This window comes from Zea mays, chromosome 1, assembly GCF_902167145.1.
Source record: "Zea mays cultivar B73 chromosome 1, Zm-B73-REFERENCE-NAM-5.0, whole genome shotgun sequence".
NCBI classification, from domain to species: Eukaryota; Viridiplantae; Streptophyta; class Magnoliopsida; order Poales; family Poaceae; genus Zea; species Zea mays.
Genome location: NC_050096.1, coordinates 293,765,608 through 293,837,169, shown reverse-complemented (window position 1 = coordinate 293,837,169; position 71,562 = coordinate 293,765,608). Strand labels below are relative to the sequence as shown.

Below are 71,562 nucleotides of genomic sequence, written 5' to 3'. Positions count from 1 at the left end.
GTGGGTATGGGTACCCGCTATCCACAGTGAGTATGGGTATGGTATAATTTTGTACACGCGATGGATAATGGGTATGTGTATGAAGCATTTTTTCTCTAGTAGGCATGTATATGGCTTTATGTACCCACTAGGTGAACGCCTGTATGTTGCTACGAAGTGAGCATATTATAATAAGATATATTGAAATTTAAAAAATTATAATTTCCATTTTATGTTCTTGTTATCATCTTTTAAAGTTTTTCGTTTTGTTTCCTTGTAACAAACATATTTGGTGGATTTCCATGTGCTCGTACTCAGATGCAATATATGATATCATGTATTATAAATTTTTGCTTGTTATTCTTCTACCTTAGCACAAGGTGGTCGCTGATCATTGCCCAATTTTGGTTACTTTAGGTTACAAGAGCAGATTATTTCAGTGGTCGTTAAGCATTGCATTTTAATGTAAATGGTGGATTTGTTCGGTGTGTAAGGTTTATGTAAAAATTCTTAACTTTAAAAGATGATAACAAAAATATAAAATGGAAATTAGATTTTTTTTTTAATTTCAATAATTTCTTATAATAACATGTTCACTCAACGCACATGCATTCACCTAGTAAATAGATGAAAGCTCCTTAGTACAACAAGAAAGAACAATAGTGCTATTGGTTAGAAGGGGCAGGTTTAGTTGGATGTGTGTTGGTCACAGTTCGATTCCTATAAGCGTCCCTTTTTAGCCATTTTATCGGCTGGTAGCAGAACCATGGGAATGGAAAAGGGCGGGAATGGGAATGGCAGTGGGCGCGCGAGAGAGAGGACGGGGAATGGGAAAGGAAGAGAGAGAGGACGGGGAATGGGAAAGGAAGAGAGAGAGTACGGGGAATGGGAAAGGAAGGGAGTGAGAATGCACGAGAGAGACGACGGGGAATGGGAAAGGAAGGGAGTGAGAACGCCAGCTAGCGATAGAACGAGGAATGAGAATGAAAAAAGGGAGAATAGATAATGGGAATGTCACAACCAGGAATGAGAAATGAGAATGAAAAAGGGAGAATAGAGAATGAAAATGCTAGAATCAGGAATGACAGACTCATTTTGCAGTCTTATTTTGTCTAGCTAGATAAAACATTTTGTAAAATAGATTTTATGCTTAAAACCAGATTGGACTGGGCAACCAATGATCGAATTAAGCTACGACCTACGAGCAACAAAGGAACTGTATCGGATTGTGCTGGGCTGCTAGCCCACGCTTACCACGTAGCTGCTGACTCTGCCGGCCTGTATCACACTGTCCGCTAAATCATGCACCGTATTGTGCGTCCTGGCGGCTGCTCGGCTAATCATGCATAGTATTCGAATGGGCTTCCGTTTAGGGCTGTACGGAGGCGGGTGTAGCCCAGGCGTGGAGTTTGGGCCTCCGTTCTAATGATACAAGATGCAGAATGTCAGCAGTTACCGGATCTAAACAGCCACACACGCCTGCCAGCCTAGATCAGCATAAACTGAGCATTTCAAGTGGATCAGCATTTCACCTGCGATTGTTTGTCTCCAGGAACACCCCAGTCATTATTTTTCTATCAATCCATGAACAGTGAACACTACGTATTGTTCCTGGCTTCCTGTTGGAGACGCATCTATATTGCTATTGCTACCATAATTAACTAGGTAACGTTCCCGGTATTGTTCCTATGTATTGCTATAAGGCTCTATTTAGAACCTTTAGAGCAAAGCTAATAATTAGTTGTTAAAATTACCAGTGCAGCAGGTTCCAAACATTTTTAGCTAATTATTAGTTAACCCGCAGTTAATAATTAGTTTATTAACTGGTTCAACTCCGTAACAATTTGTCAGTTAGCTTAGCTTTAGAGGTTCCAAACAAACATCAACTAATCTATTAACGATAGATTCCAAAGAGGCATAGCTAATAGTTAGTCAATTAATAATTAGTTGGTCTGTTCCATCTAACAATTTATTAGCTAGCTAACTATTAGTTCTATGAGTTAGCCTAAAGTACGTTGCAAATAACGTTACGAGTCCTACAGGATTTCCTATCTTAGAAGTAAGCAGATGAAACCTGCTATATTATCCTTTAAGGATTGTTCGGTTAGCTCTCAGTCCATGTAGATTGAGTGAGATTGGGTGGGTTTAAATCACAAATAAGTCAAACTTTTTTTTAAAAAAAAAATTCCAATCTCATCCAATCCATATATAATGGGAATAACCGAATAAAGCCTTAAGTGTTTGAAACACACATTATTCTACTGTACACGATGGAATTGATATCATTATATTATATTATTTAACAGTATGTATTATATCTTTTATTATACCACCCACGAGATTTCTAGGTTTTAGCCGTTTAGGGCCAGAGGTAGTAATGGACTCTAGATTTTACGCTATAAAATTTAAGGATCAAAATCGAATTAGGATCGGGCTCAATTCTTATTCATTTTTGAACTAAAAGTAATTAAAGGCTCTCATTTATTGTGAAGAAACAATTGAATCATGATCCATTACCACCCCAATTTAGGGATATTTGTTCTGTTTATGGACCCACCACTGCCTACACCATCTATATTTTTGTGCCCTCCATATTGAACCACTAAATTAGTTACTCGATAGTACAATTAACTAGTTAATATCGTTGTGTGCGTTTCATCCCCCCCTCTAAATTAATCTCGAATAGCACTATTTATATAACCACTACCGGAATCGGGCGCTTTGTCGAGTGTCTGAAGCACTCGGCAAACCCAGAAAAACACTCGAAAAAGTCTTTCCCGAGTGTCACACTGGACAAAGAGGGCTTGACGAACACTACATCGGCAAATGCTTCTTTGTCGAGTACTTTTTTATCGGGCACTTGGCAAAGACTTTGTCGAGTGTCAGTCGATACTCGGCAAAGAAAAGCGGTCGTCACGGCGCCGGGGTGACGGAGACGATGTCTTTGCCGATTGTCTACCGACCAACACTCGGCAAAGGATCCACCTATGGGTTCCCTTTGTCAGGTTCTTTGCCGAGTACCAGGGCCAGAGCACTTGGCAAAGAAGTTATACTGGTGCCCAGGTATTGGTTCTTTGCCGAGTGCTATGGCCCTAACACTCGGCAAAGAACCTCTTTGACGAGTGTAACACTCGGCAAAGTGACCAGTATACACCTTTTTTATTTGTTTTTTCTATTACATCCAAAGAAACAAAAGATATCACATATACATCACATATATACATCACAGATATCATCACAGACATAAATATCCAACACAAACATAAATATCCAAGTTATCAACACAAACATTAGTATCAAGACCATAAGTCTCATAAGTGTCAAGCTCTGACATAAGTATCCAACACAAACATAAGTATTCAACACAAGTTCTGAAGTCTCAACACTAAGAACATAACTCTCATCGAGGTGGGCGGCTAGAGTGGTGCGACGATGGGCTGGGCGATCCATGAGGGTTGTTGGATGCCGCCCCATATTGCATGTATTATACCAGATGCATTACCAACATCTAACTACAATTTTGATACTCACAGGAGTATGGAACAGTGTAGGGTCAATTATAGGGAACAATGGAGGTGGCGGAGTGAAACCCTGTGCGGTGCCAAGGCTCTGCATGTATTGAAACATCTCCGCCATCCTCTGCTGATCTGCCAGGCGAGCCTCCTGCTCTACCTCCATCCTCGCCTCCATCTCTTGGTGTTCCCTCCTATCTTGGCGTTCTCTCCTCTAGAATGTATGCCTCTGCAATGAAAGCATCGATTTTGCATTTATTTCTACATTTCTTTCGAATAGTCTTTAGACATCTCTCGATTGGATAGCACCAACGTCCCTGCACGGCCCCCCCATTCGTGCCTCATAGGGGAGATGAAGAATCAAATGCTGCATTGGATTGAAGAAGTCGGGTGGAAATATCTTCTCAAGCTTACATAGTAACATGGGTGCCAATCTTTCCAAGTCTGCAACCACGGTCCGAGATAACTCTTTTGCACAAAGTTGACGAAAGAAGTAGCTCAACTCTGAAAGCGCTAGCCAGACATGCTCAGGGACAAAGCCTCAAACCATCGTAGGAAGAATCCATTCAATCCATATGTGGAAGTTATGACTCTTCATCCCTAAGACTCGTAGAGTAGATAAGTTCACCCCCTACTCATGTTAGCTGCATACCCATCAGGGAACATCAACATCTTGATCCACTGAAGTACTTCCTTCCGCTAGGCCCTGCTTAGGACGAAATCGGCCTTAGGCCTTCTCCATGTCTTTCCACCACTTGGCGGCTTCATCTATTGGTTTGGTCTATCACATAACGCTGCCAGATCCACTCTTGCCTTTACGTTATCCTTTGACTTATCAGGAATGTCCATAATTGTTGCCCAAAGTGCCTCGTCAACATTCTTTTCAGTGTGCATCACATCAATATTGTGTGGAAGGAGCAGGTCGTCATAATAGAGGAGCTGAGTCAAGCCCGACTTATGTGTCCACATATGCTGCTCACCATATCCCACAAAACCACCTTCTGTATTGGCCACGAGCCCATTTATCTGTTGACGAATTTCGGCACCAGTCATTGTTGCAGGTGGGCGGTCTATCACTACGACACCTTTCGTAAAGTTCTTGATGTCTAGGCGGAATGGATGGGCGGGAGGGAGAAATTGTCGATGTTTATTGAAGGACGAATATTTGCCACCCTTTTTCAACCAAATGAACCTAAAAGCTTTCTTGCAAACTGGGCATGGGAACTTACCGTGAACACACCAGGCGCAGAATAGCCCATACGCCGGTAAGTCATGCATGGAGTACTGGTACCAAACATGCATTCTAAAGTTTGTCTTCGTAGCTCAGTCATACGTCCATACCCCTTCCTCCCAAGCATGTACCAATTCATCAATCAAAGGCTCCATGTACACGCACATTTTATTCCCTGGGTGTCCGAGAATTATCAAGACACGAATATATTCTGCCTTTGAAAGCACACAGCGGGGGGAAGATTGATTGGGATAACAAACACGGGCCAACATGTGTATGGGGCAGCGCTCATTCCATAGGGGTTGAACCCATGTGTGGCCAGCGCAACACGTACATTACGAGCCTCTTCAGCTTTCTCACGGTGAATGACATCAAAGAGTTTCCATGCTTCACCATCGGATGCGTGCACCATCTTGTCAGGATTGTATTGTTTTCTATTTTTGTGCCATGTCATCTGTTTCGCGGATTCCTCGGTCATGTATAAACGCTGGATCCTCGGTATGAACGGAAGGTGTCGTAGGATTGTCAAGGGAATGTCGAGCTGCCTCTTCTGTCCATCACCAGTCTACCTCCATAAACCTAGACGATTTACACTTGGGACAGTACTTTGCCTCCGTGTATTCTTTCCTAAAATAGTACGCAGCCCTTCGTACAAGCATGTATCTGCTCATACGTCATCTTGAGTGCATGAAGGAGTTTTTGTGCCTCGTACATGCTCTTTGGCAGAACGTGATCCTCCGGAAGCAGGCTCCCAATGATAGCTTACTTCAACTTATTTTTGTTGTTACGACGTGTGTTAAGGGTAAGTTTGTTTTCCCTCGTAGATTATATATGTTGGATTATGATGTAAAGGTAGGAGGGTAAAATATCATGTTGGAACCACAAATAAGTTGAAATAAGCTATCATTGGTAGCTTATTTAAGTTTATTTGTGATCTCAAAGTGATATTTTACCCTTTTACCTTTTTATTATAATCCAAATTATATAATCTGGGAAGGAAACAAACCTGACCTAAATGAAGAGAAAAGGAGGAATGTGAACTGAGTCATTCCTTTTTTTTACATCTTACGGCTAAGAAAATCATGTGCATAATGCTCTATTGCTCTATATATATCTCTACTACTTATTAAGAACGCAATAGTAGTCTGCCTCTGACGTGTTCTGCCTCCGACACGTTCTGCCAGTGGCTATTCTGCCTCCACCGGCCGACCGTGTATCCCGCGCAACAAAATGAACAATACATACACAGGTTTATAAGCCACGATCCGTTCCATCTCTCTCAGTGAGCAACATAAGATACACAGCTGCGCTTATAAGCCATGTTCTATCACTCTCAACAGCCAATGTGGCACTAATCAAATAAATGGCATACCAGCGCGCCTGTGGCAGCGGTTCTGATAGTCGCCTAGAGGGGGGGTGAATAGGGCGAAACTGAAATTTACAAATATAAACACAACTACAAGCCGGGTTAGTGTTAGAAATATAAACGAGTCCGCGAGAGAGGGCGCAAAACAAATTCCAAGCGAATAAGCAAGTGAGACACGGAGATTTGTTTTACCGAGGTTCGGTTCTTGCAAACCTACTCCCCGTTGAGGAGGCCACAAAGGCCGGGTCTCTTTCAACCCTTCCCTCTCTCAAATGGTCCCTCGGACCGAGTGAGCTTCTCTTCTCAAATCAAAGCCGGGAACAAAACTTCCCCGCAAGGGCCACCACACAATTGGTGCCTCTTGCCTTGATTACAATGGAGTTGTGATCTCAAGAACAAGTGAGAAAGAAAAGAAGCAATCCAAGCGCAAGAGCTCAAATGAACACGGCAAATCACTCTCACTAGTCACTAGGGCTTTGTGTGGAATTGGAGAGGATTTGATCTCTTTGGTGTGTCTAGAATTGAATGCTAGAGCTCTTGTAGTAGTTGAGAAGTGGAAAACTTGGATGCCATGAATGGTGGGGTGGTTGGGGTATTTATAGCCCCAACCACCAAATGTGGCCGTTGGGAGGCTGTCTGTTTGATGGCGCACCGGACAGTCCGGTGCACACCGGACAGTCTGGTGCCCCCTGCCACGTCATCACTGCCGTTGGATTCTGACCGTTGGAGCTTCTGACTTGTGGGCCCGCCTGGGTGTCCGGTGCACACCGGACAGGTACTGTTTGATGTCCGGTGTGCCAGCATGGGCGATTCTGACTTCTGCGCGCGCAGACGGCGCATTAAATGCGCGGCAGAGAGCCGTTGGCGCGGAGACGACCGTTGCTTCGGAGTCGCACCGGACAGTCCGGTGTACACCGGACAGTCCGGTGAATTATAGCGGACTAGCCGTTGGCGTTTCCCGAAGCTGGCGAGTTCCTGAGGGCGACCTCCCTTGGCGCACCGGACACTGTCCGGTGTACACCGGACAGTCCGGTGAATTATAGCCGAGACGCCCTGGAAATTCCCGAAGGTGGCGAGTTTGAGTCTGAGTCCCCTGGTGCACCGGACAGGTACTGTTCACTGTCCGGTGGCACACCGGACAGTCCGGTGCGCCAGACCAGGGGTGCCTTCGGTTGCCCCTTGGCTCCTTTGTTGAATCCAAAACTTGGTCTTTTTAATTGGCTGAGTGTGAACCTTTTACACCTGTATAATCTACACACTTGGGCAAACTAGTTAGTCCAATTATTTGTGTTGGGCAATTCAACCACCAAAATTATTTTGGGAACTAGGTGTAAGCCTAATTCCCTTTCAATCTCCCCCTTTTTGGTGATTGATGCCAACACAAACCAAAGCAAATATAGAAGTGCACAATTGAACTAGTTTGCATAATGTAAGTGTAAAGGTTGCTTGGAATTGAGCCAATAAAACTACTTACAAGATATGCATGGAATGTTTCTTTCTTATTTAACATTTTGGACCACGTTTGCACCACATGTTTTGTTTTTGCAAATCCTTTTGTAAATCCATTTCAAAGATCTTTTTGCAAATAGTCAAAGGTAAATGAATAAGAGTTTGCAAAGCATTTTCAAGATTTGAAATTTTCTCCCCTCGTTTCAAATGCCTTTTCTTTGACTTAACAAAACTCCCCCTAAATGAGATACTCCTCTTAGTGTTCAAGAGGGTTTTGATATACCATTTTTGAAATACTAATTTCTCCCCCTTTGAACATAATAGGATATCAATTGAAAAAATACTTTTTGGAAAACACTAAGTTTTGAAATTGGTGGTGGTGCGGTCCTTTTGCTTTGGGCTCCTTTCTCCCCCTTTTTGGCATGAATCGCCAAAAACGGAATCATTAGGGCCCGTGAAGTAATTTCTTCCCCTTTGGTCATAAGTACATGAGTTAAGATTATACCAAAGGCGAAGTCCGTTCCTTTTGCTTTTGAGCTTTTACTCTCTCCCCCTTGGATGAAGTCCTCTTCTTTGATGCTCATTTCTCCCCCAAAGAATAGAGAGTTGCTTGGAGTGATGGCGAAGTATGAGTTACGGAGTGGAAGCCTTTGTCTTTGTCGAAGACTCCAATTCCCTTTCAATACACCTATGACTTGGTTTGAAATAGACTTGAAAATGCATTAGTCATAGCATATGAAAGAGACATGATCAAAGGTACATTTATGAGCTATGTGTGCAAGCTAGCAAAAGAAATTTCTAGAATCAAGAATATTGAGCTCATGCCTAAGTTTGGTAAAAGTTTGTTCATCAAGAGGCTTGGTAAAGATATCGGCTAATTGATCTTTAGTGTTAATATAAGAAATCTCGATATCTCCCTTTTGTTGGTGATCCCTAAGAAAATGATACCGAATGGCTATGTGCTTAGTGCGGCTATGCTCGACGGGATTGTCGGCCATTTTGATTGCACTCTCATTATCACATAGCAAAGGGACTTTGGTTAATTTGTAACCGTAGTCCCGCAGGGTTTGCCTCATCCAAAGCAATTGCGCGCAACATTGTCCTGCGGCAATGTACTCGGCTTCGGCGGTGGAAAGAGCGACCGAATTTTGCTTCTTTGAAGCCCAAGACACCAAGGATCTTCCCAAGAACTGGCAAGTCCCTGATGTGCTCTTCCTATTAATTTTGCACCCCGCCCAATCGGCATCCGAATAACCAATCAAATCAAATGTGGATCCCCGAGGGTACCAAAGCCCAAACTTAGGAGTATAAGCCAAATATCTCAAGATTCGTTTTACGGCCGTAAGGTGTGATTCCTTAGGGTCGGATTGGAATCTTGCACACATGCAAACGGAAAGCATAATGTCCGGTCGAGATGCACATAAATAAAGCAATGAACCAATCATCGACCGGTATACCTTTTGATCCACGGGCTTACCTCCCGTGTCGAGGTCGAGATGCCCATTAGTTCCCATGGGTGTCTTGATGGGTTTGGCATCCTTCATCCCAAACTTGGTTAGAATATCTTGAGTGTACTTTGTTTGGCTAATGAAGGTGCCTTCTTGGAGTTGCTTGACTTGAAATCCTAGAAAATACTTCAACTCCCCCATCATTGACATCTCGAATTTCTGTGTCATGATCCTACTAAACTCTTCACATGTAGACTCGTTAGTAGACCCAAATATAATATCATCAACATAAATTTGGCATACAAACAAGTCATTTTCAAGAGTTTTAGTAAAGAGTGTAGTATCGGCCTTGCCAACTTTGAAGCCATTAGAAATAAGGAAATCTCTTAGGCATTCATACCATGCTCTTGGGGCTTGCTTGAGCCCATAAAGCGCCTTAGAGAGCCTATAGACATGGTTAGGGTACTCACTGTCTTCAAAGCCGGGAGGTTGCTCAACATAGACCTCTTCCTTGATTGGTCCGTTGAGGAAGACACTTTTCACGTCCATTTGATAGAGCTTAAAGCCATGGTAAGTAGCATAGGCCAATAACATGCGAATTGACTCAAGCCTAGCTACGGGTGTATAGGTTTCACTGAAATCCAAACCTTCGACTTGTGAATACCCTTTGGCCACGAGTCGAGCTTTGTTCCTTGTCACCACACCATGCTCATCTTGCTTGTTGCGGAAGACCCATTTGGTTCCTACAACATTTTGGTTAGGACGTGGAACCAAATGCCATACCTCATTTCTAGTGAAGTTGTTGAGCTCGTCTTGCATCGCCACCACCCAATCCGAATCTTGGAGAGCTTCCTCTACCCTGTGTGGCTCAATAGAGGAAACAAAAGAGTAATGTTCACAAAAATGAGCAACCCGAGATCTAGTAGTTACCCCCTTATGAATGTCGCCGAGGATGGTGTCGACGGGGTGATCTCGTTGGATTGCTTGGTGGACTCTTGGGTGTGGCGGCCTTGGTTCTTCCTCATCCTCCTTTTCTTGATCAATTGCGTCTCCCCCTTGATTATTGCCATCATCTTGAGGTGGCTCATCTTCTTGATTTTGCCCTTCATCAACTTGAGCTTCATCCTCATTTTGAGTTGGTGGAGATGCTTGCATGGAGGAGGATGGTTGATCTTGTGCTCTTGAAGGCTCTTCGGATTCCTTAGGACACACGTCCCCAATGGACATGTTCCTTAGCGCTATGCATGGAGCCTCTTCATTACCTATCTCATCAAGATCAACTTGCTCTACTTGAGAGCCGTTAGTTTCGTCAAACACAACGTCACATGAGACTTCAATTAGTCCAGTGGACTTGTTAAAGACCCTATATGCCCTTGTGTTTGAGTCATAACCAAGTAAAAAACCTTCTACAGTTTTAGGAGCAAATTTAGATTTTCTACCTCTTTTAACAAGAATAAAGCATTTGCTACCAAAAACTCTAAAGTATGAAATGTTGGGCTTTTTACCGGTTAGGAGTTCATATGATGTCTTCTTGAGGATTCGGTGAAGATATAACCGGTTGATTGCGTAGCAGGCGGTGTTGACCGCTTCGGCCCAAAACCGGTCCGGTGTCTTGTACTCATCAAGCATGGTTCTTGCCATGTCCAATAGAGTTCGATTCTTTCTCTCCACTACACCATTTTGTTGTGGCGTGTAGGGAGAGGAGAACTCATGCTTGATGCCCTCCTCCTCAAGGAAGCCTTCTATTTGTGAGTTCTTGAACTCCGTCCCGTTGTCGCTTCTTATCCTCTTGATCCTTAAGCCGAACTCATTTTGAGCCTGTCTCAAGAATCCCTTTAAGGTCTCTTGGGTTTGAGATTTTTCCTGTAAAAAGAATACCCAAGTGAAGCGAGAGTAATCATCCACAATAACAAGACAATACTTACTCCCGCCGATGCTTATGTAAGCGATCGGGCCGAATAGATCCATGTGGAGTAGCTCAAGCGGCCTGTCGGTCGTCATGATGTTCTTGTGTGGATGATGGACTCCAACTTGCTTCCCTGCCTGGCATGCGCTACAAATCCTGTCTTTCTCAAAATGAACATTTGTTAATCCTAAAATGTGCTCTCCCTTTAGAAGCTTATGAAGATTCTTCATCCCAACATGGGCCAGTCGGCGGTGCCAGAGCCAACCCATGTTAGTCTTAGCGATTAAGCATGTGTCAAGTTCAGCTCTATCAAAATCTACTAAGTATAGCTGACCCTCTAACACACCCTTAAATGCTATTGAATCATCACTTCTTCTAAAGACAGTGACACCTGCATCAGTAAAAAGACAGTTGTAGCCCATTTGACATAATTGGGAAACAGAAAGCAAGTTGTAGTCTAAGGAATCAACAAGAAAAACATTGGAAATAGAATGGTCAGGAGATATAGCAATTTTACCAAGTCCTTTGACCAAACCTTGATTTCCATCCCCGAATGTGATAGCTCGTTGGGGATCTTGGTTTTTCTCATATGAGGAGAACATCCTTTTCTCCCCGGTCATGTGGTTTGTGCACCCGCTGTCGAGTATCCAACTTGAGCCCCTGGATGCATAAACCTACAAAACAATTTTAGTTCTTGACTTTAGGTACCCAAACTGTTTTGGGTCCTTTGGCATTAGAAACAAGAACTTTGGGTACCCAAACACAAGTCTTTGACCCCTTGTGTTTGCCCCCAACAAACTTGGCAACGACCTTGCCGGATTTGTTAGTCAAAACATATGATGCATCAAAAGTCTTAAATGAAATGCTATGTTCATTTGATGCATTAGGAATTTTCTTCTTAGGCAACTTGGCACGGGTTGGTTGCCTAGAACTAGATGTCTCACCCTTATACATAAAAGCATGATTAGGGCCAGAGTGAGACTTCCTAGAGTGAATTTTCCTAATTTTGTCCTCGGGATAACCGGCAGGGTATAAAATGTAACCCTCGTTATCCTGAGGCATGGGAGCCTTGCCCTTAACAAAATTTGTCAATCTTTTAGGAGGGGCACTAATTTTGACATTGTCTCCCCTTTGGAAGCCAATGCCATCCTTAATGCCAGGGCGTCTCCCATTATAAAGCATGCTACGAGCAAATTTAAATTTCTCATTTTCTAAGTTGTGCTCGGCAATTTTAGCATCAAGTTTAGCTATATGATCATTTTGTTGCTTAATTAAGATCATGTGATCATGAATAGCATTAACATCAATATCTCTACATCTAGCACAAATAGTGACATGCTCAATGGTAGATGTAGGGGGTTTGCAAGAATCAAGTTCCACAATCTTAGCATGAAGAATATCATTTTTATCTTTAAGATTGGAAATTGTAACTTTGCAAACATCAAAATCTTTAGCCTTAGCAATTAAATTTTCATTCTCTAATCTAAGGCTAGCAAGAGATACATTCAATTCATCAATCTTAGCAAGTAAGTCAACATTATCATCTCTAAGATTGGGAATTGAAACATTACAAACATGTGAATCAACCTTAGCATTTAAAATAGCATTTTCATTTCTAAGGTTGTCAATCATCTCACGACAAGTGCTTAGCTCACTAGATAATTTTTCACATTTCTCAATTTCAAGAGCATAAGCCTTTTTAACCTTAACATGTTTTTTGTTTTCTTTAATTAGACAATCCTCTTGGGAATCCAAAAGGTCATCCTTTTCATGAATAGCACTAACTAATTCATTTAATTTTTCTTTTTGAGCTATGTTAAGGTTGGCAAAAAGGGAACGCAAGTTATCCTCCTCAACACTAGCATTATCATCACTAGAAGATTCATATTTAGTGGAGGAGTTAGATTTAACCTTTTTCTGTTTTCCGTCCTTTGCCATGAGGCACTTGTGGCCGACGTTGGGGAAGAGGAGTCCCTTGGTGACGGCGATGTTGGCGGCGTCCTCGTCGTCGGAGGAGTCGCTTGAGCTTTCGTCGGAATCCCATTCCCGACAAACATGGGCATCGCCGCCCTTCTTCTTGTAGTACCTTTTCTTCTCCTTTCTTCTCCCCTTCTTGTCGTCGCCTCGGTCACTGTCACTAGATATAGGACATTTAGCAATAAAATGACCGGGCTTACCACACTTGTAGCAAACCTTCTTGGAGCGGGACTTGTAGTCCTTCCCTCTCCTTTGCTTGAGGATTTGGCGGAAGCTCTTGATGACGAGCGCCATTTCCTCATTGTCGAGCTTGGAGGCGTCTATTGGTTGTCTACTTGGTGTAGACTCCTCCTTCTTCTCCTCCGTTGCCTTGAATGCAACGGGTTGGGCTTCGGATGGGTCGCCAAGCTCGTTGATTTTCCTCGAGCCTTCTATCATGCACTCAAAACTTACAAAATGCCCGATAACTTCCTCGGGGGTCATTTTAGTATATCTAGGATTACCACGAATCAATTGAACTTGAGTGGGATTAAGAAAAATGAGAGATCTTAAAATAACATTTACCACTTCGTGGTCATCCCACTTCTTGCTCCCGAGGTTGCGCACTTGGTTCACCAAAGTCTTGAGCCGGTTGTACATGTGTTGTGGCTCCTCCCCTTTGCGAAGCCGGAACCGACCGAGTTCCCCCTCGATCGTTTCCCGCTTGGTGATCTTGGTGAGCTCATCTCCTTCGTGCGCGGTTTTGAGCACATCCCAAATCTCCTTAGCGCTCTTCAACCCTTGTACTTTGTTATACTCCTCTCTACTTAGAGAGGCGAGGAGTATTGTCGTTGCTTGTGAGTTGAAGTGCTCGATTTGGGCCACCTCATCCTCATCATAGTTCTCATCCCCTACCGACGGTACCTGTGCACCAAACTCAACAACATCCCATATACTTTTGTGGAGCGAGATTAGATGAAATCGCATTAAATCGCTCCACCTAGCGTAATCTTCACCATCAAAAGTTGGTGGTTTGCCTAATGGGACGGAAAGTAAAGGAGTATGTTTGGAAATGCGAGGGTAGCGTAGGGGAATCTTACTATACTTCTTGCGCTCTTGGCGCTTAGAAGTGACGGAGGGCGCGTCGGAGTCGGAGGTTGATGTTGATGAAGTGTCGGTCTCGTAGTAGACCACCTTCCTCATTCTTTTGTGCTTGTCCCCTCTCCGATGCGGCTTGTGAGAAGAAGATTTTTCCTTCTTCTCTTTGTGGTGAGAAGAGGAAGACTTTTTCTCCTTCCGTTTGGAGGAGTCCTTCTTCTTCTCCTTCCTCTTGGTGTGGGACTCTTCCGATGAAGTGCTCCCTTGGCTTGTAGTGGGCTTTTCGCCGGTCTCCATCTCCTTCTTGGCGTGATCTCCCGACATCACTTCGAGCGGTTAGGCTCTAATGAAGCACCGGGCTCTGATACCAATTGATAGTCGCCTAGAGGGGGGGTGAATAGGGCGAAACTGAAATTTACAAATATAAACACAACTACAAGCCGGGTTAGTGTTAGAAATATAAACGAGTCCGCGAGAGAGGGCGCAAAACAAATTCCAAGCGAATAAGCAAGTGAGACACGGAGATTTGTTTTACCGAGGTTCGGTTCTTGCAAACCTACTCCCCGTTGAGGAGGCCACAAAGGCCGGGTCTCTTTCAACCCTTCCCTCTCTCAAACGGTCCCTCGGACCGAGTGAGCTTCTCTTCTCAAATCAAAGCCGGGAACAAAACTTCCCCGCAAGGGCCACCACACAATTGGTGCCTCTTGCCTTGATTACAATGGAGTTGTGATCTCAAGAACAAGTGAGAAAGAAAAGAAGCAATCCAAGCGCAAGAGCTCAAATGAACACGGCAAATCACTCTCACTAGTCACTAGGGCTTTGTGTGGAATTGGAGAGGATTTGATCTCTTTGGTGTGTCTAGAATTGAATGCTAGAGCTCTTGTAGTAGTTGAGAAGTGGAAAACTTGGATGCCATGAATGGTGGGGTGGTTGGGGTATTTATAGCCCCAACCACCAAATGTGGCCGTTGGGAGGCTGTCTGTTTGATGGCGCACCGGACAGTCCGGTGCACACCGGACAGTCCGGTGCCCCCTGCCACGTCATCACTGCCGTTGGATTCTGACCGTTGGAGCTTCTGACTTGTGGGCCCGCCTGGGTGTCCGGTGCACACCGGACAGGTACTGTTTGATGTCCGGTGTGCCAGCATGGGCGATTCTGACTTCTGCGCGCGCAGACGGCGCATTAAATGCGCGGCAGAGAGCCGTTGGCGCGGAGACGACCGTTGCTTCGGAGTCGCACCGGACAGTCCGGTGAATTATAGCGGACTAGCCGTTGGCGTTTCCCGAAGCTGGCGAGTTCCTGAGGGCGACCTCCCTTGGCGCACCGGACACTGTCCGGTGTACACCGGACAGTCCGGTGAATTATAGCCGAGACGCCCTGGAAATTCCCGAAGGTGGCGAGTTTGAGTCTGAGTCCCCTGGTGCACCGGACAGGTACTGTTCACTGTCCGGTGGCACACCGGACAGTCCGGTGCGCCAGACCAGGGGTGCCTTCGGTTGCCCCTTGGCTCCTTTGTTGAATCCAAAACTTGGTCTTTTTAATTGGCTGAGTGTGAACCTTTTACACCTGTATAATCTACACACTTGGGCAAACTAGTTAGTCCAATTATTTGTGTTGGGCAATTCAACCACCAAAATTATTTTGGGAACTAGGTGTAAGCCTAATTCCCTTTCAGGTTCGTGCGGCCCAATAATTTTCGTGTGGACCTGAGGCCCATCGTCCCATCATGCAACCCACCGTTCCAGCGTGTAGCCCACCGTGCGGCCGACCTAATCCTCGCCGGCGGCTCCAGCCACGGGCTCGCGCATCTTCCTCCACTGCGCTCAACTCCAGCGGCCTCCCCTCCCTCTCCTCCACCCCACCATCGGACTCCACCTCCTCCCTCACCGCACCGTCGAACTCTACCTCCCCAATGATGGACCCTGCGTCAGTGTCTCCGTTCATCTTCCCGTCAGTGTCTCTGTCCGTCTCCCCTCGACGCGATGCTCGCTCGCAAGTCGCAACGCAGCAACCGCTCTACGTCTTCTGCCAATCCGCTTCTACTCTACCCCGATCCCTAACCCATCTGCTCGCAGCCGCCACCTCCATGGCGGACGCCTCCACTCAACCGCTCACGTCCTCCTCATCTCTCAAATGCTCCCCTCCTCTCTCTCATGCCTCCGTGTCGCATGACTCTCTGGCGCTCGACTCCCTCCCCGAAATGGCGACGCCTTAGGCCGTCGGCGCCGCGTGCCTCCTCCTCGCGCCGCCTCCTCGTGGTGGCACCAGCGTGTGTTGCGCCAACAGTGCGTTGTGGAGCTGAGCAGGTAGGGTCCCACGTCGCGCCCACTGCCAACCGCGCTTCGGGCGTCCCCGCTCGTGCCCGGATTCCTCAAGCCGCTGATCGTTCCCATGGGTGGAGCCAACATCGATGCCACCGCCCGTGCCCAATGCCGATCTGGAGGATCTCAGTCTCGAACCTGAAGGTCGAATTGTGTTCAAGTATTATCACTATGAATTGTTGTACAATGCGATCCAATTCTATGCATTTGTACCGGTACCCCATAGGAAATCTTGAAATTTTGTTTCAAACTTTTGGCCTGTTTATGCTTTTTCGTTTTATATCACGCTTTCTGCTATCAGTTAGAATGGAGGTCCTTTGTCATTACTGAAAGTTCCCTTTGACCCGGGAACAGGATCTGGATGTCGCCTAGAGGGGGGGTGAATAGGCGAATAAAACTTATTACTTAAAAACTTAAATTCTTACTCTACTCGAAGACTTAGTACGCAGTGGAGTGAGAAGACTCTTCGAGTAGGTTGCAGCGGAATGGAAGATCCTGTCTCAAAATGTCCTGCACTTCAAATCAAGCTTATACCACAGATAAGTATTGAAGTGCAGATATAAAGGCGAGTAAGACAGAGAGTCAAAATACAATACAGAACAGAGCACACAGACGCAAGGATTTATCCCGAGGTTCGGCCAAGCCTGAAATGCTTGCCTAGTCCTCGTTGGAGTTAGCCACACCTGGGCTTGGAGTCTATTTCAACTCCTTCCTCCGTTTGCTCAGATCTGTCAGTATGACAGATAGAGCCTTTCACTATTGAGTGGGGTTACAACAGAACCGCGGTTGCTTACAAACTTCTTGGCAGCACCCCGGCAGAGTAACGATACGCTCAAGACCTTGCTCTAGCTCTAAGCAGCACTTCTCCTCTCTCTAAAGGCTTATAGCTGTGCCTTCTACACAAACTATAGAGTTACACACAAGAGGGAGAGTGAGAATTGCTTCGAGTGATGTCTACACTTGTTGGCTGCACTTGTATTTTGCTGGAGGCGCCTAGGGGTCCCTTTTATAGGCACAAGGGACCTAGGAGCCGTTGGAAGCAATCCAGGAAGGCAAATCTTGCCTTCTGTCGGGTGGCGCATCGGACAGTCCGGTGCACACCGGACACTGTCCGGTGCCCGATTTCTTTCCTTCTACGTCGAAGCCGTCCGTTGGCAGTCTTGGAGCCGTTGGCGCATCGGACATGTCCGGTGCACACCGGACAGTCCGGTGCCTCCATCTAGCCGTTGGCTCGGCCACGTGTCCCGCGCAGATCGCGCGGCCGACCGTTGGCCCGGCCGACCGTTGGCTCACCGGACAGTCCAGTGCACACCGGACAGTCCGGTGAATTATAGCCGTACGTCGCCGGTGAAATCCCGAGAGCGACCAGTTCGCCAGAGTTCAGCCTGGCGCACCGGACACTGTCCGGTGCACCACCGGACAGTCCGGTGTGCCAGACTAAGTCTTGGCTGTACACAGCCAAGCCTTTCGCACCTCTTCCCTTTTCTTCTTCTTTCTGTTTCTAACACTTAGACAAGTATATTAGTCCCCAAAACCAATGTACTAAGTTTAGAAACATACCTTCTATTAATCATTACATTTATAGCATTTCACATGCTTGAGCTTTGATGTTGGGCTCATAAATCATCAAGTCGGCTTGACTTGATCTAGATTGACATCGCTTGGCTCCAACATCCTGTAAAGGTCACATAGAACATCTCCAAACATAGGAACAACCCAAACTAAAGATCAAAGTGAACTTAGCTCTTTTGGGCTGCTTCCAGTTCTGGTTTCGACATTTGTTCTCCTTCTAGTGACCTTGATCTCCTCCTTAGAGCTTGATCTTGAGCCTTATGACTTACACCACATAACTATAGCTGTTACCTCATTGGCTGTAAGTCACGTCCTTATGTAGTGATCCTTGATGTGCCGTAGCTGTTCTCAACTCGATCACCCTTGACTTTGCAAGCCTTCTTCTTCACCCTTGGCTTTGGGTTCCTCAGCCTCCTTGACCTTCTCCCGTGCATTTGGTACCTCGAAGCTTTTCTTGCCTCCGTCCTTGGCTTGATCAGTTGTCTCCGAGCTACGCACCCGAGTCTCACTTTATGCAATGTCCATCTTACTTGTGATGTCCATTATGTATCCATAATCCAGTTCTTGGACCATCACATTTGTTCACTTGTGTTGAACCCTGTAGGCTTTACCTTAAGCACCTGTTCAACACTTAGTACACTTGTTAGTCCTTTAATTGAGTTGTCATCCAAACACCAAAACTCACAAGAGAGCTTTCAATCTCCCCCTTTTTGGTGATTGATGGCAACACAATTAAAGCTTACATAAGAATAAGATTTGAAGCACAAATTTGAATTCTAAGATTATAGAATGCTCCCCCTAAATAAGTGCTTACTTCAAAAACCTAATTTTGACCACAAACGTCAATTTGCACATACTTAGGTAAATTGAAACATTTCTACACCTTAGCACTTTTTAGGATGCATTATGTCAAGAATCAAACCATGATGCTATAACACACAAATGCACATAATCAGAGTTAAACACCATTCAAATTAGTGGATATATCACAGGAATATCAACCTACCACTATTCACCATTAAGATACCAATTTAAACTAAGATATCAATTTAAAGCAATCTTAAAACACCATTAACCACATGACTATCTATTTCACTATAGAAGCCAAATAATTCATCGCAACGGAAACACTAGTCTAGTCCATATGATCAACACGTATAATACTGCAAGAAACATATGAATATCACACTTGGCAAAGCTCAAACTAACACATCACCCATTAGGATAAGCTTTCCTCTAAGGATGAGATAAGCTTTAATACACAAATTCTCCCCCTTTGACATCAAACACCAAAAAAAAACATACTCAAGCAAGAACATATGATGATGTCAAGGGACAGCAGGGTGTTAGGGAGGAAAACGACTATCAAAACTCCCCCTTACTTATTGAGCATATGCCCGATCAACATTTAGGCAAGATACATATATGCAAAAAGATTAATACTCCCTTTGTACCTTTACCATGTTGTAGTGTACTTCCCATCTTGAGAGTATCTAATCTCTCAAGAGCTTCTTCACACTTGTGCCTGATTCTTTATCCTTACTTTTTCTTGTTGCTAAGACATTAAACTTAGAACAGGTTATAGTATTGGGCACAAGAAGAAACTTCTATTCTCATGATTATCAACAGATGTCAATTGAAGCGAACTATTACGGCTACCAATTGAAAGATACCAATTTCAAAGTGCATTTATTATCATGGCTCCATGATATTTAAGCATCTATTATCACCAGATATTATAGAGCATGAGCAATCTAAAGATATGCACTTACTCACAACTTGAGATACCAATTTCTTGACTTACAGAGGTACCCAAGTCCAGATTGCTCCATTTCTTGCTTATCTTCTCTTTTCCACCTAGAGACTATACAAGATCGCTCAAGAAACAGTTAGTCTCAAAGGACACAAGTTATGTGTGCTCCCCCTCAAGTTGTGCACTTTGCACATTCTAGCTTCCTTAGAATTAGAGGGGATCACAACATACCTTGGTCAAGGCATACTCTATCACTTTCATCACACAAGGATGCCAATTTGAATATCAATTGTAAAAACCACTTAACACCAATTTAAGGCTAAATGAAAGGTTGACTAAATTCAACAATGCATGCCTCAGTGGCACCTAAGCCAATTGAATACTCATAGGAAGTATAACATTTACAAGCAATCTAGACATGCTTCATACATGACAATCATTGTACCACATGTACCAATTGAAGATCAACACAATCATGTATATAAAGTGAAATATCTAAGCATGTCATAATTAAGAAGGTTTCTTAGGTGCACAAAAGAAACAACATTTTAAAGGCATAAATTACCTAAACCAAGATATTACCAATTGAAAGACACGAACATAGCTATGATCACACAATACTAAACTAGGGTAATCATGTGAACATGGACTAAACAATATGTCATAATTGCACATAGCATGACTTGCAAAAAGTTACAGGTTTATCCATATACACCAAGAGAGTTAATTGTGGATATAACAAATGAAATAGCTACTCATGAATGATTCAAAAGATATATCCTATATAGCACCAGTCATGATTAAGCAAACATCATTATGATTCATTTACACAGGCAATCATAAAGCATAACTGCTCCAAAGACAGGTAGCACAACAAGCCAACTTAAGAGCAATACTAAATTGCAATTATGTACTTAAAATACACGGGGTACCGTCCTTTGGAGAGCATGTTGTAGATTCTCATCAAGGTCCTTTACTTGATTCACCAATAATGATTCATGACCTATACACTTTATTTCACTTGAGATGAACATGGGATTAGTGTTTCACAATAATTCAACCTTGGGTCAATAAACACCAAAACAATTAACAGCTTAAGCATAGAGTTTTAGATAACCGTCTTAATCTCTCCCATGGCCTCCAGTCCATCTCAAGGCACCTGCATGGTCTAGTTAGCGCAGTTTGGTACCCATCTCGAGATGGGTCCATAATGATCATCTAAATGTGCCTTTGGTACCCAAATGGCCTTTGTGCTAGTTCTAGGTGATCTCATTATAGATCTAGCACAAGTGTATGATTTGGGTCTCCTAAGCGAATGAGATTGACACACATTCACTTCTTTAGGAATCTTACCTTTATAACATACCTTTGATATATGACCCTGCTCACCACATTTGTAGCAGAAGCGTCGCTCAACCTGACATGACAATTGTTGTTCGTCATTTTCTTTGGTGAGGGTCATCTTGGAGGATGCACATCCTTGATTCTTCATGACCGGACATGAAGTGATAATGTGGTCCTTATTTTTGCATCCAAAGCAACTTCTTGTCCCTTCATCCTTGTCCTTGTACGGACAGGATGCGATGAGGTGGCCTATCTCCTTGCATTTGAAACACCTCCTTTTTCCTCTTCCCTTTTTGTGCTTGAAGGTCATGGAGAGATGATTAGTACAAACAACATGACTAATTAAATTTTTACCTTTTTCCTCGTTCATGTTGATTTCTTCATTTATAGCTTTGGGAACATTCTTCTTATTGAGCTTAACACTTGCTGCAGTTTTTCCTTTCTCAAGCTTCTTCACCACGCGCCCGTGGATATCTTGAGAGAGTTGAGCTAAGTGTCTTCTCCTCAGTTGTCGTTGCTTCTTATTCCCACAGAATTTCTTTTGTGACCCTAAAACTTGTTGCTCAATCAATGATTGGCTTTCTTTTGAGCAACAGGGGTTAGCACATGATGATATACAATTCAAATGCGCACTCGTGCGAGAATGGGGTTCACATGAATTTAAGTTTGAAATTACAACCTCATGAGCAATATTAAGCATGATATGGTTATCAACTAATTCATTATGAGAATAAGATAGCATATCATATTTTTCACTTAGAGCAAGTTTTTCTAAATTTATCATTTCTACTTGACTCTTAAGCATAGAATTTTCAGTTTTAAGTTGAGCAACATCAGATAATACATCATGATTATTTCTTTGCTCAAATAAAATAAATTCATAACGTTGGACCAAATTATCATGAGAGCACTTTAGCTCCTCATGTTCTTTGGTCATCTTCTCCAGGCTGTCGTTGGTTTTGATGAGAGTCTCCTCTAGCCTGAGAAGCGTCTCGCCTTGTTCCTTGTTCCTCCTCAACAATTTAACCAAGAGCACTTTGTCTTCTTTGTTGAGATGGGTGTAGAACCGGCGAATCTCCTCTTCTTCCACATCACCGGTCTTATTTTCCCTGTCATTATTATTAGTGGAAGCAGTACAGGAAAATGTACCTTGTGGTGATGAAGATTCATCCTCGCTATCATCCTCATATTCTTCCTCATCATCGCTTTCGTCTCCATCATCATTGTTAGCAATAAGACATTTATAACTAGTGGAAGACAAACCTGTCGACGAGGTGGATTCATCGTTGGGTGCCCATCGTTCTTGATCTTCTCCTTTTGAAAGGTTAGTATCACAAGCAATATGGGGAGTAGAAGCAGTACAATTTGCCACACAATATTTTACTTTAATTCTATTCCATAAATCATGAGCATCAACAATTAAATCATTACCACTACTCATGATGGCAAAATAAGCACCTCTAGAAAGAGAATCAACTAAGATGCTGCACGCACGGTGATTGAGAGAAAAACATCTTAGTTCATCATTAGAGGGATTTTTACTAATATCAGATGGAAAAATACTTCTCCTAAAGATCTGTCTCAAATCAGGATCAACACTCATGAAAGCATTATAAATAGAGACAGACCAAGATTTGTAATTAGAGCCATCGCCTAAAAGAAGTTCTACAGTTACCTCTTGTGACGACATCGTTATCTCCGGACGGCTAAGCCCACACTGGAGAGGCCTAGCTCTGATACCAATTGAAAGTTCCCTTTGACCCGGGAACAGGATCTGGATGTCGCCTAGAGGGGGGTGAATAGGCGAATAAAACTTATTACTTAAAAACTTAAATTCTTACTCTACTCGAAGACTTAGTACGCAGTGGAGTGAGAAGACTCTTCGAGTAGGTTGCAGCGGAATGGAAGATCCTGTCTCAAAATGTCCTGCACTTCAAATCAAGCTTATACCACAGATAAGTATTGAAGTGCAGATATAAAGGCGAGTAAGACAGAGAGTCAGAATACAATACAGAACAGAGCACACAGACGCAAGGATTTATCCCGAGGTTCGGCCAAGCCTGAAATGCTTGCCTAGTCCTCGTTGGAGTTAGCCACACCTGGGCTTGGAGTCTATTTCAACTCCTTCCTCCGTTTGCTCAGATCTGACAGTATGACAGATAGAGCCTTTCACTATTGAGTGGGGTTACAACAGAACCGCGGTTGCTTACAAACTTCTTGGCAGCACCCCGGCAGAGTAACGATACGCTCAAGACCTTGCTCTAGCTCTAAGCAGCACTTCTCCTCTCTCTAAAGGCTTATAGCTGTGCCTTCTACACAAACTATAGAGTTACACACAAGAGGGAGAGTGAGAATTGCTTCGAGTGATGTCTACACTTGTTGGCTGCACTTGTATTTTGCTGGAGGCGCCTAGGGGTCCCTTTTATAGGCACAAGGGACCTAGGAGCCGTTGGAAGCAATCCAGGAAGGCAAATCTTGCCTTCTGTCGGGTGGCGCATCGGACAGTCCGGTGCACACCGGACACTGTCCGGTGCCCGATTTCTTTCCTTCTACGTCGAAGCCGTCCGTTGGCAGTCTTGGAGCCGTTGGCGCATCGGACATGTCCGGTGCACACCGGACAGTCCGGTGCCTCCATCTAGCCGTTGGCTCGGCCACGTGTCCCGCGCAGATCGCGCGGCCGACCGTTGGCCCGGCCGACCGTTGGCTCACCGGACAGTCCGGTGCACACCGGACAGTCCGGTGAATTATAGCCGTACGTCGCCGGTGAAATCCCGAGAGCGACCAGTTCGCCAGAGTTCAGCCTGGCGCACCGGACACTGTCCGGTGCACCACCGGACAGTCCGGTGTGCCAGACTAAGTCTTGGCTGTACACAGCCAAGCCTTTCGCACCTCTTCCCTTTTCTTCTTCTTTCTGTTTCTAACACTTAGACAAGTATATTAGTCCCCAAAACCAATGTACTAAGTTTAGAAACATACCTTCTATTAATCATTACATTTATAGCATTTCACATGCTTGAGCTTTGATGTTGGGCTCATAAATCATCAAGTCGGCTTGACTTGATCTAGATTGACATCGCTTGGCTCCAACATCCTGTAAAGGTCACATAGAACATCTCCAAACATAGGAACAACCCAAACTAAAGATCAAAGTGAACTTAGCTCTTTTGGGCTGCTTCCAGTTCTGGTTTCGACATTTGTTCTCCTTCTAGTGACCTTGATCTCCTCCTTAGAGCTTGATCTTGAGCCTTATGACTTACACCACATAACTATAGCTGTTACCTCATTGGCTGTAAGTCACGTCCTTATGTAGTGATCCTTGATGTGCCGTAGCTGTTCTCAACTCGATCACCCTTGACTTTGCAAGCCTTCTTCTTCACCCTTGGCTTTGGGTTCCTCAGCCTCCTTGACCTTCTCCCGTGCATTTGGTACCTCGAAGCTTTTCTTGCCTCCGTCCTTGGCTTGATCAGTTGTCTCCGAGCTACGCACCCGAGTCTCACTTTATGCAATGTCCATCTTACTTGTGATGTCCATTATGTATCCATAATCCAGTTCTTGGACCATCACATTTGTTCACTTGTGTTGAACCCTGTAGGCTTTACCTTAAGCACCTGTTCAACACTTAGTACACTTGTTAGTCCTTTAATTGAGTTGTCATCCAAACACCAAAACTCACAAGAGAGCTTTCAATTACCTCATTGGTGTGTCTGCCTTTGCCTCTCTGTCTGCAGGCGATACTGTTCTGCACGACTCAGAAGGTTGTACAAGTCTCTCAAGTTTTTGCATGGCCGAGGTAAATACAACAAAGGAATATAACCGAGTCAATAGTCACAAATGTGAGGTGTGGTCCCTTCTGCTGATAATATGTTATATAGCATGTTGGTTTTCTTCATAATTCTCTTTGCAGTCTTATATAAACCTTGTCTTATATAAACCTTGTCTGATGTTTTGAGCAAGGACTATTACAATTTGTTTAAACCTAGAGAGGACTTCATGAAGCGATTTAACATGTGAAAGTAGGTTTCTCCATGTAGTGTTTTATATGGCCGAGCGAGCATGGAGTCATGCCATGGAGAAGAAAACATCTGGTACAAATGCAAAAACAGTGTATCTACATGTTGGGTCGATTTCGAAAAGCAGTTAAATGGGCATCACTTTTCACAATTATGTTCTGTAAAAGGAGATTCTAGGAAATCTCTAGAAGCTGATGTATATTTTCTTTCACTTTCTATCAACTGTATTTTTAATAGTATTTGAACTATTTTGAAGACAAATCTAAAATGTTTTCACCAAAATGCAATTGTTTCTCAGGCATATGCTTCATATATGAAAGGTGCTTTGTTTTCTGAGCAAGACAAGAATATAGATGCCACAATAATAAATTTCAAGAATACGAGGTTTGTGTAATTCTACTTGTTTTGTCAGAATATATGATCATTACATCCTGTCGTTGTTTATTGTGTGGATATTTTATTATTGTTCCTTTTTGAATGAGTAATTAGGGTGAGTTTTTTTAATGATTTTGAGTAATCTATTACCTGTTTCTCTATAGGGCTATATATGAGGAGCCTGGGAAGTATGGCGGTATAGAAAATGAACTTTTATGCTATTAGTGCATCGAAGAAGTGGAGCCTATGATTGATTTATGTTCACATAAACTAGGTGGATCATATTTACAAGCACATGAACTCCTGGATACTGCTAATGATCTTCTCAATGAAGATGGATGTATTTATTTTGTTACTGCTCCTCTGACTTACCTTGATTTCCTTTTAAGAGTTAGTTAGGGGCTCTCACATATTGCAATGGACCATAAACTTAAATGTTAGTTTGATATGGTTTTATCTTGAAGAGTCATTTTTTGGAATCAATTTTCTTATCGTTTTTTTAGTGGTTCTGCATAGGAGCTACAAGGTTGGAGAGAAGGGATTTTATACTTGCATAGGAGTTGCGTTTTTTACTTGCAGTTTGAGGATTGCACCCATTTTAGGAGCAAGCTTGCCATATTTATAAGCCCACAACTGTTTTACTATGTATCTATACATAGTGCATATTTAGCTGCATAACAAAATCTATGAACCTTGAAAAGATAACGACTTACGATTTGGAACATAGAGTACATTTTTGAACCTTTTGAGTTTTATCAGGCCCTGCGATCTAGAAAGTTTTATTGGAAGTGCTTTTCTGTATAAGTCATGCTCATGTATATCATGTTTGTTGGAATTTCTTGTTTAGCGAATCATCATGTTACCTTTTTTTTCAAAATTGCATGCAACTGCATTTGTAATTTTTTGATATTCTGTCAGCAGGTGGGCTTGAGGGCTGTGTGCTTCTTGGCTTCGACATCCGCGACGTGCAGAGCCCGGAGGACATCGTCGCCGCGGAACGGCTCGTTTTTCCCGGTGTCGGCGCCTTCGGCTCCGCCATGGACGTCCTCAACAGGACGGGCATGGCCGACGCACTCCGTGAGTACATCCAAAGGGACCGCCCCTTCCTAGGCATCTGCCTCGGTCTCCAGCTGCTCTTCGATTCCAGCGAGGAGAACGACCCGGGTAAGCTCTTCTCAACCCCACTTTGTCTGCGACTTGCATACTAGCTGAGCGAAATGGATGAATGGTAGCTGAAAATTTTAGCCACGCGCACGCCTGCCAGACGGCCGGCCCGGCCAGCGCGCGCCTCTGCCCCTCGATCTGGCACAGCTAGCGTAGCAGCGCCGTACCGCGTCGTTGCACACCCGATCGAAACCCTAGCCAAGAAGTTGCCAGGCCTTATCAGATGACGTTGGCTGGGTGGAGAAGAAGCCAAGCCACCAGGTGCTGATGAATGATGATATGCCTGCTTGCCTGCCTGCACAACGCGACGTTCTGGTCTGAAGCCGACGTCGCAACAAACTTGCTGCTCGCAGTCGCGTACTGCGGGTTGATTTTGCATTTACTGTCACAGTGAGCGGCCTCGGTGTGATACCAGGCGTGGTCAGGCGATTCGACTCCTCAAATGGCCTCATAGTTCCACATATTGGCTGGAACGCTCTCCAGATCACCAAGGACACACCACTGTTGCAGGGAGCTGATGGCCAGCATGTGTACTTTGTTCACTCCTACCGCGTACTGCCTGTAAGCAACGAGCCATTTAGATTACCGTACTTTGGTTGACTGATGAGGTGTGACTTGTTCTTTTCTTTCTTCATGCTTAGTCAGATGCTAATAGAGACTGGATTTCCTCGATATGCAACTATGGTGACAACTTTATATCCTCCATCTCAATGGGCAACATTCAGGCAGTTCAATTTCACCCAGAAAAGAGTGGAGGTGAATATTTACTCCATCTGATAGTCAATATAGGTCAATTATGATGTCAACACAGTATCCAATACATCACCTTGACTAGCAATATCTATGGACATATTATTTCAAATAGAAAGTTTTATATTATGGTCTATGGAAGTATTTTTTTTCTTGATGGATCTGGTGTGTTAATACTGTGATGTCCACCTTTATGACCTTTTAGATATTGATAGTCAAAGCTAAAAAGAGTTTCCCTACAACAATCCTGATTAATGAATAAACTTGTATTTGTGATCAGAGGTAGTAGTTGACACTTGGATTTCCTAAGTTCAAACTTACCAATTGTATCAACATTCTTTTTCCTTTGCGCGGCTACCGGACTTTCTATTCTAAAAGAATTTCTCAGACCTAACTCTCTTGGGACCAAGGTAATACAAAGGAGACCAAGATCACTGGTGCCAATGCTTCCCTGAAATCACATGCACATTATGTTTTTTATTATGATTTTATTTTAAAAAGAAATGTTCTTTCTTTAAAAGTGAGTTCACATTTTTTATATTTGGATAAAAATCTGATGCAGCAAAACAAACGAAGTTGATGTTATGGCAAGACTGCATGCAGCTCATAATTTCTACTTGGATAACTGAAATTTATATGGAAAAGCTAATTCAATCTATTGAGAACCAAAGGTAGTATATAATACCTTCCCTGTTTTTAAGATTCATGTATGAACCAAGTCCTTTATGTGTATTTTGTCAATGTAAAAGTCTGGTTTACTTTTACCATTGATAGGTATCACTGTGATGTGGCTGAAGCAAGGTTAGCCACATGCGGCTTATATAGGTTATCGATGTTCTGAATTCACTCATTTGCTGGGCCACTCAGTTGGAATTTTTGCAACCTCTTGCAATGGAGCGTGTGCAGTACTGCATCTCTGTCGATGCTAATGATGTCGTCATGTTTGTACGGCCAAACACTAATGATCTTAACCTCATTAAGGAGCGTGTGTAGTACTGCATCTCTGTCTCTGCTATCCATATTTTGGACATGTCAATATGTCATTAAACTGCAATCTTTTTATTCTTGTAGCTACAATACTTTGAAATAAGTAGCAATTACAAAAATGGTTACTTACTGTGATTTTCACAAATAACATTTTCTTTCCAATCGTAGTATCTCTTTTGTTCTTGTCAAATCAGATTAGTTCACTCCCTGCCTCTGTGTTCGAGCGGGCGCGGACACGGAGTCGGAAGAGTTCCCGTTGCCGTAACCACAAGAGAGAGGAGTGCACGCGGACACCAGAGCCAGAAGACGCCTTGCCGCCAGGACGTGCCGCGGAGCAAGGGGCACGAGGCTCCACGACGCGCTGCTAGGTCCGGTAAGTCCTCCTAGATTTGTACAATCTGGAGTGGAGTGGTCCTCTAATCGGTACATTTTTTTGGTAATTCCACAAAATTTAGACTCTCTACGACTCTAATAAACCTTTGGGAATGCTACCCTGATTTTGGGCACCGCTAACCCTCATTTAATCCTTATATTCGTTTTTTATCATCGCTCGGTAACCTTGGGTCGATGCACCACATTGTCGATTCCTCACAGAAACTCAGATTCAGTAGAGCTTTGGATTAACCTGGCGTTTATTTCTCTTGACAACTGGAATCCATGATATGTATATGTCCACACTGAATTTCTGGTCATGGCTCCATGAATAAAATTTTTGACCAACAGATGAGGAACTAGGTTTATTTTTTTTTGATCAACATAGGAGTAGTGGCATTGTAAATAAGAAGAGATAGACAACCATATTCGAGTCTAAGAAGACTCAAATCTCGATGGTGGGGCTGTACATTAAGACTTCCCACCAACTAAGGTAGGCCCAACTCTTATGGGGTTCATGGTCTGATATTTTGAAAATTGGTGTTCACCTATAATATTCACCAAGAAATTTATTACCTCAGAAATTTGAATTATAAAGAATACTATTACAAAATATATTTTTCCTCAAACACGCAGAGTTTTATAAACCCTCTACCCCCAACACACAAAAAGTTACCTATCAACACATCAGGGATAAGTGAAGTGAGATTGGGGTTGGCCTTTTCTAAAATTTGGACTTTGGAGCTTTCAATTCAAATTTTTGAAGCCGCGAACTGGTTCAATTTCTCTGGTACATTTCTTTGATAAGATCTTGAGATGATATACATTCTTTATATTGATGTTTTATCTTTGTACGATATGCAGGTACACGGTTAGGGATAAGCTCCTAGATTGTTTTAGAGCTTCTTTCTGAAACAAGGTTGCTGGCAATGCTAACTTTTTATATGTTCCTAATATTTTACAATTATGGTGTATTAACATATACCTTTTAATATTTGCCTTACGCTTCTCTTTTATGTGTCTCTAGGTTCTTGTTTTGGTTGTTAATGGTTCAGAGGAAATTGAAGCCATCAATCTCTACTAACTATTAATAAGCTAATGTAGACTGCCCCCGCCACCCTACCCCCGCCCGCCCGCACGCCGCAAACCCACAAACCCCGCCACGACCATGGCGAACCGCCCTCCCGCCATACCGCACGCCGCAATCCCGCCGCTGCAGCCGCCACGAACCGACCTCCCGCCCGCCCAACGCATGGCGCACGCCCACCCAGCGCGACCCGTGGAACCCCGCAGCCAGTGAATTGGAGGATGTATTTGCAGAGTTTTTTTATCGTTGGGCAGCCAGTGAATTACCAGCCAGAACGAAGGTGATGAGATGGCGTCAAAGGTAGCTTTTGATCACCCAGAACGATTCTCCGAAAAGTTCGAGTTCTGTGCAGACAATATTAAGCCCATGGTTCAGACATGCATGACAACTCTATCCTCAAAGATGTAAGTCGTAACAAATCTTTGACATTCTGTTCCATCATTCAGCCTTTGTGATTCAGATCTTTTCATTTCATTTATGTTCTTTGGTAATTCCTACATCTATGGTTAATACTTAATATTTTTTCATAGAAGTGATGTGATTTTTTCTCTGTGAAGTGTTGTTGCACCACTTTTTTGTGTTGTTTTGGTAAAACAGGAAAAACTTTGTTAGGGAAGTAGTAACTTTTCAGGGTTTTCTTTTCTTTATATGGGCCAACCAAACAGAAATAATTTTGGAGATTTAATCGGTTCTCACATGTCATTAATCCTTATACCAAACACACGAACTCATATCCAAGCAGGACTGTAACGAACTGTTTGGGAAAGACCAGGTAGGCTTTTATGTTTTATCGTCACATTGCAAAATACCCTTTATTCAGAAGTCCTAGCTCATCTTTCCATTCCCTTTAATGATAGCTGAAAGTAGAGCTGAAGAAGGGGCATCTGTTTGAAGGATGGACTGAAGGGGTCATCAACTTTTGGGTGCTATTAAAGTGTCCATATACCAAACACAGTTTTGCTTTATATGTTGTCACCTGACCTATGGAGAAAAGGAAGGAGATGAACTAAAAAGGAATGCTGATGTTCAAGAAATCCACCGAAGGACAATATTTAATCCAGTTTCGAGAGTCAACATGCCTAAAACGATATATGATCATGAGTGAGTAATAGATTATATATTGTTTCTGGTTACCTCTACTTTTTAGTGGTTCATTTTGTACTTATTTTAATAGTTAAAGGAACAAAGCATTATCTTTAGCCATTCTTGAATATTGCAATGCTATTAGAACTTTTGCTTTCATAGTTTACCAGTTCAGTTCATGTAGCTATATTTGGTGATGCATTGCAGTTCAGCTTGTTTTAGAAGGAATGTATGGCTAGGTGATCTCAACTATAGGATCAACTTACCATATGAGAAGACACACGAACTCATATCCAAGCAGGATTGGAACGAATTGTTTGGGAAAGACCAGGTAGGCTTTTATGTTTTATCGTCACATTGCAAAATATCCTTTATTCAAAAGTCCTAGCTCATCTTTCCATTCCATTTAATGATGGCTGAAAGTAGAGCTGAAGAAGGGCATCTGTTTGAAGGATGGACCGAAGGGGTCATCAACTTTCCTCCAACGTGTAAGTACAAGGTTAACTCAGAAAAGTACATAAGTGATGATAACAAATCTAGAAGGAGAACACCTGCATGGTATATTTTTGTTCTAAACTTACACTAATGTCTTAACAGTGCATACACGAGTCAAGTCTTCTTGCAAATATAACAAAAGTATTTAGTAATCACAGTATTAGAATTTAAACGATCATCGGTTCCCTGCTGTTCAGCTTCACTACTTTATTAATTGAAAAACATTCTATTAGATCCAACTGAAATAAAACGACAGGCGGTTAAAAGTGTTAATTCTCAAATTCGGTGTGTTGCTTCCTTACTCATACTTATATTATGGTGTGTCACTCTGTACAAGATTAAATGGTTGAAATGCCCCCACCGGTGCATCTTTTGGTTTCGGTGGTAAACTTGTTTCTTTCCATCCGGTGGCACCCACCCAAGGTGCGCAAACATCTACATCTGAGGTAATTATTCTTTGTCAGTGTTCTGTTTTCTGCTCCTCTTCAAGTTCCTGTGTTTATGTTATGTTTTTTATAGGTACATGTGCACAATTTGGTGATTGAGCAAAGTCTGGTGAGCCGATCAACTGAATTTGAAGCTGCTATTCAGAATGGCGACAAAAGTTCGCTATGTGCTCTGTGTGAAAAAAATACCAAGAATCTTTGTAGGTGCTTCTTTAGTAGAACTAATACTGATATTTGCATGGAGACTAACTTTATGTGATGCATGTTTGATCAGATCTGACGAGGAGAGAGAAACCTGGGGCTTCTTAAGGGTTATGTTTGAGGACGGGGATTTTGCAAGGACAAAATTGCTTGCTCATCTTGGCTTCGAACCACCTCAGGCACCGCCTGCAAGTTCAACTGATGAATTGAGCCAAATATTGGCAGATACACTTAATATTGATCATGCTGCAGTAACCGATAATGCGGATGCCCAGTTTCTTATTGATAATGGGGATGATTTTTTCAACAATCCTCAACCTTCAGAGGCTAGCTTGGCTGAAGAATCAGTTTCTACAAATGGTCAACAGATAGAACAGGAAGTTTCTGGAGATGCTGTGCCATCAGATCCATCAATTGACAAAAGCATTCAACATGCGTTGGTGGTTGGAGACTACAAAGGGGCAGTTAACCAGTGTCTTGCTTCTAATCGTATGGCTGATGCTTTGGTTATAGCCCATGCAGGTGGTTCTGCTCTCTGGGAAAGCACAAGAAATCATTATCTCAAGAACAGTATCTCACCCTACTTAAAGGTTTCATTTTATTTTCGGTTTTGAATATCTGTATTTATTTGTACATAGTAATTTTCATAATCACCATTGTTTATTGTTATACTGTTTCAATTATAGGTTGTCTCTGCTATGGTGGGCAATGATTTAATGAGTTTTGTGAGTACCTGGCCACTAAGTTCATGGAAAGAAACTCACGCCCACCTATGGACCTACCCCCTCGCCTCACAGCATGGCCGCCGGCTTGGTGTCGCCCCCGACCAAGGTTATTAAGGCGTTAAGGCGAGACATGGCGACCCACCCCCTTCCAAACGCCTAGGCGAGTTAGGCGTGCGGCGAGGCGACGCCATACGAGCATGGGCACTCGAGTCAAAGAGGTGGTACCTGTCGGCTTGTCACTGTGATGAGGTAGCAGAGAAGTAGGATGCCATAACATCTGGTGTTCTGAAGAAGCGGCAAAAGGACTTGCTGAGCGGTTTGAGTATTTGTAATGTGCCTAAACTTAAATCAGAGACAAGGCTGCTGTTATGAGGGATAAGTGAGTCATTCATATTTTAGTGATGTGGCATGGTATTCTTTGCAGAAATCTCATCTTTGTGTATAGATTATGAAACATTTTCTTATAACAATGTAACACACATTTTGTATATAAGTTATCATTATATTATATGTTCCCGTTGCAACGCATGGGCACTCACCTAGTGTGTATATATATATATATATATATATATATATATATATATATATATATATATATATATATATATATATATATATATATATATATATATATATATATATATATATATATATATATATATAGAGAGAGAGAGAGAGAGAGATTGACAGTCTAAAAAAAGAACAGCCGATCGTTAGGAGAGGGCCTAGTAAACGGAGTAGTACAAACAGGGCGATCGAGCAACTCCCTGTATAGTACGTGTATATCTCGTGCCATGTCTGATGTCTCCAACAGTGCACTTTCCAGTCCGCAAAGAAAAAAAAAAGACTCTGCGAGGAACAAACGGAAGACGAAGTTCAATGTACAAGACTTGTGAGCATACGATGGTGCGGTGTGCCTTGAATATGGGGCAGACGCGTGTGCCTTGAATAATGCTCGCCCCGACATGCATGCACGCATGGCCAGATCGATCGGAGAGTACTGTGTGCTGCAGCAAGCAACGGCCTTGCACACTGTAGTAGCGCAGCGCGTGCATGGTGCCGCGCACGCGGACGCCTTCACCGCGCGCGGCACAACGTACGGCCATGCATATATATATACACACCCGTACCGTAGCATGCAGATGCCCTGCGTGCGTGCCTCCGCCCTCCGGGACGACGCGTGACTCGAGGCCAGGGATGAGGCAGGGACACGGATCCGATCGGCGGCACGGCGTAGGGCATCTGGCCTGCCCGCCGCCGTCGTATCGGGCAGGGGCAGGGGCAGGGGCAAGGGCACGTGAACGGTGACGTGTACGTACGTACATATATACATACATGAAGCAAACCATGCATTGATCGCGCTGCCATGCACGCGTGCGCTGAACATACGTATATAACCGTGCGTACGCGTGCACGACTGCACTAGTACCGCACGCACAGTTCCATGCAGCACGTAAACACACGCACGCGTACGTAATACACGTGCCGTCACCGGGCTCCATTACTGGACACACCATGCATGCCGTCCACGGCCACGGGAATGCTGCCGATCCGTCTCTGGGCTGCTCGCTCGCACGTACTCCTACTACTACATACTGTAGCTGAGAGTGCAGTGGCAGGGACGAGCAGGAGACTGGGCAGGCGGGGCATCTGCAGTTAATAGTTTCTGGACGTCCTCCCCGTGCTCTGGTGGCACTGGCACGGATTGCAACGCCATGCCGGCATGCAGCACCTAGCAGCGTAGTACGTACGTGCCACAGTATATACACATACGTATACGATTCGCTCTACCCTCTACTAATAAATAATATAGTAACGTCCATGCACGTACACTCCGCTAGCTGCAAAACTGCCAACCTCCTCGTTATAAAACCCCGCGTACGTACGTATATATGCATGGTACGCACAAGGGCGAGCGCGACAGCGATGTGGATCAAAAACAGCTGCGTACGTCCACATGCAGTCGCCGTCCGAGGTCTTAAACAAGGCAATGCAAATGGCTAGAGAGTACCCCTGCAGCTGCAAATCAAAAGCAGCTAGCAGCCTGCAGAAACGCATGCTGCAGCAGAGCGCAGGCCGGTGGCCGGTGCAGCCCACTGGCCACTAGTACCGCACCGGCCTCTGCCGGCCGGCCGTCTACTCATCCCGGTCGTCCGTCCATGCATCCATCCATGTGGAGCTTCACATCCAAAGCATCGGTACGGTCCAACTCCACGGACGCCTTTAATTTATTTCATTTCTGTACGTGAGTTTTTCGTCTGGCCATGGTCATTTCAGATCTATCCACCCACGCCACGCATGCACCAACCATCAGTTTCAGTGGCAAAGATGCGTACCAGTAGACCAAGTCGTACCGCCATCCATCCATGCATATGCATTGACGCACGCACCCAACACCCAACACCCAACACGACACGACACGACGGGCAGTTCGTAGCTAGTACGCCTTTTTTTTCTTCCTTCCTTTCGTTGCCTTTTTCTTCTTTTTTCCTGCCCTCTTTTGGCTCATGGTTGAATTATTGACACGACGGCGGCTACGTTATGATATGAGAGCGACCGAGCACGGCCACACATGGCATGGCATGAGCCATGACGAGGACGCGCGCGCAGCAGACTGCAGCAGGGAGCTAGCAGAGTTTTACCATGTTTTCCACTCCTCGAGGGCGCGTACGTACGTGACGTGAGGACGTACGTCATCGTCTCTCACGCATCCGTGCCTGCTAGTGGTGACTGGTGACCGTACCGTACACCTACCACGTGAACTTCCTTGCATCTTCATGCTGCTGCTTGCTACTGTATTTGTACAGTATCCGTTTGGTAGGGTGGGTGCACCGCAGCGAGAGTACGTACTGGTGTGCACAGCACAGAGCACGAGGCAAGCAAGTGTGAGTAATATAATGTGTTGGTTAGAGGGGTAACGATGAACAGAAGAGATCGACTCTCGCTGGCTCTGCTGCCGTCGTCGTCCACGTCCATGCATGGTTGTGTATCTGTACACAGGCGGACACAGTCTACATTTAGATACTGTAGCATGGCCGGGAAAAGTGGTTCCATGGAGGATACGAGGACCCCCTGTACTATGTAATAAAGATGTCGTCTCGACGCCGAGTCCAGGACCCAGACCGTACTTATCCATGCGGCAGAACAGAGGCCACCATGTTCACAGTTCACGACACGACTAACGGTCAAAAGCATGAACAGACACGCAGCACCGGCACCGGGTCACCTTCCCCTTTTGCTTTTTTTTTTACCGCCGCTTTACCTTTCACTGTCTCTGCAGCTTCTCTTCTTGCACAGATCTATCGATTCCCCGTCTCATCTTTTCTTTTTGCTTTTCTATGTTCCTGATAACCCACATGAACGTTTACCAGCGAAATTGCCAGCTGCACATTTCATATTACTAATCCATGCCGGACCAGATCCAACTGAATACGTGTACGGATTCACCTTCCACGCCGACATTTATGTAAGATACTGTGGTAGATAGGAACGGTTGCTCTTCAGTCTTCACCTAGGATTCCAAAAGTCAAAGCCACCAGCCTTAAATTCTCAATCACATCTCACTATCTCAGGAGCCATGACCATTCAAGTGCGTGTCGCCACGACGGTAGGTGGTGGGTGGTGGTGAGATCACGGCACGTGACTCCCCCCGGCCCCGGCTGGCCTGCTCCCACACGAGCCCAGTCAAACCTTGCTATATATGTATAATTATATATCTCATCAACAAGTAAAAGTAACACACACACACACGCCTGCCAGCCACAGCAATGAGCGCAGCAAATGCAGGCATCATTTTGCTTCTCAGGTACTACACCACACCACAGGGACAAAGCTAAGGAACAAAAAAAAAAAAGAAGGGGTGCGCACATGATTACACCCTTGCAAAACCTCTGAAAGTCACATCAATCAATCTATCGATGTCCCCCTCAGCACGGGAGATCATGACCAAGCATCGGTCCAATTCAAAGCATCATTTCACCTTTTTACCGATCCGCAATGATTTTTACACCTTCATGGTCATGCTGATACACCGCAGAAATCTCAAGCTAATACATCTCCCGAAGGTGAATGGAAGAGAAGGGAAATCTGTGTAATTTTGCTAACATCCCTAAAAAGAGACAGAGACAGAGAGAGAGAGAGAGGGAAATCTGTGTAATTTTGCTAACATCCCGAAGGTGAAGAAGGGAAAAGGGAAAGCTGTGTCGCTAAGGATGTACAGAGCTACAGATGTGTGGGCTGGACGGCTGGTCCTTGGTTCAACGTGCATGGCTGTCCACAGGCAAATGGTTAGCTGCAAAATCGGGCAACTGTCCTGCAAAAACAGGTCAGCGCCCAGCAGAGAACACGCACGCTATCAGGATCTACGAGTTCTAGAATATATTTATTTATTTTTTTGCAGCAAATCACCAGCAGGCAACAAACTAACAAAGTGGGTTACCTTTATGTTAGTTTCTGTGCAGTGTGATTATTCTCAACCATCTGACTGGAAGCTGTAAACGCCGGATGACTGTACGGGTTTGGCAAGAGCTCCTCCACCTCGATCCTAGAGCTGAAATAGCCCGCGTTTCTCCTTCTGTGCCGGATGCTCTCGACCTCGGCCATGAAAATACTGTACACTGGTCTGTGGTCAGAGAAGCGAGACTCTCCGCGAACGTACGACAGCTGCATGAGACCGTTGCCATGCCACAGAATGCGATCGCACCTTCATTGAGAGAAAAGAAAACACGCGTCAGGGAATTCCTTCGGAGTAACTCGACGGAGGGTGAAATTGTCGTTGGATAACGCGGCAGAAGAAGAAGAAAAACATTACCAAGCGGGCGTTCTCCGCTTTTCTTTGGGCCGAACCCCTGAATAACGGTCTGAGTTGAATGAGTACTTATATGTTGGAGGAAAATAAATCCTGCCTTCTTTCCATCCCTGGAAAACACGCCCACATCTCCGTTCTATCCGTAGCTGCTTTCAAGCAAGTAATTTCAGACACACTGACTAGGAAAAAGATATATATAGCGTAACAGAGCAGTAGCAAGTTACCTGATCTTTCTCCAACAGTTGCTTCCAGCTATGCATTTCAACAAGAGCTTTAGCTGAGCAGTACGAAAGAGCGATCCGGTAATTCAAATCCCCAAGCCAAATGATACGACTGCAATTAGAAGAAAAAAAAGAAAGAGTATCCAATCAGTGCCAGTTCTCTGATGCCACTGTGTCACTATGCATATAAGAAGCATTGCCTCAGGGAAGGAAAGAAAGAAAAAAAAAGAGCAGGGCTACATACTCATGTTCAAGAATTGTTTCTGGTGACTTGACATCAGCAGCACCACGGACCTGTGGAAATCTAGTCTTCCTTAGAATTTCCATGACGTCAGAGTTCCTCCGGAGTTCATCTCCCTCCTTCTCACCGGAGGTCAAATGACAACAGATAAAACAAAAGGTGGTGTGGTGTAAAGACATGCTTATGGATATCGACCCCTGCATCAAAATGAAAGCATGCTCAGTAGTCTATACTGTGGTAACAACGGATAACCATCTACACCCAAGGTAACCAATCTAAGATAAAAATGTGTAGCAGGACAAAAATGAAAGCTGTGCAGAATGTACATTATTTACCTTATTTCCGAGATAACCCATTAGTCCTCTACCCACACAAGAAACTTTCAGGTTCCTCACATCATTTCTTATTTCGCTGCGTACCCAAATGGTGAGAAATATACCGACCATCTGCTTGCTGGCAACCAAGCAGTACCTGGTACAAATACATCATTTCTGGAGTCATTTTCAGGAACATATAAACAAAGTATCATAGGCATTACTAAGAGCAAATGGTTGAAAATAGATAAAAATTGCATACCAGAACATGCATGTGCAAACTGTTATGAAACATGTCAAGAGAGAGAAAAAATTTACCTAGACGGTGTATTTGGATGATAACCATTTTCTTCCATAGGTGCAGAGACACCATAGCCATATGGGAAGGGTGAAAAATGTGCTCCGTTGCTTGTATCCTCCTCGATACAATGATCATCTGGTGATCCCATGAATGGGAAGTTCCCATCAAAATCACTTGGCCTGCCTCCCAAGCTAACTGGGTCACAGACACTGAACCTACGATCCAATCTTGGGTGTGACAGCATATGGTTCCCTTCAACTCTTAAACTCCGGCTAAGGTTGAATGACCGACGATGCAAATAGGATAAACTGTCGTGCCTTCTCGATGATCCCTCAAAATCAGCATCTTGTTCTACAACTGGATCCGGGACAGGAGATGGCGTGCGATAGCCACCATAGCAGCATGAACCAGGATTCTTATTCAGTGTCCTCCTAACAAGGGAGACCCATTTTTTCGCTGGGAGATTATCTTCAGTGCCAAGAACATTTCCAGCATTCAAAGGAACAATTTCTTGAAATCTGACAACAATAAAAAGAAGTTGAAAGGGAATAACTAAAGAGCATATGGTGAAGTCAAATATCGTTTAAATTTTAGGAAGCCCTCTGGGCGCTACACACCCTAACACATAGATATCAGCTGGAAGTGAAGAATGGAGCCAGTCATCAAGATTCAATCCCCTTGGTGGGGATTTACCGCCGACATTCCATGTGGAGGCAAAGATTCTACGAAAGCAGGGAAACAAAAGAGAGATTCGTCAAATTACTGCAGTGAAATCAAACTGCGAGAAGTAACTACAAGCAATATGAATCTGAGATGCACACTACCATATTACCACTAGCACACAACGGATCAGTTCGTCTGGGCATTCCACTTGGCTTCTAAGCTCACAAGGCAAAGAAGAACATGAAGAGTAAAAACACACACTTTACCTATAATTCTGAAGTTCTGTGAGGCGTGCCGCATCCAAGTCGTTTTTCCCTCCTCGGATTCTGTCCACACTACTCCGCTTCGACGACCGGTCTACAAGTCATTAAGGAACAACAGAAACAGATAATAATCAGATGAACCGGTAAAAAAAAGACATAGACAAGGACTATTTGAACGACCAATGAAATCAGTTTAGCAAAAAGAGGAGCTCTGGCAAAATAAAAGGGAGGTAGCTGCAATCTTTGATGCCTGAAGACAGAGAAAGAGAGAGAAGTGTGGTCCTATCTGACCAGTTCTGCTTTTCTTGGCGGCGCCTGCCTGCCTCTCTGAGCCGCTGGTCCTCCATTCATCACCATGCCCGTCCCTCCCTGAATCACCAAGCAAATTCAGCCCAAATAAACAAAATGCAGCAAATGCAAAGGAAATGCCAGTTGTTTGAGTCTGTGTTGAGCAGAGCTGCTGAGTGCTGTCTCGGTCTCTCGGAAATGAAAGATGAAACTTAGACTTAGACAGGTAAACACGCCATGAGACGAGAAAGATACAAAAATTCCTAGCAGCAACAGACAAACACCTGCATCACTTGTGAAAAAGGTGTCTGGTTGGGACATTCCGAGGACCAATACCAGGAACAAAGACTAAAGGTAGCCGTGTCGGACTGAGACATGTTTTGCTGGTAATGTATCCGTCTCCGAATGAAACCTATAGTACGAACTAGACCGGAAAATCTGGGTAGTGCGAGAAACGTCAAGCACGGGATGACGTAAATTCCTTTCAGCAAACATGGCGTTACCTTGGGCGGCGTCGCAATCCGCATGGAAATCATGTGCCTTAGTCTTGATGTTGAACCACTTCCTCACGAGAGATTTCGACCAGGAGAGCTGCGCACGAACGAACAGGCAAAAATCCCACAAGGCTCGATCAATAGTAAAAACGCAGGAAACGGAACAACGAGGCACATCCCATCCCAGACAGAACTGAAACCAAGCAAATACCTTGCTCTTCTTGTTGATGTCTTCCCTCATTGTCTCATAACTCCCAGAAACGGCACAGCACAGCAATGGAAGAACTGACGCTCCTCCTCCACACCCTCCGTCCTCGACTCCTAACAAGGCAGGGCGCGTCGTTGGAGGAAGGAAACCTCAAATCCCGCACAGATTTCGCCTCACAGAGCAAGATCCTGACCCGGGAGCCGCGAATCCTGGGCCGAATCCACTGCCGAGCGAAATGCTTCAGCTTGCCGCAACAAACCAGCCGCGCCGGGGATCAAGAATCCATTGTCACCCCCTCCCCTCCAACCAACCAAATCTTCCTCCTCTCCTCGTACTGGGGAGGAACGAATGCCCCGCCTCGGCAGCAGCACAGCCTAGCGCCGTAGCTGTCTGGCAAGGCAGCACCGCTGTGCACTTTGCTCCTGAAATTCTGAATACCCTCTCCTCCCTCCCTCCCTCTCTCTCTTCCGTAGGCCTCCGTCTCGCTCCAGGGGTTAAGAAGACTAGCGGTACAGCCAGACGCCGGAACAGGTTTGTACAGACAGGAGTAGGAGGAGTAGTAGAGTAGTAGAGCTCAGCAGTGCGGCGTATGGTGGTGCGTGCAAGTGCAATGCGACAGCGAGATGCAATACCAATACCCCCCTCACCGTCACACTCACCGGCCCTGATCTATTGCCCTCTCTGGTTCCCCTGCCTCTTTTATCCCCCACCCTCCGTGCCCATCTCTGTATCCTCGCTCTGGGCTTTTTTAATCTAACCTAATCACCCCGCTCGAATCCAAGCCTCTGCTTAGCTTAATAATGAGCAGTACATGGGCAGTAACGTCATCTGGTACGAGCTGGGAGGAAGGAGAGGTCCGTGAGCCGTGAAGCAGCAGCGAGCGAAAATGGCAACCCCGAGAATGAAAACAAAAGGCAAGTGTCAGTTATTTACATGCCACATCTGTAGGGAATGGCTTCTTTTTGAACTGGAATTGCAGCTTTTCTACATTGTATGAGTATGATGATCCTTTCGAATTCTCTGTCCCCCTTGATCCTATACCATATCAAATACAACGTCACCTCCAAATGTCTTTGTATATACACTTATACAGTCCAAAAAAAAATCTGGAAAGCCAAGCTGACGGAAACAATAGTAATGGAACCGGAGAACAGTAACCGTAGAAACTGGCCGGCCGTCCATGGTCGAGGTTGAGGATGGGTGATGGGTCCAGCCAGCGGAAGGAGCAAGCGGGACCCACGACCGGTTGTTGGGCCTTTTCCTCCCTCGGCCCGCTTCCAGCCAACTGCCAGTTTGCCGCGTCTCTCCTCTCCTCTCCTGCTTGCTTTGCTTGCGGCGGGGTCGGGGTCGGGCCCCGCGCTTCTTCGATCCGTTTTTGCGCCGGCCCTACTTGCAGAGACAAGCGCAGCCCTCGCAGTGTCACGCTCACTCACGCCACTGCCCGTGGGGCCCAAGGCTGGATGGACCTACCTGACAGCGGTCAGCTTCACGCCGAACGTCACCCATTTCAGTGTTCGCTCTTCACTCTTGTCGTGTAGGGTACTAGGGTGTGCGGTAGCTGAAGCGATTGATGGTCGAGGTCATGAGTTTTTTGTTCTTTTCCGAAAATTTTTTATGTTATTACGGAGTACAGAACACATGAATATGAATAATTAGGTGTAGGTTGAACTAGCCAACCCTGTATATAATAACCAGTCAAAGCGACTGAAACTATAAAAAAAAGGGAAATTTGGATCCATACCATTAAAAGATCACCACTTTGGATCCATACCATTACCATCTCACTTACATGTGGGTCCACATGAGTCAATGACATGTGAGGTCCATGGTATATATCTAAAGTTTGGATCTTTTAATGGTATAGATCCAATTGTTCCTAAAAAAAACTGATCTCTAGTTCATTTGAAGCAAAAAAAAAAGCTCGTATGAACAAACAGTACCGTAAATAGTATCACAGTATGGATGAAACTCAATCGGTTTGAAGCCCTGAAAAAGAGGACGTAGCTAAGATTCCAGATAGAGACGCCTTTCTAGTTTCTACTGATGGTACATATGCATGGTTTGCACAGTACGTAACGCTCTTTTCTTTTTGGCACAGTGCAGCAGACGCTGGGATATGGTTTACCTGCCTATAGTGTTGGCTACTGGCTACTCGCTAGTCGCTAGTCGCTAGCTACCTAGGGGGCAATGACTGGTTTGAAGAGCTAGCCCCAGACTCCTGCCAAAGTACGGTGCATGCATGCATGTATGGCGAGAAACGATCGACCGCCTTGGATGCTCGACGACGATCGACGACGACCCTGGGAGATCGATCAGAGGCAGCCCGACGACGCGTCGTCGTCGACCGGTCGATCGACGTGACGACATTGCTTGTTGCTGCACGGTTACACGAAAACTTAAAAAGATGCAGCAGCTAGCGCGCGCGACCAGCCAGGCAGCCAGCACGCACTTTGCACAGAGTCCGCCCATTCCCGTGCAAAAACAACTGCCCCGCTCCGCCCGAGAGGTATACGTCCGAGAACGAGGCGACTAGGCGAGGACCGGCGGCCGGCCACGACCCGTCGGGCAACGGGCGTCGTCGTCGGCTCTCGTCGCTGCTTTGCAGTTTGCACGCACGCAACGCGATAGCTCGCTCGCCTGGGCTGTGGGTGGGTGTGCGTGAGACCGATGCGCCATGCATGCCGCACGCACGGCTTCGTCGTCCTCTGCTTTTCTCTCCCGTGGATCGAGAGAGGGCCGCTTCGTCTTTTCACGCTTGTCTTCACGCACACGTACGGGCGCGCCAGCAGCCACGCATACATGCATGCGCCCGTCTCTCCGCCCGTGCGTGTGCGTGTGCGTGCCTGCGCTGCGTGTACACCTACTACTCTCCTACGTGTTGGTGTGTGTGCACTGTGCACCGCTCACTTCCCTCCCCCGCGACAGCGAAACGATGTCTCCTTCGATCGCCTCTGGCCATAGGGTCCCCATGCATCCGGCCCTGCCTAGGTAGCTAGCGTTGGCCTGCTATAGGCATAGACATGCATGGGAGAAACATCAGCCATGGCGCGAATTAATTACTATACATACATTACAGTTTTTTTTTGTTTTCTAGTAGATTTTTGTTTCATATGGTAGTCCCTCGTTCTTTTTTGTTTATCGTTATTTAGTTTAAAAATAAATTAGTAGATAATACATATTCAAAAATGAAAGTAGTATTTTACAAGTGTCGGCCGGCCGGATTGGAGCTAGCGTCACTTTGTGTTTCTCCGGGCTGGCGCTTAGAGTGGTCACTATAGCTTCCACGCGCGGCTGTGCACTATCTACAGTCTACTTCTCGATCACCGTTCATCTCCGCCTCGGCCCACTAATCTGACGATCATAGCCGTCCATTTTTTGATCTTAATAATGGTTCTAGTTTTGGACTCTTGTATCAGTGTGCTTACCATTTAGAATGTGTACTTTAAAACCATAGTTGCATATAAATAGTTTTATTTATTACATAGACATTGGCGAGACGAAAATTAGAGAACTTGGCATACCAAAAATAGATCGACTAGTTCAACTTTCTCATAGAAGTAACAGTTACTACAACCCTAGTCTTTTTAGGGCTAGTTTACAAACTCAAATCCTCTGCAGGATTAGAGAGGATTGAGATGGAAATGAATTTATGAACTTATTTTCACCTCAACCCTCTCTCAAATTATAGAGGAGATTTGAGTTTCTAAACTAACCCTTAATTGTTCTCTAGATTTTCTCCCTTCCATGTCCATGCTCTACGTGGTTTTCCTTATCCGCGTTCCACTTGATTTTTTCCCCTCAACGTGTTTCTCTTTCTTTTTTTCCTTGTTTTTTCTTTCCGATTTTCTATTTCACCTATGTTGTTCTCCGGTGGACCGTGTAAACGACCGTATAAAATATTATTTTTCACTGTAGATTATATTATTTGTATAGTCGAGTTTGAAATAGAAAATATGCCGAAATTGGCCGCAACATAACAAATTGAAGCGTGCAATAAGATTATCGATAGATCTTGACCCCTAAAAGAATGAAAAGACATGCATGACACGGACGCTGAATAAATTTCAAGTTAATCCTCAATAATGTCATGTGTCCTAACGGATACGTTTGCTAGTATCGATCCATGCATATCCCTATATTAACATCTCAACTTCCTCTCTCATTTCGAGATGCTCGGAGCTCCGGCTAGCCGCGCGCGTGCAGTGTGCTATAGATTAGATGTCTTCTTCCCCGATCAAAGAATTGCTAGTTTCCATTTTCATTTCGCGTGCAACAACTTGGACGGTACTCATTCCTTCGAGAACAAAGCTAGGGCACGTACGCATCGAGATCGGGGACGCTGTGTTTGTAAATAATTAACCGCAACAAACGTAATTAACTAGCTAGCTATACATATATAGAGAGAGATGATATAATAACTATACATATAAGCTGGCTAACGTATACGTGTAATCCAATGACTAGCTGTATAGCTATATTACATATATACTCCTACATATTAATTAATTGGAAGGCATTACACGTAGTATAATAATAATATACATATATTATGCTGCTGCGTGCATGCACGGACACATGAGTGCTCGGAGGCGTCCTACTAGGCGGCGGCCGGAGGGATGTCCCCACGACACAGCCACGCGCGGTCGCCGAGACCCAGACCCTACACTGCTGCCTCGGCCACGCACGACGGCATGGCCGCTGCTGGCCTCCCCGCGCGCGTGGGCTCCGGCCGGGCGGGGCTTGTTAATTCGTTAACCCTATCCGCTGCCTGCTTCCCAAAGCGACTAGCCGTAGCTGTTTAGCTACTCTAACCCATGCTTTGCAGTGCACATCACATCACCCCGCCTAGCTAGCTAGCTAGCCTCTCGATGACCCACCCACTAGCAGCAGCTTGCAGCTCTCTGGGATCTTGCTTTGAGGCGCCTTGGAGCTAGCATGCATCGGAGCAGTAAAAGATAATGTGCCATGCCACCATGCATGGGCGAGGCGACCGATGGTTCTCGTCAACTGGAGTACATACCAGTACTCAACTGACACAAAACTCAAGCTTGCCCTCCCTGCTGCTGCAGATGGCCAGAGGAGGAGGAGCTAGCGACGAGACGACGCCCATTGTTGGCCCATGTGGCATCGGCAGCTGCAACTGGAAACTGACGATGCTGGGTGATTAATTATCCTGCTAGCTAAGCAGCGAGCAGTGGCACGTCCCAATCATCATCACGCCTTTTGGGAAAGGCAGCAGCAGGCCGGGGGAGGGGTCCTTGATCCGCTAGCTTTCTCTTGACAGCGCCACTGCCCACTGGCCGGCCTCCCTCCCTCCTCGCGGACCGTGCAGTTGCACCGCCTCCGGCATGGCCTGATCCAGCATGACCGACCCACCCCACCGGCCCACCCCATCCCCATCCCCATGCATGCTCAGGCAGTCAGGCACCGGAACCAACCACGCACTAGCATGGTTCGTGTCCGTCTTCGGTTCGGCATGACGTGCTGCTACGCAGGGACGAAGATGATGGCATCTCTTTTGGATCAAGAGCCTTTTGGATCTAGACAAGGCGGCATACACAGGCTGCCATACATACATGTAGCACATTGCACCGTAGAGAAACCGATCGAGCGATTCGATGCTGCCATGCCGGTATGCGGTGCGAGTGTCTCACTCTCACCTTAGGCAGGCCTTGGTTGATGTTCGGATTCACGTGTGTCGGGGTAGATTGAGGTGGTATTTAGTTCGAGTTTTTACTCTGATCCACCTCGGCGCGCATGTGTATTTCACGCACAGACCCAACTACATCCAAACAAGACCATAAGCCCATAGCACAAGAGAAGTAGAAAATTCCGTTTGATTAGCTCTCAACAAACTTTCGTGTTCCCAAAACAGCATACTACCTCCGTCCCCCACAAAAAAAAAAAAAAAATAGCGACAAGCACTTCAGTAAGCCCGAGCAAGGAATTGGTGCTTCATATGATGAAAAAAAGAAACATGTTTGTCACCAATTTTATTTATCAAACTAGCATCTCAGTGAAATAAATAAAAAAACATTGCACGGATTAGATATGGGCATCTCACCTTCTCTCAAAACAAAGCGTACTTGTCTCCTTGGAGGACAAATAATATGGTTACTACAACAGGGTATAAGATGCCTTTCTACTTGTATTGCTCTGAAACTATGCGAGCGTACTTGTCCATGAATTGGCATTTCTTGTCAAAACCCCAGCCAGGATTGTTCTGCAATGAACAGAAATAGGGACAGGGGTTTAAAAAAAACAATCATAATGTTATGGCATCAGCAACCCTACTGTGGAAGGGATAAAATGGAGAGTGGAAGCAATAAGTAGGAAGAGACTAAGGGGTGATTGAATGCACTAAGGGAGTATTTAAATGCACTAGAGTTAATAGTTAGTTGTTTAAAAATTTGGTAGTGAAATTAGATAGCTAACGATTAGCTAATTTGCTAAAAATAGCTAATAGTTGAATTACTAGCTACACTGTTTGGACGTTTTCAGTTAATTTTAGCAGCTACTCCCTCCATCCTTTATCTTAAAGTCACGAAGGTATGTCCTAAGTCAAATATTTTCAACTTTGACCGTTAATAACAAAATATTCATAAATATTGACTAAATAAAAGTGAAACTGTTAGATTTATTATTAAAACATCTACCACAATATATAGTTTTTGTAATGTAAAAATAATTATTTTTATACATGTTGTTGGTCAAAGTTTTAAAATATTAACTTAGGACGTGACCTTAAGATAGGGAATAGAGGGAGTAACTATTAGCTCTAACCTTAAGATAGGGAATAGAGGGAGTAACTATTAGCTCTAGTGCATTCAAACATGGCCTAACTATTAGCTATGCCATGTTTGAATGCCCTATAGCTAACAGTTAGCTGCTTAAATTAGTTGAGGACATCCAAACAGTCTAGCTAATGGTTCATCTATTAGCTATTTTTAGTAAATTAGTTAATAGTTAGCTAGCTAATTCCACTAGCAATTTTTTAGCCAACTACCTATTAGCTCTAGAGCATTCAAACACCCGCTTAGCTAGCTAACAAATATCTAGCTAAATATTAGTTCAATTATTAGCTAGACTGTTTGGATGCATTCAGCTAATTTTAACAGCTAACTATGGTATGGGGTGTTTGAATGCACTAGAGCTAATTGTTAGTGAGCTAAAATATACTAGTAGAATTAGCTAGCTAACAAATAGTTAGCTAACTAGTAGCTAATTTACAAAAAATAGCTAATAGTTGAACTATTAGCTAGGGTGATTGGATGTCTCTAGCTAATTTTAGCCACTAACTATTATCTCTAGTGCATTCAAACACCCCCTATAAGGTCTGGTGCATTCATACACCCCCTAAAAGACAGCCCTTAAAGACACAACGAAACATCTCTTGCGTTGTCAAGAGAATTTAGGGGCGTTTGAATGCACTAGAGCTAATAGTTAAATGCTAAAATTAGCTAAAGACATCCAAACAAACTAGATATTAGATCAATCATTAGCTACATTTAGAAAATTAGCTAATAGTTAGCTAGTTATTTGTTAGCTAACTAATTCTACTGGAATTATTTTAGCCAACTAACTATTAGCTCTAGTTCATTTAAACACCCCCCTTATCTATCCACACGAGGTATGCTCCAAAAATGGCTATAGAAAATTTTTACTATGTAGCAACAAAAGCTATGTAACTAGAAAAGTCAAAATGGCTTTCAGTTTGGAACGGATGGATCAAAAACAAAATACCTAGTAAATACTCCTTCCATTCCAGATTGTAAGACATTTTGGCTTTCTTAGATTCAAAGTTTTTACTATGTAGCAAAACCTATGTAGCTAGAAAAGTGAAAATGACTTACAATTTGGAACGGATAGATTAATTGCTTATCGCACTTGAACTTTAATAAGTTCAATAAATATGCCAATAGAAGCGTCTCAATTTTTTTAAAGAAACCTATAGCTAGTGGTTATCGTATCATAATGTCAAGTTAAATACAGATCATGCTACTCATCACCAAAGGAGATTCAGAAGTTGATTGATTGAAAATGCAAGAATATCAAACCGATCCAATGGTCCTATGACGAATGTTCAGAACACAAGTTGTCACAAGAAAGCAAACCTTAAGAGAGAGTAGAGTTTTGTCAGTAAACCGCTTTACTGAAGAAGGGATGCTTTCTGGAAGAGTGTTTGCAACTCTTTGCAACTCCTCTTCTTGTTGTTTTGCAGTCACAACATCAGGTCCACTGTACATATCTATGAGCTCTTTCATATGGGGGGCTCTAGCCATTACATCTTTCACAGCTTCCTGATAGTGACACAGTAGAATACAGTGAGTCAGATAAAATACCCCACCACAAAATATTTCATATTAGCAGAACAAGCTGAATACAAACATTAATGTATGCATGTACTTGTTGCTATATATTAATTTAATGATCTGATACAAAATGACAATGTGATGTTGTAAGCACTTCCATAAGTGGAGTAAAAGCTGAAATATAGCACAAGGCATCTAACAAAATTGATCTGTATATAAGTTTATGATGTCTAAAGTTATGTCAGTATCTACTTATATACCTAAGAGGCCGATCTAGATAAATTTATGTATAGTGGTCAGCAGAGCTATGGTAGCAGGACTAGATGGGCACCAAAATTATAGAGCGTAGACATCTGTTCACATGTTCTATCTGTTCTCAAGCCAGGCTAGAATGCTAGATAATGATCATCTAATTTTACCCAGCCATCAACCCATTTTGTTTTGTATTGTAATTGTGGCTGTACAAAAATGGCTTTTTACCACTTGTATGAATTTTTGGAATTTTCTAGTACATACCTAATTCAAGCGACAACAAAAACAGTGTGTGTGCAGGCGTGCGGTGCGTGTGTAGTACAAGCACAAACATTTTCGAGAGTAAACATAAAAACCTATTGAAGAAATTACCTCCCATTCTTCCTGGTTCTGGATGCCCTCATATGCAACTACAAATGGCTTCACCTTCTGAAGCATCTCCTCCAACGACATTGGTGGTTTCTCATCAATATCAGGATTACCAAAATTCACATGGTACTCCGGCTCAAACTCGATCTGCATGCACAAACCCACAGGGACAAAAACTTACAAGAACACCCAGATTGGAAATACTACAAAATCCACCGCGGTTCCATACACACCATGTTGTTTGTGTGACAAGCCTCGAGGTAAGCATCTTCCATTGGATGTGGCAACGCATTATCTGCTGCCTCCATGAACGCCTGCTCCAGAATCTTCATCTTGTCCTCGCCGAGCTGCTGCTCTAGCCTATCGCCATCAGCTTTGTCCCCCAAGTAGCTCGCTTGCCAGACGTCTTCCACATCATCAGAGCGGTCGCCACGCCCGGGACGCCTGCCGCGGCCTGTGCCACGGCCACGGCCACGGGAGAGGCGACCCCCACCACCACGCCCTCCGCCATCTTCGCCGCTGCGGCCCCCGCCGCCCAGGAGTTCAACCGCCCGTCTCACAGCTTCTTGTGGCGACAACTTCGGTTGCTGCGCCCCGGGAGCCTGTTTCGGCGGCTCGGCGGCAGACTGTTTCACCGCCTCGCGGCGCCGGATGAACCTGTTCTCTTCCGGAGGCTTATCCGGCGAAGGCTGCTGCGTCCAGGGGACCCCGCGGCCGGCGCCGGAGATCGGGAGCGGGCGGGGCAGCGGCGGCGCGGAGGAGGAAGCATCGAGGCTCGGCGGCTCCGGATAGGAGCGCTGAGGAGCGTTGTCGAAGCCCTTGGTGAAGGTCGGCTGCTTTGAAGCGTCCTCAGGGGGTGGCGGTGGGGGCAGTGGGGATCCGCGGCCGCGGCCGCGACCGACGCCAGAGAACACAGCGAAGGACGGGATGCCTGGGGAGGAGGGAACCTCAGGCTCCCCGCGACCACGGCCGACGGGTGCTGTGGCAGAGAAGGGATCCGCGTCATCGTCGTTGGAAATGGGCCTCCCGGGAGCGCGCGGCTGCCCGGCGGTCGGCAGGCCGCGTCCGCGCCCGTGCCCGAAACCGCCATCACCGCCCCCGCTTCTAGAAGAGGAGGAGAAGGCGAGAGCGCGGGAGGAGAGGAATGGAGTGTGCCGCCTGGCGGCGGCGGCGGCGCCGATGCCTCGCATGGTGATGGCCTGACGGTGATGGGTTCAGCGCGGGGTGCTGCTAGGGTTGGGCTCAACTTGCTCAGCGAGGGAACGGTGGACTGTGAGATATGTCGTGCCAGGTGTCCGACCGTTGGATTGCCTTGACGGCTCAAGATCTACGGCTGATCATTGTTTGAGAAATACAAAAATAATGTTCCGGAAAGTGTTGAGATGGACCAAATTTTCACTTCTCATTACTTCGGTCAGTGTAAATGGTGCGACACAAGATCAAAAATTTATGGTTTCCTGTTCGAAAACATACATCATTCTTTTCGAATTATAAATAGTTTGATTTCTAACATACAGTATATACGTATAAAAGTTGTGTTTAAAAAATGAAATATTTATATTATTTAAAAAAACATTTCATGTCTGTTTTCCAAGATCCATATCTTCTTACGCTGCCGTCTCCAAGAGTTTTTTTATTTCACTCGTTAAATTTTTATTTATATAACTAGATGATTGCTCGTGCGTTGTGACGGAATTAACAATGGAACTGAAAACGGATGGTGTCGGTATCCTAAATCAGGGGTACCCTCTCCTACAGCATAAAGGCATCGCACCCATGCGACGTCTCCTGGCCGCGCAGAGGACCACGCCTAACTCCACCGGACGGGCGAGCCAAAGGGCGCCACGTGGCGAGGAAAGGCACCATGCCTAAGACCGGACCCCCACAGAAGGTCACCGGGCCCCTGGATACATACAGGTCCGGAGCCCCGAGGGAGGTCCGAACCCCGGCAGGGTTCCGGACCGAGAAGGACCTTGGGGTATGCAGGGGTCCGGTGCTGACACGTGTGCAGGCCTTGTTCTCCGCTCCCCACGCAGGCGAAGGCCCGCTGCTTGTGGCCCATGACATAAGTCATCAGGCCGAGCCTGACGTAAAGCCGTTAGCCGTGTAGCCCCTGCATTTATTGAAGAGAGGACGCGCCGCCTGCCACTGCGCTGACAGGCGACGTGCCCTCTCAACATTTAATGTGTCCTGTCCCATCCGCTGGCAGGCGACGTCAAGGTCATCCGGCAGGCGGCGCGCCTTCTAGGTCTGCTGGCGAACAGTGCGCCCGTGCCAAGCAGCGCACTGTGTTATCCCTTCTACAAGAAGCTTGCCCTGCACGCCAAAGATACACAGATCTTGGACGACAGGACACAAGGGGATTGCCCCGGTAGCAAATATTTATAGTTCCAAGTGTTATATTCTCTATGTCCCTGGGCCCACATGTCGGGGCTTAGTGCCTTTGTGCATGCCCCCCTTCAGCTATAAAAGGGGAGGCATGCGACGTTACAAGACTCAGACCCAACTCTAGGTAGACACTCTCAAGTTCATACAAGTTCCCAAACAATACATCACACAGTGGAGTAGGGTATTACGCTCCGGCGGCCCGAACCACTCTAAATCCTCGTGTGCTCTCGTGTGTTGATCCACCAGTCTCGTAGCAAGCAAAACGCTTAGGCCCCTCCTCTCTTTAGGATTTAGAGCGGGTGCAATCCGCCACCCGGCCGGGGAGATTTCCTCCCCGACATTTGGCGCGCCAGGTATGGGCCAGGCTTCAAGTTTTCGCTTGTTTTCTCGCTCGGCATGATGGTGCGGATCATCGAGCATCGCGCCGAAACTTCGGAGGATTTCGTGATGGAGCAGGAGGTTGCGTCCTCCGCGCCACAAGTGCCCGACCGCCCCGACTCTGGGACTGCTGCCTTGCACGCCGTGCAACAGCACATGCCAGCGTAGGTGTCCCGGACTCTGTCGAGGGTAGCGCCTACGGCGCTGTCTGTGGCCAGAGAGTTGCTACGCCACCCCCTAGCTCTACGACATCACCGGGGGCCATGAAGCAGTGGCGCGACGACGTCGACCGACAGCTTGGCATGACACATTCTACTTCAACCAGGTCGAGGCCTCGGTCATCCCGGCGCCAACGCGAGGCGACAGCGTCTATGCGCTCGCCCTCCGTAAGGGGTGCACAGACCGATGACCTTCGGGCGGAGCTCAACCGTAGGCGTACGGGAGAATACGCCCGGGTCTCTTTGGAAAGGATGCGTGAGCGCCGATAGAACGTCGAGGGTTGCAACCTCGACCAAGATTTCGCTGCGGAGGCACCGCAGACACCAGTGGGCGCCCGGTCCCAAACGGGTGTCCCCTTGACCGGCGTGGGCTGCGCCGCCCTCGCTGACCATCTTCGCACGACATCATGGCCGCCCAAGTTCCGACCACACCTGCCGGAAAAATACGATGGGACAACGAACCCATCGGAGTTCCTGCAAGTATATGTCACCGCCATCATGGCGACGGGTGGAAACACCGCCGTAATGGCGACATATTTTCATGTCGCCCTGTCTGGACCAGCCCGGACTTGGCTCATGAACCTCGCCCCAAGATCAATCTACTCCTGGGAAGAGCTCTGTGCGCGGTTCGTGGCGAACTTCGCCAGTGCTTATCAACAGCACGGTGTGGAGGCCCACCTCCATGCTGTGAGGCAGGAGCCAGGGGAGACCCTCCGAAAGTTCATCTCCCGCTTCACCAAGGTACGAGGTACGATACCTCGTATTTCCGATGCCTCCATCATCACGGCCTTCCGACAGGGGGTACGTGATAAGAAAGTGTTGGAGAAACTAGCCACACATGATGTGGAGACTGTCCCCACGCTCTTCGCCCTAGCGGACAAGTGTGCCAGAGCTGCTGAAGGCCGAGCATGGCACTCGGCCCCACAAACCGGGACCACCCAGACGGGAGGTTCGGGTGCCATCCCCCGGGACGGCAGAAAGAAAAAGAAGGGTCGCGGCTACGAGAAGCCGCAGTCTACCGCGCTGGTCGTCGCAGCCGCGACCGGAGGCCGGGGCGACCGCAACAAACGCCCACGGCCACAAAGGAGTAACGGTGGCTCGTGCCCTGTACATCCCAACGATCGCCACAACGCCGCGGAGTGTCGCGAGATCATTGATCTCGCGAAACGCGTTGGCGAACGCGCCAGCGAGCGACGTGAGCAGTCTTCCAGAGACGGCTCCCCACCTCATCGTCGTCCTGGCAAAGAAAAGGTCGACGACGGTGAGGTGGCTGCGGCTGAACAGGACCTCGGGTATCAGTCACCAGAAGGAGACCTAAAGGACATCTTCGCAAAAGACTCCCACTCCGACGGTGACGACTAGGCGGACCACCGGCAGGATCCCATGTCCCCCGGCCTACGGAGCTGAAGCCTGCCTTCCTCCAGAAACCCATCTGGATTCCCCACGGGTCTAGCTTTCTGATGGGTTCATCCAGGAATGACCACAGCCAAAGGCGGGGCCTCCTTCGTCAAATGCAGATGGAAACCCAGGGTCGGGACCTAATCCTACAAAGGTACCAGACCAAATCAGGGCTCTGTAACACTCCCCCAGCTGGGAAGGACCCTTCATGGTAATGGGGGTCCCCCGACCCAAGGGCAACTGTCTAGCTATGACTGAAGGAATGCCTCCCCCAGTGTCGAAATATCTCTGTAAGTTTTATCTATAGAGCAAGTTTGAGGGGTCGAAGTTTTTCCCTTTTGTAACTAAGTAGTGCACACGGGTATGCCAACCCGGTAGGGTCTGCCCCCATAAACCCGGCCTATTGGCCCGCACCCATGCATGATTAGCTATGAAGGAAAACTACCCTCTCAAGATATGCCTCTATGATAGCAATTTCCTGCTGCTCCACGGTCTCACCCTGCAGTTTCTGATCGTGTTTTATCTAACCCACCTGCCCAGCTCCCATCCCACCAGGCATAATGACATCTGGATTGAACAACCAAGGTTGCAGTTTAGGACCTCTATGCGAAAGCAGTGGGACCCGACAGCCTGGGGGCCGGCTCTGAGGAACGAGTGCTCGTGTCATGGGGTGGTCCGGAGCCTGTGCGGCCGGTTAGCCTGGTTCCGTACCCAAAACCCTGCACACTCCACCACTCCGTGACGAGCACCCTAGTACCTAGAGCTATAAGTCATGTGGGTCCGACAACTTGGGGTCCGGAACTAGAGAAGAGACGCTTGTCTCCTGGGGTGGTCCGGAACCATGTAGCCGCTCAGCCTGGTCCTGTACCGTGGGCCTGCATATTCCACCACTCTGTGACAGGCATCCTAGTATCTAGAACCACCATCCAGGGGGTCCGGACACACAACTTGCTTCCCCTAGCCAAAACATTGCAAATCCCGAGCATGTATTAAAGGATGAAAAATGCCAGATGACGGGGTCTGTGGGTGTATCACTAACACTCTTTAGCTAAAGCTGTGTACAGATCCAGGTCTCAGTGAGACTGCCTCCCGAAGGCCGTTGACAACTCTTTTATACGCGCTGGTGTCCAGCCTCGACACATCGAGCCTGCACCCCAGGCAGGGGGCCAGGTACCAAGGGAAGTTAACAACAGGATCGGGCAACACAGATAAGTATTAAATACTGCTTAATAGATAATATCTATTACTTTACAAAAATAGGGGAAGGCCTGGGGGGCGGTTCTAAAGAACGGATGCCCGTTCCATAGGGTGGTCCGGAGCCTGTGTGGCCGGTTAGCCTAGTTCCGTACCCAAAACCCTGCACACTCCATCACTCCATGATGGGTGTCCTAGTATTTAAAACTATAGTCTTGTGCGTCCAACGAACTGGAGGTCCGGTTTTGAAGAACAGGCACTTGTCTCTTGGGGGGTCCGGAAGCCATGTAGCCGCTCAGCCTGGTCCCGTGTCGTGAGCCTGCATACTCCACCACCCTGCGGCAGGTGTCTTAGTACTTGAAGCCACCATCTAGGGGGTTCGGACGCACAACTTGGTTTCCCAGGCTAAAACCCTGCGTACATATGTCATTACATTTTGCTCTCAAGCAGATGTCATTACACGCCCTTATAAGCGGGACCCCAGCTCCATCTCTGCAGGAATGGACTACGTTGCACCAACAAGAGTCGCGATGGAAGCTGGCTCCGGGCTGCCTCACCAGCGGCGGCGACTACCTCCACACCAGCAAGGGCCACGGGATAACAAACCTCGAGCGGCTCACCGGCAGAGGCAACCGCACCAGCACCGATGGCGACGGTCGCCTCTGCACCAGCGAGTCGACAGCAGCGGCAATCATCCCAGCATGTGCGCTGTTGCAGATAAGTCCTCGCCCCTGTCCTCCTACAGGGGGTGACAACGAGGCCACTAAAGCCAAGGAGTCGGGGACTCAGCGACAGATGGCTCTGATGCCCTCACCAGCGGAGGCAACCGCTCCTGCAAGAGGCAGCCTCACCGGTGACGGCGACCACCTCAGCACGCACGAAGGGGTCCTCGCCCCTGTTTCGACCAACAGGAGTGAGGACAAGACCATCCAAGAACGCCGCAGCCACTGCCGCGGCGTACGACATCTTGTACAGCCTCCCAGTGCAGCTGGAGGAGTGGGAGAAGCCGTGGATGTGTCCGACCCGCGCACAGCGCCACCATCGCTCGTGCGGTGGACGGGAAACCACGCTCCGCCCCAGCGGCAGGATGCAACGCTGGAGGCGGTGCTAGTGCCACCCAGGCCGAGAAGCCAGGCACGTGGCAGCTGACAGCGCCACAGACGGTGAACGCCCTTCTCCCCTGGACACTGAGGGAAGAAGCGGGTCGCTACCCACGCGGAGGTGGAGCCTCAACTTGGCACACCCCCCTCCCCAGCACGGATGATGAACATCCTTGAAGCTGAGGGCAGGAGGGAGGCCGCAGCCTGGTTTGCTTCTCCCCACCACAAGGCTGGTAGTCATCCTTCTGGATGACCACCGGCGGGGGACTGCAACCGGCATGATGAAAATCCTTGAAGCCGAAGGGTGGTGAAAGGATGCCAACCCCCATGGGGTTGCACTCCTCCAATGGCGACAGGAAGAAAACAAGATCGGTGACACCACCACGGGCGCCCGCTCTCCGATGGTAAAATTGCCGGAAGAGACGACCTTGACGCGGACCCCTCCGGAGAACACCGGCGCACCCCATCTGGAGGCCCGGAAGGCGGAAGGATGTGGTGGTCGCAGGAGGAGCGAGGCATGCCTACTGCCCGGGGGATCGGCCCCTTTTTAAAGGCAGATCCCCCACTCGCGCCCCTGAAGCGTCACGAGTGAAGTCTCCCCCCGGCATGCACCAGGGATCTCACCTTACGACACGGGGGCCAGGCCCCGCATGTCATAAAAACCAACCCAAAGGAGGAGCGTGCGACTGCCTCACGGTTACGCGCCCCTCCATTTCCGGGGCAACCAGCGGTCGGGAAGGCGAACTGCCGCGCAAGGGGCATGCAACCGCCCCACGATCAAGCGCCCCTTCACCTTCGCCGTAACCAGTGGTCAAAGAGGCGAACCGCAACGTGTGAAGCGTGCAAACGCCCCATGACTGAGCACCCCCTCAGCTCCACCACAGCTGGCGGTCCAACTCAGGGGCCCAGGCCCACACGTCATGTAATCGGAGCGCTAGTTACCGTGTGCAAAGAAGCCGCACCACCGCCTGTGCCAATGCCTTGTCTTCTCGGGACTGTCATAGATTCTGAAAAGGTAAATTTTTCAGAACCAGTGCAGCGACTCGAGGCAGCCCCGCGCATGGCCAAGCAATGCCGTTGAGTACGACGGTCACGGGTCAGCTAGCCGTAAAGAATAGGCACGACAGTTGGCGTGGTCATAAGCAGGCCGACAGTAATTGCAGCAACAGGCGCGCGGAAGTAGCGGTCCAACCACCAAACAGACTCTGGTCCCACCTGCAGGCTCGCATCCTCCCCTGAGGCGGGACCGGGGGCCACTGTCGGTACCTTAAATCAGGGGTACCCTCTCCTACAACATAAAGGCATCGCACCCATGCGACGCCTCCTGGCCACGTGGAGGACCGCGCCTAACTCCACCGGACGGGCGGGCCAAAGGGCGCCACGTGGCGAGGAAAGGCACCATGTCTCAATAAGACCGGACCCCCACAGAAGGTCACCGAGCCCCTAGATACATACAGGTCTGGAGCCCCGGGGAGGTCCGAACCCCGGCAGGGTTCCGGACTGAGAAGGACCTTGGGGTATGCAGGGGTCTGGTGCTGACACGTGTGCAGGCCTTGTTCTCCGCTCCCCGCGCAGGCGAAGGCCCGCTGCTTGTGGCCCATGACATAAGCCATCGGGCCGAGCCTGACGTAAAGCCGTGTAGCCCCTGCATTTATTGAGGAGAGGACGCGCCACCTGCCACTGCGTTGACAGGCGCTGTGCCCTCTCAGCATTTAATGTGTCCTGTCCCATCCGCTGGCAGGCGGCGTCAAGGTCATCCGGCAGGCGGCGCGCCTGCTAGGTCTGCTGGCGAACAGTGCGCCCGTGCCAAGCAGCGCACTGTGTTATCCCTTCTACAAGAAGCTTGCCCTGCACGCCGAAGATACACAGATCTTGGACGACAGGACACAAGGAGATTGCCCCGGTAGCAAATATTTATAGTTCCAAGTGTTATATTCTCTATGTCCCTGGGCCCACATGTCGGGGCTTAGTGCCTTTGTGCATGCCCCCCTTCAGCTATAAAAGGGGAGGCATGCGACGTTACAAGACTCAGACCCAACTCTAGGTAGACACTCTCAAGTTCATACAAGCTCCCAAACAATACATCACATAGTGGAGTAGGGTATTACGCTCCGGCGGCCGCGACCTGAACCACTCTAAATCCTCGCATGCTCTCGTGTGTTGATCCACCAGTCTCGTAGCAAGCAAAACACTTAGGCCCCTCCTCTCTTTAGGATTTAGGGCGGGTGCAATCCGCCACCCGGTCGGGGAGATTTCCTCCCCGACAGATGGAGAATGCAAACATCACTATAATATACAAAATCCGGACAAGTACATAGCTTCTGTTCATAGCAAGAGCCATATAAAGCTGATGAACAAGATTAGCTCAAAGAAATATGATACCAGCAAGAACAAGATTGCTAGGAAACTCGATTAGATTTACTTCAACAAAGGTTCCTCAGAATACTCTGTTATTGCAGCTGGTTCTGTCATAAAGGTCATTTTACATCTTACAGGTTCACTATAAAACAATCACTGAAACATGACGCATCAGATGAAATAGCACCAAGATCTACAAAAAAACTTGAGTTATGATCTAAAACCCATACAACGCAATTGGTTTCTCTTGTCGTTGACCTGAACATTCATGAAATAAACATCAAAATGTCCATTCAAGGTCAAGACAATTGGTTCGAGCGCAATTGAAACCATGTATACATAAAATTTACAGCTACAGCTAATCGATGATTAGTCAAGGCTGACATCCTTGGTTTGTGGCATCACCCACTGATCATATAACTTGGAGAGCACTTTAGGATCGACCTTGCACTCACTATCAGTGGCATTCTGCTCGAAGATCCTTGCCTTATGCTCTACTCTATTCTTGACCTGCTCTTCCACAGCCTTGAATATCAGCATATCCATCAGAGAAAAGGGATCTGCATTGGATGTTTGAAGAATCAAGCATGGAAGCTTCGGCCATAGGCTAAGAACCATGAGAAAGACAAGGTAGAAACATAGTCTTGTTTCAGATACAGAGGATGACTAAATGTAAACAACTTCTCTTTACTTCTCTGTAAATCTGCCCAAAAGACAGGCCAACAATTTAGCAGGCATATCAATTTTTAGAAAGACACAAACTCTACAGCCGGACATACACAACTACAATTTTCACAGAAAAAAGAAGAATTGGGATGTACTCGATACTCACCAAATGAAATGCTCCTGACCCGTGTTGCCTGCACACAATTCACACAGCTCCAATCTTCGTCCCTTGTTGCTGGTCAAATACGTGAGACAATCAGGTGCTCCACGGCACCGCCCATGGAAGAAGACCTGACACCACCAGTCGACAATGATCCGCCCATGGAAGAAGACCTGACACCAATTAGACAATGATTTAATAAAAACACAAATTGGAAACATATAATACCAACCTACTGTAAAAGCTACAGTAGCCATCCTGATTATAGACAGTTTGGAAACATCCTGATTTCGATCTCAATATCTTATAAATTATCTGCCAACAACTAATACACAACAGAGAAGCATCCAACCTCCTGCATGGCAAGTGGTCTCCACAACCTACACAGGCAAAATAGAAACCGTACAAGTCAGTCAGTCACTCAGCCAACACGCCAAAGTTGTGGCAACAAACAATGAGCAACACCTTTACAACACTGTCAACCGTTTTCCCTTGAGGCCTAAATCCACCGAGCACACTAATAACTTGCGGTGTGAGGCCAACATGCCCCATCACAACGATTCCAACCTTCACGATTGCCTTAGCAGCAGTGATCCTCGATGGTGCACACCCTTCTAGTTTTGATTGCATCCATTCAACCTTAATTGAGGACCCTCACGATTGAATCAACAACCTAAAAGAACATGGAAAATACTAATAGTATTCCTCATACATGTGTATTTGTGTGGGCACATCAACAACAATAAACAAGCTGACCTTAGTACTTTTGCAACATTATTATTTGGTTAAGCAAAAAACCATGTTGCTGAACATCTAATATTGAACCAAAAAACAATCGAATATCGGCCGGTACAATTAGTGAATTATATTGTAAAATAAAAGGTTTCTTATCCAAATCTAACAAGCATCACATTTGCTTAGTGAAAAAATGAAAACCACGACACAACCTTCTGTAGTGAGACGAACGAATGTGATAGCCAAGTGTCGTCTACATTGTGGGTTGTGTGGCACCACCGCACCGTTCTATTATATTTCTATCACTGTCACATTAGAACGTCTTATCCAGAACGGAGGGGATAGATCGCGTACCTACATGGCAGATGACTCGTAGTAGCTGAATGGGAAATCCCCAACAAGGAGTGGGTGCATCACGCCCCAGGCCACGACGCGGCAGTGCTCGAGCATGATGTCAAGCTGAACTGAACCGACTCTACCATCCTGACTTTCAGGTCCATGACGTCTGTGATCAGGCCAGGTCTCATGATCCTGTCACTCACAACACACTCATCTTGCAGCATCTTGGCAACCATTGACATGAAGGGCTTGATCTTAGGGCTATCCGGGATGCACACAAGACTTATCTTAAGCAACCAGAGTGTTTCCTCGGTGTCAAAATCGCGCTTTAGTGTCCTATCAATGATGCTCTCGAGATCATAAAACTCATAGAGTGTCCAGACCTGACAGAACAATAGAAAAAAATAGATGATTTAAACCAAAGTCTAAGAACTGATAGCAGTAGCACTTCAGGTATTTCGAAGCAAGCAAGTTTGTAAAATTCTGATAGTTTGATCTACTTTTACAAGTAAGTCAATCTCTCCGAACTCATCATTTTTTGTAACGAATCAATTGTGTTCATAAGAACTGGATCAGTTCCTCAAAAGTAATCTAATATTAGGAGTGTTCTTCGCCTTTTCTAGGAGGAACTGCTCGTCAACTGATCTGGAATGGATTGAGATGTATAATTGTAACTCGAGCAGGTTAAGTTTTAGTGTAAACGAGGAGCAACATAGCAACTGAAGTCCATGCAAAAAAGCTCATCTACATTTTGTGAAAGTAACAACATGTACTTCATATCGTCTGCTCAGATCTAGAGGCATGTTAGAGTTTCCAATTTTCAACTAAAGTCCTTGCAAAAAAAGCTCATCTACATTTTGAGAAAGTAACAACATGTACTTCATATCATTTGCTCAGATCTACAGGCCTCCTAGATTTTTCAATTTTCTAGTTTTGTCAAATTTCATGGACACTCAATTGAATATCCCATATACGAGGTCATCCTTTTGTGCTGAATATTTTGATTAGAAAATTGTGGGAAAATAGCACACATACAGTTCGTAATAGAACATGGATAAGTAACATTAGATGAACCTCATTAGGACAATTCAACGTCAATAGGAACCTAAGGAGTACCTGATGCTCTCTGTTTGCACTATCGTACTGAACTTATACTCGAATTTGAAAAGCATTCTTCCTGAAACACACTAAAGAGAATAAGTTAGATGTGGATAAAATCACTATCATGTAGTGTACAGTTAAATCAAAATTCATCAAATTAATAAACAAATTACTTATGTTAAAATAGCATTGAAGTGAATCAACAGAGTCAGAGCAATTTAAGGCAAATATAGAAGCAATGTGAGATTCCGAGAGTCTGAAGTTTAGGATAAATTCGATGGTTAAACACTGAGGTAATTCAAATTTCGTTGGCAGGGTAATTCATCAAATTAACAAACAAATTACTTCAGTTAAAAATACACTGAAGTGAATGAACAGAGTCAGAGCAATTTTGATGTAGGTGGTGCAGAAGCAATGCGAGATTCAAAGTAGGGTCTAAAGATCAGGATGAACTTAGGGGGCAAAACAGTGAGATACTTCAAATTTCATTGACAATGAGAATCTGGCGCGGATTCAGAATCGCATAAGAACACTGGGAATGAATCAAATCGAATAAGAGGCACGCATTGTTGTCCCTCCTCTGCGCAGATCTAGGAGAGCCCCTCCCGATCCAAGCCGTCGGCCCCATCACGACCCCCGCTACAACAACAGCTAGGTGTCGCGGGGTGGAGGCAGGCAGGGGCTGGGTGAAGCTTTGGCAGGACCGTGCACCGTTGGGGTTGTGGACGCCTACACTAAGGCCTTAAGGAGTAGTAGAGATTGAAATTCACTTCTAATTGTCTAATCACACAAGCAATATAAACAGACATAGGCTAGATATCCTATTAGAGGACACTTGCATGCATAACGAGCATTGGCATTTGACCTTTTTATTTTCTTGGCATTCTACATGTATTTGTTTGGCTAGACAGTAGTAAAGGGTAACTCTAGGCATAAGAGTTGTATATTGCAAATGGGAGGCTAAATGTAATGTTGACCCACTGCCCGTAGATTGTCCATACAAAATAATTATAGTAAGAGAATGAAGGCACAAACAAATTTGGGCCAGCGATATACTGACATGCAGTATTTCAACAATAGGAAGGTTAAACTTAACATTTTCCCTTGATAGCCATTCATAATAGTAACACATACTCAACCATATACATTGAATCTTCTATTGATATCATGTTCTACATTCAGAACAAGAAACGACAAGAATAAATCACATGTCATAATTCATCCTCCAAACATTTAAAAGTTATGCACACACTGAAAACTGCTACACTTCCATATCCCCAATTATAGTACCAGAGTGATCCCGCCACCCCCAACATGCAATACACAATTGATCTATGCAATGCACCATCAGTAATTTGCATAAATCGTCACCACAGGTAACAGAGAGTATATCCCCCTATTGTGCCCAGAAAAAGACCCATTAAAATATTCATCAAAGGACTTTGCTCATACTACTAATTTGTATTGTACATCTGACCACAATATCCACAAGAAATGCCAACGAAAAACAAATGGTCCTTTGATAGTATCAATGCCACTTGATTTTAACTAAGCACTAAAAAACTAAAAATAAGTTTTATTAAAAATATCTAAGCAAATTACCTCTCTTTGAAGTGCTTCATCAAGTTCTTGTTTCTCATCTAGAGTGATGTCCTTTGCAAAAAAGTTGAGTTAAACACCTGCAAATTGAATTGTAAAGTATATAAGGCATCGAAAAGGCACATATAACATATGGTTCAACATGGCCCGAGAAATATATTGTTTTTCTATTGATGTTGTTTCTTAAAAGGCAAACTACCACAAAAACACGCAAGGAAGACTTACACATTAAAACAAGAAAAAAAGTGGACAAATAGACATCAGGTTTTCTATGAAAGTGGTATGCAAAATTTAGTGTGAACAAACCGCATTGCTCTGGTGCATATATATAAGTCAGGATGAGGGCAGCACTTTGATTCTTGAGAGCATTAAATACCCCGAGAGAGGATTTCTTCTTGAACAAATTGTACACGACCTCGCTCACGCTAACTGCAGGATCAACAAGCACAGGCAACCCAATCATGGTTTGTTAAGAAAAACATAATAGTTGAGAACTAATATCAAATGCTACAACAACCAACATGCCCTTCCGAAGGATGGTGACATTAGCATGCATTTTTAATTGTACTTTGATGTTCATTATGCCGATCATCAGGTAGCCTAAGCTATCTGTTGACACTTCTACAAATTAACCACAATTTCACAATTCTATTGTGTGCTATCCTCTGTTGAACAAAGTATAATTTTCTACCTTCACTTCCTTTACATCTGATAAACTGATAAGTTTCTCTAGACAAGTTTGAGAGTTTAGTAGAATAAACTGGGCACATCCTTTCCTGTAATTGGAATAGATCTGATACTGCTCCCAATTACATAACCATCAGTGACTGGAACGATGTGGGTAGCCCCATCACCCACATCAAGTACAACATCTATCATTTTACACTGAAAACAATGCATGAAGTTTCTCATAAATATAAGTGTGTGATGATCGCTCAACAGGTAAGAAAGGGAAAAGTAATGATCAAGTACACTTAAACATGGCCTGCTCGATGCAACTGCCATCCATTTTGGCGTAAGGTATGGCTATGCTAAAGAAATAAAAATGCTAAGCTTTGTTCACTAAACTTGGTGGTAGTGTACCCAGCAGCGAGCGCAAGGACAGGTTGGACAGTAATATAGAGGTTGGGCACATTAAACGTCTTGAACATGATAACCTCGATATACTCCCGGGTGGGACAGTAGAGGGCTCCCCGTTCAGTGTGATGGCTTGAAAATAATGTCTCGATTATAAGAAAATAAAGAACTTCTGGGTCGCACCGGAGGACATTAAAGATGCATTGTTGCCAGAACCTCTCCATTGTATCCAATTATCCACCTGAAAGAGTTCAATTTCAGCCGGAATCAATTGTAAGGTCATGAAAAACAACAACATCTAGACACGGCAGTACACAACTGGAACGCCCACCTAGCCATTACGGATGGGATAGCTCAAGCTGTGCGAGCTGCTGGCGCGAGATGGGGCTAGCGCCTCCTCACCAATGTAGAAGTCAAGGTCAGCCATGACCCTGGTGATGTGATGAGCAAGCCAGTTCCCCCTGGCAGGAGCGCCCTTCGCCGTCGGCTAGGCAGAGTCGAAAAAGGAATTGTTGATGGCGACGACAGTGGGGTTGATGAAGTAGGGCTCCATGTTTTCCGTGAACCCCAACTTCGTGTACCTGCTGTGAGAGTAGGAGCAGATCAGTAGCGTGACTCACCAGCATCGCGCCTCCGCGCGTAGATCTAGATAGAGGGAGGGAGGACGTACCTAGTGCCGTTGTTAATGATAACAGGGTGGCAGTGACGAGCTTGCCAGGGGCAGGATGGAGATCAGAGAAGGTCGAACCTTCTCGACGGGGAACGTGAAGGGCACGATGTCGACAACGGCGAGGCGGACAACCGAGGGCCACGAGAGCTAGCCCTCGACGCAAGAAACTTCCTGCGCTAGGGCCTAAGTCTGTCGTAGACCTCCTCGCCATCTGCATCGTCCGCCTAGCCCCCAAACTCTCTGGCACGGTGGCCTCGAGATGTCAAATTAGAGATGGTGGTGGTGGTGTCTGGGTCTGCGGCTGCTGTTGCTAGTGATGCGCGGATGTGGGGGGAGGGGGAGACCTTACGTACCAGGGGGTGTGTCGCGGTAGTTGCGATGCTGGGGGACACTGGGGGAAGACAGCAGCAGCGAGCTTGATGGGGGCACGTGGGGGAGGGCGGCGCGATAAGCAGATGGAGGGTAGGGGGCGAGGTGTTGCACGTGGGGGTGGGGTTGAGGCAGGGCCATGGATCCCGCGACGCCATGGATCCGATGATGGGGGTGGGGTCGGATCCGATGATGCGGCGCCGATGACGTGGGGAGGAGAGTGGGACGGAGGAGAGGGAGGCGTGCGTCGCGGAGAGATCTCGGGCATGCGTCGTGGAGAGGAAGTCGGAGGAGACGGTGGCAGCCTTGACATAGTAGGCGAGCGGCGGGCGACCGGGATGCGAGGTGGCGCACGGGCGGGATTCGAGGGGAGCCGCTGCGGGGCTGGCCGTCGAAGGAAGCGCGCCGTCGAAGGAAGCCGCGACTGCTCGATTCGGGTGGCGGACCAGGCAGAGGGAGCGCGGAAGGGCGGAGGGAGATGGCAGTCGCGCAGCGCGTGGGGAAGACGGCAGAACCGTGCACCACCGAGAATGTGGACGCCTACGATAGACACTTAAGGAGTAGTAGAGATAATTTAGAGAGTCGTTTGAATAAAAACACCTTTTATATCTTTTTATCTCCAAAAGTTTTTCTACAACTTATTTATACTCTAGAGACCTATTCACGTTTCTATATTTGACTAAAGAGAAACCACGAATAGAGAATAACCTATATTTTGATTACCATTTAAATAAATTGTTTGGGGCATTTTTTAAATAAAAAATCTCTATTTATATTAATTAGAAAGAATATAGAGAGTCTCTTTAAATTGTTTAAGCGACATCTCTATTCTATTTCTTTAAGACACTAGTTTCATTCGTCACGTGCTTCGCACGTAGGTCTGTTCATATCCTCGCTTCTAGTTTAAAAATGTGCCCAATAGACTGTTACATTACAGATGAACCATGATAAACCACTCAAAACCAACACAATAGGAACCCATCCACAACGCAGGGCTGCCACAATATACCACCCTGCTAGTTGAACGAGAACGAGCGACATATAAAAAGAGGGATCTGTCTCTGTTGAGCACCATTTGTGGCGCTGAGCACGATCGGATGGTCCGCCCTTAAGCGCGGACGCTGCGATTACATCAGATCAAATGTAACTAATCACTTTTTTGTGCATATTTATCACTCTGCACCCACTGTTGCTGTTGGGAGACGCCTACAAATGGGTCCAGACCTCCCCTTATATACGAAGGGGTACGACCGATTATGGGCACCAACAATCAAACTACAATTAATATATATTTCGTTCTTTACATTTTGCTCTAGAAGTAGACAGAAACGTACCTTTCTCCCTCTAATCTTTACCTCTTTTCAGCTCTACGACGTATAGAGACGTCTTGAGTGGCCTGTTGATCCTAAGACAAACCATATGATCTCTCTTCCCCGATGGGTCCCTTCCGGAGTGAGATCCATGTGTTGTTAGCGAACGCCAACGCCCTTATGCACGCACAGATCGTACGACCACCACGCACGGACCGTTCGACTCGTCAGCAGAGAACTCTCGCCTATGTGCCAGGTCGCGGACTGATCAGTCCTTGGCTGCGGACCATCTGCGGTGCCGCCGAGAGCACCGTCGCTGGTACACATCACGTTGATCAACGTCAACACACTTTTTGGCGACTCTGCTGGGGACTTTGCATGAAGACCTATCAGATTGGTCCTCAATGGCCGGTTCCAGTGGCGGATCCATGAGGGGGCTGGGTGGGCTCCAGCCCCCCTGCGCCGACAGCTTATAAGTAGGAGAGAGTAAGGGAGAGGAAGAAAGAAGAGAAGAAAGAGAGAGGGAGGGAGAAAGAAGAAGGGAGAGGAAGAAATAAGAAGGTGAAGAGAAAAAGAGTAAGAATATGAGGAAAAAAGAAGATAGTTAGCTTCTAGCACTCCTTTGCCATGGATCCTGGATACGCCACTAGGCGGTTCAAAAGATAGTTCTGACATCTCTCCTAGCAATATCATCGAGTCGACTATGAAAACTCTGTCGGCTGAAGATCAACAGGAGTTCGAAGAACATAAGAGCAACTGATTGAGTAAGCAAAGACGAAATTCCTGGCCAACTTCAAGGTGGACAGAAATCATAAGGTCGTCCGACAGCGGGCGACTAATCTGGCTTCACTCCGACCTGTTACAGCTACCCCAGCATAAGCGAGACAAATAAAATCCAATCTCTTAGAGCTTACATAAGCAACGAGAACAAATGCAACAAATCATAGAGGATATGCAAAATGATTATAGGAGGCTAGCACGTGCATTCGATACATTTGTTATCGCAAATTTTCCATCGCACGAAGTTGAAACTGGGAAAAAACACACGTGATTCATCGTCTGCAGATTGGCATGACCAATCCCAACCCCTTTACGGGATGCCGATAGACACATATCCTATACAACCACAACTTCTGCACAAATCGGGAATAAACCCGCAACCTCCTTTATGGGACCGTCCGGCTCGTCAGCAGGGAACTCTCGCCTCTGCGCCAGGTCGTCAGCAGAGAGCACCGCCGCCGTTACACGTCGTAGTGATTAGCGCCCAAATCGAAGTCAACGGCCCCCTTTCAACTCATATCTTTTTTTAGCTAAAATAAATAATTCGAAATCTAATTTATGGATCATATGCTTATTTTAATATTAAATTTATTTTTATGGATATAAAATGTAATTGTGTTCGTCAAAGCGCACAAACATTATACAATCTAGATTAAATAATCTATAAGCTGAAACAAACAGATAATATGATGAGCCCTCGCAAATTGATTTTCTGAGCTTATTCGCCACACAGTGATATCTAGCTTTCCCTTCTTCGGTAAAACATAAATCAATTAACTACTCTTTATATTCTAAATTATAATATACTTTAAAATATAGATTACTACATACTTTTAGTGTTAAAGTGTAAGACGTTTTAGTTTGTTGGTTTATAACTTTTGTTATTCATTTAATATATATTATATCTAAACACAAGTAAAAATAATGAATTAAAAAAATAGTAAGGTGCACTTAAGTTCTAGTTATATAAAAACCTTAATATAACCATCAAACCAAAATGTCGGTGACTCAGCTGCCACTGATACATGATTAAGTGATTTTCATAAAGATGACAAAAACTAAGAGCCATAAAAATGGCGGTTCCTTTGACTTTTTCTAGAAAAACATTATACTCTCCCTATTCTAAATTATAAGTTATTCTATATTTCTTCGTGATCAAAGTGATAGATAGAATAACAAAGATCTATATTATTAAATATGTATACTGTAAAAATGTAATTAATGTCATAATTTTATTATTTTATTATATAATTTTGGTCAACCATGAGATACTTTGACTCGTTGACAAAGTTGAAACTAGTACAATGCTTATGTGTTGTGATGTCACACCAATCATATTTGATGGTATAGTGGCGCAATGACTGTACAACACAAGAGGGTCCTGTGCTAAACTAGTGTGATAGATCCTCCCCACACAAAAGATAAATTTAAAATTAAAGTGAACCCTTCCTATAAAAAAAATTAAACTTAAAGTGGACATATGGCCCAGATACCAGACATTGAACAACATATACTAAACTTTATCTTAGCCAAAAGATCAAGAAAGATAAGATGTTTAAAAGTATATCTACCCCTTCTTTATAGCTAGCTTGATCGCTCGTACTCCTTCACCTAGCAAGTTGATATTATCTATGAGCGTTGCGTGCGGCTTCATTTCGTGTTGGGCTTAGGTGCTTTCTTACGATCCATCTAGGAGGTAATGCCCCAAATAAAATCATGGTTTAAATTACAAAGAAGTATATACTAACTTTTTTTGTAAAAGGGATGACTGTGAAAATTAGACCAACTCGTGTTTTATAGGAGTAGAGATGACTTATAATTTAGGATAGAAGTGGTATGTTGTTAAATTTTAGCTATTATGTGTTGTTGGATTGGGCGAAGCTCAGAGCCTCAAAGCCTCTCCAAGAGTTATTGCTATCTCCAGTGGCTCTCCTATCTTATCATCTATCTCATACTTTATTTTAAACTCTAATATGCAAATAGTGTTATTTATATTCAAAACAGTGTTTTATACATCCATATACACAATATGCAGGACACATTCTAAAGTTCACTCTTTAAATTTTTTAGAGAGTCATGTGCATAAATATTGTATCTTGTATCTCTTCATTCTACCATATCTTATGTGCCCTATAGAGAGTTGTTGTATTATCTTTGAGAAACCCAAAATAAAATATGATTAAATTTAGATAACCCTACTATTTTAAGAAAACATTTAGTTAACCAAATTAAGAAACCGTGCAATCAAAACACGTCACCTCAAATTGACGTTGTCGGAGCAACTCCAACCATGAGCTCTATAATTAGGCACTATAATTTGATTTACATATCTATTCTATTTGTTTAGGGCCCAAATACAAACACTGATTCCAATCAATGGACCCTAAAATGACGTACTTTGCAACTACCTTCGTCCCATCGCCTCTGTTCCCATTCTGTACCTATCATTGTAGTCTATAATTTTTTTGTGTCGACGCGAAGAGAAAGCTGTTGAGTCGCCGAGCGTCAGGGACGAGCTGCTGCTAGGAGCAGACTGTTGATCCATCGGGCGTCGGCGAGGTGCTGTCTTTCGTGCGCAACAAGTTTTTCAAGGTAAGTTCACTCTTGGATCGTGTAAACAAATGCAAGATCGGTGAGCAGATTGTTTGGTTTGATTTATCGCCAACCAAATAGCAACAGGATCATGTTGACGTGGTACATCCCTAGACCTACCGAATACAGTCAGTGAGAATAGATTTTGCAACCTGTGGCCTTCCTTCTGATATACATCCACATAGTTCTGTGCTAGTTCTAAGATAATAATCATGTAGCTGATTGATATATGATGTCCTGCTAATTTGATGCAGTGCAAGATGAGGTCTAAAAGTAGGAGATCCATGAGGCGTAAAGAAGTTGCTGAGATTGATCTTGATTATTATGTATCGGTTCTTATGATGGGTGAATACCGGAAGAGAAAGAATGAAGGTCAACGTAAAAGACGTCGAGGTTCAATATTTGGACACGAGGTATATGATCGCAGTAGAGGAGAACATGATTTAAAATTATTTAATGACTACTTTGCTGAGCGTCCAACATATCCTGAGAAGTATTTCCGACGACGGTTTCGGATGAGTCGTCCTCTTTTCATGCGGATTGCTCAAGGTGTTAAACAACATGATAACTACTTCCATCAGAAAAGAAATGTTGTCGGTGCTCTTGGGTTTTCCTATCTTCTAAAGGTGACTGCAGCTTTTAGACAACTTGCTTATGGTGTTCCAGCAGATTACGTTGATGAGTATTTACGGATTGGAGAAAGCACTGCTATCGAGAGCCTACGGAAATTTGTCATGGCAGTGTGTGAGGTTTTTGGACCAGAGTATCTGAGAGCTCCAAATGAAAATGATACAAGTAGATTACTTACTATTGCTGAACATCTTGGCTTTCCTGGAATGTTTGGTAGTGTTGATTGTATGCATTGGAAGTGGAAAAATTGTCCTATAGCTTATCAAGGCATGTACTGTGGTCATGTCAAAGAACCAACAATTGTACTAGAGGCAGTGGCGTCTACCGATTTATGGATATGGCATGCCTTCTTTGGTCTACCAGGGTCTTTTAATGATATCAATGTTTTGCCATTGTTCGAGGTCCAGCTAGGTTCTGGGATAAAGCAACACTGACAGACATTATGAATGCTTGCATAATAATGCACAATATGATAATTGAAGATGATCGAGATAAAGGTCGTGTGGAGCCACTTTATGATAACAGTGATGTTGAAACAAGGGTATGGGTTTCTCGTGAAGGGACTTCGAATTTTTTATCATTTGTAGACAAGCATAAAGAAATCCGAGATCCTCACATTCACAATCAACTACAACAAGACCTAGTTGAACATTTATGGGAGCGTCAAGGTCAACGAACTAGGCAGAAGTAGAATAGAACCATCTTTGTTTATGAGTTAGCTTGTTTGTCGATCTTCTTTAATTTTGTTTTCTGAATAATCCGTGATGGATGAATGATTTAATAAAGAAATTTGTGTCTTTTGAAGTGAGCTTCTTATGTCTAAGATTGTTTTCATTTGTTTGACTTACATAGATGTTCCCTTCAAAGACTGTGGCAAAAAACAGCAGACTGAAACTGTGGCCAAAATACAGGAGACAACGTGCATCTATTATCTGACAGTGAACAAATGTCCCACCAGAAACTTATTCTTGCATCTCTGAAAATTCAAATACACAAAGTAATAATCAATGGAAAACAAAGTATTTATTCTAACAAACTAAGCACCTAGTGCTGACTCCCAAAACTAAGCACCTAGTGCTGACTCCCAAAACGACGAGATAACATCTCTTCTTTAAGCAACCTAAAGTACTCCTTTGC

At 45.4% G+C, this 71,562-nt stretch overlaps 3 protein-coding genes and 2 long non-coding RNA genes across 7 annotated transcripts; 3 read left to right on the top strand and 2 right to left on the bottom strand.

Annotated features, from left to right (window-relative positions):
• The first annotated feature begins 25,001 nt into the window (after positions 1-25,001).
• On the top strand, positions 25,002-29,677 carry LOC103645686 (imidazole glycerol phosphate synthase hisHF, chloroplastic). Its single transcript, XM_020544505.1, has 9 exons — positions 25,002-25,039; positions 25,485-25,516; positions 26,242-26,484; positions 26,876-27,045; positions 27,126-27,240; positions 27,589-27,644; positions 28,102-28,175; positions 29,458-29,464; positions 29,621-29,677. Exons 1-9 carry the CDS (start codon positions 25,002-25,004, stop codon positions 29,675-29,677), a joined length of 792 nt encoding a protein of 263 aa, XP_020400094.1.
• Positions 29,678-30,285: 608 nt separating this feature from the next.
• On the top strand, positions 30,286-31,105 carry LOC103644165 (uncharacterized). Its single transcript, XR_002266892.1, has 3 exons — positions 30,286-30,452; positions 30,548-30,781; positions 30,986-31,105. It is a non-coding gene; the product is annotated as an uncharacterized lncRNA (long non-coding RNA).
• A 492-nt stretch (positions 31,106-31,597) lies between these two features.
• LOC118476186 (uncharacterized) lies at positions 31,598-32,668 on the top strand. Its single transcript, XR_004855662.1, has 4 exons — positions 31,598-31,704; positions 31,778-31,904; positions 31,979-32,495; positions 32,592-32,668. It is a non-coding gene; the product is annotated as an uncharacterized lncRNA (long non-coding RNA).
• Positions 32,669-35,719: 3,051 nt separating this feature from the next.
• LOC118476185 (type I inositol polyphosphate 5-phosphatase 4-like) lies at positions 35,720-41,101 on the bottom strand. 3 transcript variants are annotated; one of them, XM_035964404.1, is made up of 12 exons: positions 40,434-41,101; positions 40,232-40,319; positions 39,732-39,809; positions 39,444-39,534; positions 39,132-39,236; positions 38,532-39,032; positions 38,235-38,370; positions 37,903-38,096; positions 37,662-37,770; positions 37,441-37,583; positions 37,069-37,332; positions 35,720-36,294 (listed from the first exon to the last, which is right to left on the bottom strand). In XM_035964404.1, the coding sequence occupies exons 1-11, from the start codon at positions 40,461-40,463 to the stop codon at positions 37,071-37,073; spliced, it is 1,737 nt and encodes a 578-aa protein (XP_035820297.1). In that variant the 5' UTR covers positions 40,464-41,101; the 3' UTR covers positions 35,720-36,294; positions 37,069-37,070. The 3 variants fall into 3 exon arrangements, with proteins under 3 accessions (XP_035820297.1, XP_035820295.1, XP_035820296.1); XM_035964402.1 differs by lacking the exon at positions 35,720-36,294 and adding an exon at positions 36,585-36,942; XM_035964403.1 differs by lacking the exon at positions 35,720-36,294 and adding an exon at positions 36,604-36,937.
• Positions 41,102-46,368: 5,267 nt separating this feature from the next.
• Positions 46,369-50,616, bottom strand: LOC100216913 (uncharacterized). Its single transcript, NM_001359520.1, has 4 exons — positions 49,597-50,616; positions 49,367-49,510; positions 48,545-48,730; positions 46,369-46,653 (listed from the first exon to the last, which is right to left on the bottom strand). Exons 1-4 carry the CDS (start codon positions 50,551-50,553, stop codon positions 46,573-46,575), a joined length of 1,368 nt encoding a protein of 455 aa, NP_001346449.1. The 5' UTR covers positions 50,554-50,616; the 3' UTR covers positions 46,369-46,572.
• Between the last annotated feature and the right edge of the window lie 20,946 nt (positions 50,617-71,562).

Bases quoted from the DNA above. Each gene is read 5' to 3' on its own strand.
- LOC100216913 (NM_001359520.1), bottom strand. From the start codon at position 50,553: ATGCGAGGCATCGGCGCCGCCGCCGCCGCCAGGCGGCACACTCCATTC. The intron at 49,511-49,596 runs GTGTGTATGGAA...TTGTGCATGCAG, and splicing joins CTTGTCACACAAACAACATG to ATCGAGTTTGAGCCGGAGTA. The intron at 48,731-49,366 runs GTAATTTCTTCA...TGTCACTATCAG, and splicing joins AGAACCAGGAAGAATGGGAG to GAAGCTGTGAAAGATGTAAT.
- LOC118476185 (XM_035964404.1), bottom strand. From the start codon at position 40,463: ATGAGGGAAGACATCAACAAGAAGAGCAAG. The intron at 39,810-40,231 runs GTAACGCCATGT...TTGGTGATTCAG, and splicing joins GGATTGCGACGCCGCCCAAG to GGAGGGACGGGCATGGTGAT. The intron at 37,333-37,440 runs GTAATGTTTTTC...CTCTCAATGAAG, and splicing joins AAGCGGAGAACGCCCGCTTG to GTGCGATCGCATTCTGTGGC.
- LOC103645686 (XM_020544505.1), top strand. From the start codon at position 25,002: ATGGAGAAGAAAACATCTGGTACAAATGCAAAAACAGT. The intron at 25,517-26,241 runs GTATAGAAAATG...TTCTGTCAGCAG, and splicing joins GGAGCCTGGGAAGTATGGCG to GTGGGCTTGAGGGCTGTGTG. The intron at 27,241-27,588 runs GTGAATATTTAC...TCCTTTGCGCGG, and splicing joins TCACCCAGAAAAGAGTGGAG to CTACCGGACTTTCTATTCTA.